This window comes from Salmo trutta, chromosome 1 (genome assembly GCF_901001165.1).
Source record: "Salmo trutta chromosome 1, fSalTru1.1, whole genome shotgun sequence".
Taxonomy (NCBI): Eukaryota; Metazoa; Chordata; class Actinopteri; order Salmoniformes; family Salmonidae; genus Salmo; species Salmo trutta.
Window position 1 is genome coordinate 29,491,968 of NC_042957.1, and position 60,948 is coordinate 29,552,915.

The 60,948-nt window shown below is 42.4% G+C and overlaps 4 protein-coding genes across 6 annotated transcripts; 3 read left to right on the forward strand and 1 right to left on the reverse strand.

Annotated features, from left to right (window-relative positions):
- The first annotated feature begins 5,666 nt into the window (after positions 1 to 5,666).
- LOC115191567 (piggyBac transposable element-derived protein 4-like) lies at positions 5,667 to 7,753 on the forward strand. The gene is made up of 3 exons (XM_029749390.1): positions 5,667 to 6,027; positions 6,223 to 6,279; positions 6,440 to 7,753. Exons 1-3 carry the CDS (start codon positions 5,667 to 5,669, stop codon positions 7,468 to 7,470), a joined length of 1,449 nt encoding a protein of 482 aa, XP_029605250.1. The 3' UTR covers positions 7,471 to 7,753.
- A 17,740-nt stretch (positions 7,754 to 25,493) lies between these two features.
- On the forward strand, positions 25,494 to 29,350 carry hsf2 (heat shock transcription factor 2). The gene is made up of 11 exons (XM_029752230.1): positions 25,494 to 25,686; positions 26,177 to 26,285; positions 26,374 to 26,501; positions 26,619 to 26,743; positions 26,846 to 26,921; positions 27,088 to 27,149; positions 27,242 to 27,323; positions 27,575 to 27,684; positions 27,772 to 28,029; positions 28,205 to 28,307; positions 28,615 to 29,350. The coding sequence occupies exons 1-11, from the start codon at positions 25,594 to 25,596 to the stop codon at positions 28,963 to 28,965; spliced, it is 1,497 nt and encodes a 498-aa protein (XP_029608090.1). The 5' UTR covers positions 25,494 to 25,593; the 3' UTR covers positions 28,966 to 29,350.
- A 40-nt stretch (positions 29,351 to 29,390) lies between these two features.
- serinc1 (serine incorporator 1) lies at positions 29,391 to 34,179 on the reverse strand. Its single transcript, XM_029752243.1, has 10 exons — positions 34,024 to 34,179; positions 32,844 to 33,005; positions 32,319 to 32,512; positions 32,074 to 32,153; positions 31,832 to 31,969; positions 31,515 to 31,684; positions 31,272 to 31,362; positions 31,022 to 31,166; positions 30,487 to 30,711; positions 29,391 to 30,345 (listed from the first exon to the last, which is right to left on the reverse strand). Exons 1-10 carry the CDS (start codon positions 34,060 to 34,062, stop codon positions 30,207 to 30,209), a joined length of 1,383 nt encoding a protein of 460 aa, XP_029608103.1. The 5' UTR covers positions 34,063 to 34,179; the 3' UTR covers positions 29,391 to 30,206.
- A 6,327-nt stretch (positions 34,180 to 40,506) lies between these two features.
- On the forward strand, positions 40,507 to 60,695 carry pkib (protein kinase (cAMP-dependent, catalytic) inhibitor beta). 3 transcript variants are annotated; one of them, XM_029752266.1, is made up of 3 exons: positions 40,507 to 40,664; positions 58,509 to 58,668; positions 59,852 to 60,695. In XM_029752266.1, exons 2-3 carry the CDS (start codon positions 58,536 to 58,538, stop codon positions 59,938 to 59,940), a joined length of 222 nt encoding a protein of 73 aa, XP_029608126.1. In that variant the 5' UTR covers positions 40,507 to 40,664; positions 58,509 to 58,535; the 3' UTR covers positions 59,941 to 60,695. The 3 variants fall into 3 exon arrangements, with proteins under 3 accessions (XP_029608126.1, XP_029608141.1, XP_029608133.1); XM_029752281.1 differs by lacking the exon at positions 40,507 to 40,664 and adding an exon at positions 48,517 to 48,669; XM_029752273.1 differs by lacking the exon at positions 40,507 to 40,664 and adding an exon at positions 52,579 to 52,763.
- Positions 60,696 to 60,948: the final 253 nt, after the last annotated feature.

The window sequence follows — 60,948 nt, forward strand, 5'->3', positions numbered from 1 at the left end:
TGGACCATGATTAGCTGGCTAGACTAATTAACCAATCGAAAAACATTTAACTGTCATGGGCTAATTGAGTGACTGTCAGTGACTGACAATACAAGACAAGAAATGCTGATGCATAACCACATTTCGAAATTGTACCATGTACCATATTCCCATCCCTGCCCTAGGACAGAGTAAACACATGCGATGGCCAAATAGATAGGTAGCATGCTACAGAGGAGTTACCAAAAATATTATTTCATACAGGAAGCTCATGCTGGTGATACACTGAACTTGCTATACAGTGCAGTCCCCCACACAGCCATGTGTGAGGTTTCTCCTCCACCATTCAAAATTACAAGTTAAATCCATTTAGTCCTTTAAGATTGGAGCCAGTGCATAATTAGCATTCCCTTGCTGTTTACAGTCAATTACTCAACACAGTGGTTTTGTCTGGGAGCTGGTGATTACACTGTCACTTGTCTTTTAATAAAGAAATCCCCTTTTTCAAAGGCCCATATCTAGGAGATTTCAGCTGAATGGAGCCCAAGAAACCAATACAAAACCAGCTCTGTTTGGGTTTCCTCCTGTGTACATCTCTTTAAGGACACAGACAGAATGGCCAGAAAACTATAGAGTAAGGTAAACACAGGTGTGCACCAGCCCTCCACCACTACTTCCTGAAGATAGACTAACTGCAAAGATGTGGATGGACTCTTGAGTTGTGGAGTTGTTGAAATTCTTAACAAGATTTGAATTAATCTTGAGCATGTGGTGGACTTATGACAAAACTAACTCTGGCATTATCTTTCTCCATCCAAGACCATTTTGGGTTGAAAGGAGAAGTATTTTAAGTTCCTTAATAGTTAGTCCTAATGAAAATGGAACAATTGGGGTTGACATGGCTTGACATGTCAAGTTTAATTGAATAGAATTTGAAGGGATATTATCACATTTTATCGCTACACCCTTACTTTAGTCTTTGAAGAATACGTTTAAATAGCTTTTAAGCTCTTAAAATATGTTTAAGACTCTCAAATGTACATGTAAATACCACCCATTATGCCACTTGTTGCCCAGTGTTGGTTCTCTCACACTCCGGCCTCCTGAATATACAGGCTTGTTTGCCAGTATTTACAACTGTATAAGTGCACAAAAGTTAAAGGGATTTGTGCGTATCTGCTGGTAAGTATAAAACAAGCAAACCACTTTCTTGCCACACACAAAATTAAACAGGCATGTAGCACTGCCTCTGCCAGCAACATGCAATTACTTGTAGTTTTCAAATGCCTATACTTCCTTTTTTACACATTCTCTCTTCCTCTTTGAGAATCCTGGTCGGTGGCATAACCACATGGTGCAGTGGAAGTGTCTTAAATGTGGCCCAAAGAACATAGTAAAGGAGTGTACATTAAAATTCCATTGGGTCCATTCTGGTTACTATAAACGTAATATAAAGTCCCTGACAACGGGGTCAACTGGGTCAACTTAAGTGTTAAAGTGTTGTCTTGACCTCAGAGCAAAAGAAACATTGGGTTAAGAGCTTACTTTTTATGCCCAAGACAAATTTTGTTTAACTGTAGCTAGGTTTTCATCCAATTGGCGACAGATTTTTCATTTGTATGTGTCAAAAGGCAGTCAAAGCATCGATCGTCATGTCACCAGAATAAGACCTTCGATATTTATTGGAAAGGAGCATCAAGATCACGGTGCACTTTCACCCCGCCTGTGAAGTTGATCGTAACTTATTTCATCTGTAGCCTGATAAACTGCATGGTTACCCTGAGTTGTAGTGGGAGGACCACACACCATCTCATCCTGTTACTCCAAGTTTACTTCGATATGATGGTTATTATATCAATATTTGCCCGTAAAGGTGTTTCCACCGCCATTTCTCGCATAATTCATTTTAACCGACACAAAAAGATCCCGCCATGCCAAAATAAACAAATTATCTGTAGGCATTTATACAATTGTACCATCACAGCTGTCGTGATTTTACTTTTAAATTTACTTGCACGCATAGAGACTGCAGATGGAAACGTGGTTTATGTCATAATGTCGTGCAATGAACAGCCCAAACCCCAAAGGATTATGTTCACATACATGATGCTATTGGTTTATTAGGATACCCATTATGTTGTATAATATAATGTAATACAACATAGCATCATAACGCAATCTTTTTTGTTGTACCAGGATTTAGTTAGCGTTGGGAAAGACATGATCTCTCCAATCTTGACGGAAGCCATACTACAGTATCGACTTCAGGCAGATGGAATACAACACATCAAAGGCATTGTTTCAGAGCTCTGTGGGTCTCTGTGGATCTATTCCATTAGCCCGTAAAATGTTAATATCATCTGTTCTTGTGCAAAAAAATGCTGTGGTTTGGCCCATGAGGGGAAGTTTCAGATGACATGGCTGAAGAGGGGGAGCTGACTAGAATCAAATGAGTTTTGGACAAAGGGAAGAGAAAAGAATTGCCTGCGATCATCCTTCCTCATGGCTCTATTCTGGTTCCAAGTGGAGCACTAAAAACCTCTGTGTTCGGAGACAAAACACCAAGCAAGCCACTGAGAGGAAGTGGATCTGTGGCATAGAACCCCTCTCCCTTCCTGTCTGTCCTCTCCACTTTGACTTTAAGCACGGATTCAATGCCATTCAGAGTGCCTCTGTCATCCAAAATAAATCCATCAAGGCAGTGAGATCACACACTTCCCTGTTTAGCTGTCTCAGACTGGCAGATCTACAGTATCTCTTTTTTACATGAGGTAGGATACTGATTCTTAACTTGTTACCCACTCCAGCAGGAAAACGTAACTAAATATTAAATAAAGTTACTTCCAAGTGTCCTATATCCCAGTTCCACCCACAGTTATCAACTCTATGTGACATTCTCCATTGCAGTGCTTTGATTTGGTTTAACACCTAGATGTGAATGGAGCCAATTAACAGAGCTAAAGTGGGGTAATTACATAAATTCCAAAATAGAACGTTCATGGTGTGGTCGTGGAACAAAACTGTGATTCCTTTAACTATCTTCCATTAAAGTTCTTGCTTCATTGATTGATACAAGTTTAGCCACAATACCCTGAGCAGGGGACATGGCTGCCAAAGCCATAAAACCTGTTAATGAGTTTAAAATAAATTCAAAAACTTTATTTGACACAGTTAACCAATTATTATGGGTGAATATGGAACATTGGTGAAACAAAAATGTAACAACATTTCTATTAAATGCAGATACTAATCCAATCATTTATTTAGATTTTTACAACATCTCATTGTCCGAAGCACGAAGGAAAATGTTTCCTTGTTCACATATCCTAGAATTCTGCACAGGCTTCCTAAATCTCTTCATCTCCCTGCATGTGCCCCAAATAAGCTATGGACCTGCATCTATTCAATAAAAGCAAATGTAAGTGAAAAGACTATCTGTGTTTTATACCCCCGATAATTACATTTCTTGATTATAAGTCACAATTTCTCTGGAGGGCACTGACAGACCAGAGAAAAGAGCATTGTCAAGGAATTCTATGTACTTCCACTGCGGCTACCCAATGATTACTGGGCATTTCTAATTTCTCTGGCAGTGTTGGTACAGCCCATCAGGCACATGGTGAATTGTAGAGATTGACTTACAAAGGATAACCTCTCCTATGGTACTGTGAGTGGTGGGGGGTGGATGTGTACGGAATGCTTAAGTGAATTCACAATGGGGTACTGGGAAAAGGGCACTGCAAAGCCAGACAAAGAGATGCCCTGCTTTTTCAAGTGCACCAGGGACTTGGGTGAACTCTGTCTGAGAAGTCATTAGAACTGTAGAAGATGCAGCACGTACATTTTCGCAAAATCTGAAGGGATTTGTAAATGTATAATGAATAGATTTGCTGACATACTCATTTCTCGAAACCACAGGTGCAGCCTATCTTCTTCAGCAAGTGTTTTCCCCTTTTGAGCATGCCAAGGCTAACACATCTCCTCTGGAAGTACTTGCCTGCCCTTGACAACACACTCCTCCAGTGTGATTGCACTGTCCTCTATCATCCCAACATGAGGAGGGTGAATGAGGACACACACGGTCTACACTACTGTATTAGTAGCAATGCAAAGTTGGACACATTTGTGTCTGATGCACTTAGACATTTGTATCTAAATTAAGTGATCAGGTCAAGCATGCATTGAATTCAACCACCTGGGAAATGCATGTGGGATGAGACTACTGACGAGAACAAAAGTACGTTCACGTCAGTAGGAAAACCCAAGGACAAATTTCTGAAAAGCCCAGTGTTGGTGTATCTCTCTAAATACAAAGGGCCGACTGTAAATAATCTCCGGACATACACATCTTTAAACAGGACAGATTTTAAAAAGCCACTGCAACCCAGATAATCAATGTCAAATAACACCAGTATTGGTTGGTTACAGCCTATATTACTGCAAATTATTTGAATTTCCTATGGTATCTGTTGATAAAAAGTAAATTCACAGATATTTGAGTGACCGTGTTCATTATACTGCTCCGGTATAAGACTGCCTGTGCTGAGAGTGGATCTAATGTACATTAAAGATGATTCATTTACTGTTCACCTATACGTGTCCAGCAATGCAACGTCTAACTTGCAACATGTGACCACCTAACACTCCCTATTCATATATAAACAAACAAGTACCCTCCCGAGGCCCTCCTCCCGGGGCACTGCATCTCAGTGCTAGATGTGTTACTACAGACCCTGGTTTGATTCCAGGATGTATTGGGAGTCCCACAGGGCGGCGCACAATTGGCCCAGTGTCGTCTGGGTTAGGGTTTGGCCGGGGTAGGCCGTCATTGTAAATAAGAATTTGTTGTCTTGCCTAGTTAACACTCCCATTGTCCTGGGGTCAGACTGACCCAGGCCCTGGGTTTCGAGGGGTCCCCGCTGTCCCGGGGTCAAAGTGACCCAGCCAGCACTAGCAAGGTGTATGTTATTGTGTGTGTGTGTGTGTGTGTGTGTGTGTGTGTGTGTGTGTGTGTGTGTGTGTGTGTGTCTGTGTGTGTGTGTGTGTTGTGTACTACATAGACCACTGGCCCTGCTCTACCTGCACACAGGACAGCGGGAGGCCTTTACACAGCCTCTCACTGCCTCTCACTGCCTCACACACACCCACACACACGCACATACACACGGGAGCCCAGTGGTGCAACAGGAGGGGTGAACAGCAGCACGGCTACACATGCATGCCCAGACATGTCCCGCCTCAGTGTGCAAGAGGGCAGCCAAGTGGACCCAATGGTGTCCAGGGGAGGGCAGCCGGCACTGCATGACGTTGCTTGCCGAGCAGGCGTGTACTGCAGGCGTACTAGAAACGGGAGGCCAGTGGTGCAACAAGGGTGAACAAACAGGGGTGAACAAACAGGGGTGAACAAACAGGGGTGAACACGTGCCTTGCCGATTCACGTCGCCCGTGTAAGCTGGCTGTAGAGAGGATAGTAATATTGTCAGCGGCACACATCGTCGGCACCCGTCCGTGCTGTGTGGCCTTCGCCGCTGCTCAGTGGACCCAAGCCATGACCGTGCATTTCACCGCCGCGCAGGTTCTAGAACAGATTCTCCCCAGTGTCCATCAAGAAGACTACTCTGATTCCGAAGAGGAGGAGGACGTGTCGGAAGATGAAGACGGGGAGGAATACAACCCAGAGTGCGAGGATGGCGATGCGTCGTGCTCTTCGGAGGAAGACCAAGAGGAAGACCAAGAGGAAGACCAAGAGGAAGAGATCGCCGCTACCCAAGCCCAAAGGGAGACGTTGCTGTCATAAAAAAGGCAAAATCAAATGGTCCCCTGTGGCCTATCGCGAATGGGCCAGGGTGGCCTATGCCGTGTCACGTGCCCATGACATCGCGTCCACTTTCTACCTGTTCGTCACACCGGCAATAGAAAGGATAATTCTGGACATGACAAATCTGCAGGGGGCTCGAAAATACGGCAACGGCTGGCGATCCATGGACGCCACTGACCTGCATGCCTACATAGGGCTGCTAATCCTAGCGGGCGTCTACAGGTCCCGAGGTGAGGCCGCGGCCAGCCTATGTGATGCGGAGAGCGGCAGGACCATATTCCGTGCCACCATACCGCTCAAGGTCTTTCACAAGTACTCGAGGCTGCTACGATTCGACGACCGCCAGTCGAGACCCGCAAGACTTGCGACGGACAAACTTGCAGCCATAAGAGAGGTCTGGGACCAGTGAGAGGAGCGGCTGCCAGCCCTCTACAACCCAGGGCCTGACGTGACAGTGGACAAGCAACTGGTCCCGTTCAGAGGTACTGTGTGTATATACTTACATATACATATGTATACATGTGTATAGAGAGGTAGTAGTAGTAGTAGTAGTAGTAGTAGTAGTAGTAGACGAGTGTAATGACAAACGTCAGTTGCCCCAAGTAGCCAATAATGACGCTAATCTGTTCTCCCTCCAAAAAGGCCACTGTCCATTCCGACAGTACATTCCCAGCAAGCCAGCAAAATACGGCATCAAGTCATGGGTGGCCTGCGACTCCAGATCCAGCTACGCTTGGAAGATGCAAGTCTACACTGGCAAGGCGACCAGCGGAGGCCCCGAGAAGAACCAGTGGATGCGCGTCGTCCGCGATCTGACAAAGGGACTGAGTGGTCATAATGTCTCGTGTGACAATTTCTTTACCTCCTATGAACTGGGACAGCAGGTCCTCGAGAGGAACCTCACCATGGTCGGCACGGTGCGAAAGAACAAGACCGAGCTCCCGCCGGAGCTGCTCGCGTCAAAGGGCAGACAGGTCTTGTCCTCAAGGTTTGCCTTCACGCCCACGATCACTCTAGTGTCCTACCTGGCAAAGAAAAGTAAGAACGTGCTACTTCTGAGCACGCTGCACACAGAGGCCGACATTAGCGATCGCCACGACAGGAAGCCGGCCGTCATCCTAGACTACAACTGCAACAAAGGCGGCGTGGACAACCTAGACAAGGTGGTTGGAACGTACAGCTGCAGATGGATGACTGCCCGCTGGCCCATGGTCATCTTCCACAACATCCTTGATGTGTCCTCCTACAATGCCTTTGTCATATGGCGAGAGATCAAGCCTAACTGGATGCCTCAGAAGTGGAACAAGAGGAGGGTGTTCCTGGAGCAGCTGGGAAAGGCACTTGTGAAGCCATTGATCCAAAGAAGGCAGCATCTCCCCCGCACGGAAGCAGCGTCAGCACTTGTCAAAGCCATACAGAGTGCTACGGCTCGTCAACAACCTGAGGAGCCCGCCACTGCCCCAGCCACTGGCCGAGCCACTGCCCACCGAAGAAGGACTCTAAGACACACACGGTGTGCTGCAGGTGTAAGAAATACATCTGCAAAGGCTGTTCACACGCATACTGTCACACTTGTGCCCAGTGGGCGTTTAGCCAAGACGGGACAGGGTAACCCGGAGGACACGGGGTGTAGACATAATACGAGGACCACGGGAGGGTTAAATAAAAAATAATTGGGATTTGGAAGTAATATAAGAAGGATGGTAATATTCAGTATCAGTAATTTCCTCACATACTCCGCTTACAAATCAAGCTTTGAATGTTTGTTGCCATGGAGCAATACTGAGGAAGACACTGTGTTGTTGAATTTAAGCAGTCTTTCAGTGGGCTGTCCAATGTGTTTGTTCTCTCTCTGTTTGCATGTTGAACTTCAGTGTTGAACTCAAGTTGCCTTATGTGTCATCATAGTTGACAACCTAGTAAATGTAAATCAGGGACACTCCAATTAGAGTGATATGTTATGTTTCGTATTGTATGTACTAATTTGTGGATGTCCATCATCCATTTCATATGATATGTTACAAATTGCAATTCGTACAATATGTTACGAATTAGCAAATGGATGATATGTTACGAATTCCAATTTGTTGTGGCTAACGTTAGCTATGTGGCTATGTGGCTAGATGGATAATGCTACCGTTAACTAGGTGGCTAATGTTAGCTAGGCTATGGGGTTAAGGTTAGGGTTAGGGTTAGGAGTCAGGTTAAAAGGTTAGCGTTAGGGTTAGGGGAAGGGTTAGCTAACATGCTAAATAGTTGCAAAGTAGCTAAAAAGTTGTAAGTAGTTGCCAAGTTGCTAAAGTTGTCCATGATGAGATTCGAACACACAACTTTTGTGTTGCTAGACGTTTGCGTTATATGCCCACCCATCCATCCTGACCAATCACCCTACTTTCTTTTTATCTTTAAGTAACCTTCTGTCTTATGTAACCACACCAAATGTAACATATCACATAAATCTGAGTGTCCTGGAGTGTCATTTGAGTGTCATTTACATTTACAACAGTTGAAGTGGGAAGTTTAAAAACACTTAGGTTGGAGTCATTGAAACTCGTTTTTCAACCACTCCACACATTGCTTGTTAACAAACTATAGTATTGGCATGTCGGTTAGGACATCTACTTTGTGCATGACACAAGTAATTTTTCCAACAATTGTTTACAGACAGATTATTTCACTTACAATTCACTGTATCACAATTCCAATGGGTCAGCAGTTTACCTACACTAAGTTGACTGTGCCTTTAAACAATTGGAGGTGTACCTGTGAATGTATTTCAAGGCCTACCTTCAAACTCAGTGGCCTACCAACCTGACTCATTTACACCAGCTCTGTAAGGACTAATGGGCCAAAATTCACCCAACTTATTGTGGGAAGCTTGTGGAAGGCTACCCGCAACATTTGACCCAAGTTAAACAATTTAAAGGCAATGCTACCAAATACTAATTGAGTGTATGTAAACTTCTGACCCACTGGGAATGTGATGAAAGAACTAAAAGCTGAAATAAATAATTCTCTACTATTATTCTGACATTTCACATTCTTAAAATAAAATGATGATCCTAACTGACCTAAGACAGGGAAGTTTTACTAGTATTAAATGTCAGGAATTGTGAAAAACTGAGTTTAAATGTATTTGGCTAAGGTGTATGTAAACTTCTGACTTCAACTGTATGTTAAATCTAGTCTATGAGACCAGGCTGTATTTGAATTTACAGTATTACTAAATAATAAACATTATGGTCATTCATTTGATTTACAAAAGGTATATTCGGTATCACTCCTTATTACAGTGTAATTAGATATGTAATTACACTGTAACAAGTATTATTATTCATTGTAGTAATTCATAGTTATACTGTTATAACAGCATGTATCTGGTGGTAATTGCAGTCTGTAATTACAGGGGTGTAACAACCAATGCTTGTTACAATGCTTGTTACAAATGTTAAAGTTTCCGATAGCATCCCAACGCACCATATGTCAGCCTGCACAAACCACATGATAAGCGTAAGCCAATTAAAAACAGGCCAAATCAGAATGTTTGTAAACAAACCCGTTCTGGTAGTTCCAGGTTACGAGAGCCAGAAAGCTGGACTCAAGAACACATAGGAATGCATTGGAAACCATTTGCAGACTACCGCTGGACTTGATAGATTGTCTAATGAATCATTAATAGACTCCGTTTCATAACCTTTCTATAAAATCGTCAACACTACTCTCTTGTTATCAAGCCTCCATTTCACTAGGTTTGTAGCTAACTAGTTTTCTTTGTTCATGGAAGAAATGCCAGCTAGCTACAAAGCTACATTGCCTTGGTTGTAGCTGACCTGTATGCTATCCAGAGCCATGTATTTGTATGTCTTTTTCTTCTCTGAGTTACAGGTCATATAAGGAAATCAGTCAATTGAAATAAATTCATTAGGCCTTAATCTATGGATTTCATATGACTGGAAATATATATATGCATCTGTTTGTTACAGATACCTTAAAAAATAAGGTAGAAGCGTGGATCAGAAAACCTGTCAGTATCTGGTGTGACCACCATTTGCAGCATGACACATCTCCTTTTTTACATTTTAGTAGACGCTCTTATCCAGAGCAACTTACAGTAGTGAATGCATACATTGATGCATTGTTTTGTACTGGCCCCCCGTGGGAAACGAACCCACAACCCTGGCGTTGCACACAGCATGCTGGCGTTGCAAACACCATGCTCTACCAACTGAGCCACAGGGAAGCCTTTGAATATAGTGGATCAGTCTGTTGATTGTGGCCTGTGGAGTTTTGTCCTACTCCTCTTCAATGACTGTATCTCTGTGTATTCAAATTTCCATCTGTAAAATGCAATTGTGATCGTTGTCCATAGCTTATGCCTGCCCATACCATAACCCCACCACCACCATGGGGCAGTCTGTTAACAACATTGACATTAGCAAATGACGTTGGAGGTGGCTTGTGGTAGAGAAATGCACATTAAATTATCTGGCAACAGCTCTGGTGGACATTCCTGCAGTCAGCATGCCAATTGCATGCTCCCTCAAAACTTGAGACATCTGTGACATTGTGTTGTCTGACAAAACTGCAAATTAAGAGTGGCCTGTCCCCAGCACAAGGTGCACCTGTGTAATGACCATGCTGTTTAATCATCTTCTTTATATGCCACATCTGTCAGTGGTATGGATTATCTTGGCAAAGGAGAAATGCTCACTAACAGGGATGTAAACAGATTTGTGCACAACATTTGAGAGAAATAAGCTTTTTGTGAGTATGGAACATTTCTGGGATGTTTTATTTCAGCTCATGAAACATCGGACCAACACTTTACATGTTGTGTTTATACAGTATTTTTGTTCTGTGTACATTTAGCCAGCTAGCTATTATTGCAATGTTGGATAGATAGCTAATCTGTTCCATTTATAAAAATAGCGACAATTATCTCACGGTATTTTAACTTAACCAGTCTTCGCCCCAACGCCACTGTGCAGCATACATGTATGCAAAAATAGACGTACTGTAGCTAGCTAGCTAATGTTTGCTAGCCCATCTGTAGCCCCCAACTACCTAGCTAGGTGACTAGCTAGTTAGCTAGCTGAGTTACAGTTATTGTCTCGTTATTTTTCAACTATCAGTTTACAGTGGCTCATGTTAGCTGGAAAGTCGAGTTTGCCAACTCCTTACCATACTGTAAACTACATTATGCAATTACTGATTTGTAAATACAGAGCACAACCATAAAGAGAACCATGCACAGAATGAAACTTTTTCCACCCTGAACTAAATTTACTGACATTAATGTGTGTAAACATGCAGCTATGGTTAAAATTGTGATATAGTTATTTGTGCTGGACAAATTGTAAGCCTATTAAGCTTGGTTGAATAATGTTTTATAAATGCACTTAAAATGGTCATAAGACAAACTCTTATTCCATCATGTAACCCTGAAAGGGTTTCACTGTTAATGAACATTCTCACTTTTGGATTGGATGCATTGGTGCAATTATTTACTTATCCCAGGAATTAAGGCATTATGTCTAGATCTACCTATCTACGCAACATGCTCAAAATAATGATGACCTCGAACATTCCCACAGGTGTTGATACGGAAGTCATTTAATAGTGCGAAAAGAACAGGGTCGAGAAGAAGGTCAGTGTGGGAAATCCAGACATGAAATATTGCCTTGAAATGTCAACACAGGAGAGAGAAAGTACGTTTTCCATGCAATTTCTTTCGCTTTTTTTTTGGATACTTGAATTCTGCTGGATGATTTAGCATAGGTAGTTAGCTAGAGTTTGTAGCTAGCTAGCCTAGTGTTGGCTAGCTAACGTTAGCTAACTGTAGCTACCTAGCTAGCAAACGTTAGCTGGCCTTTTTTGTTGAGCCTAACAACTACTTACCATCTACAGCAGTGGAGGCTCCTCAGAGGAGGAAGGGGAGAACCATCCTCCTCAGTGAAATTAATAAAAATAAAAATAGTGAAACATTAAATAAGTTACTCTTTTTTAGATAAAACTATACTAAATATATTCACGTCACCAAATAATTGATTAAAACACACTGTTTTGCAGTGAAGGTCTACAGTAGCCTTAACAACACTCTGTAGGGGAGCACCATGGTGTAGCCGGAGTACAGTTAGTTTCCGTCCTCCTCTGGGTACATTGACTTCCATACAAAACCTAGGAGGCTCATAGTTTTCACCCCCTTCCATAGACTTACACAGTAATTAGGACAACTTCCAGAAGATGTCCTCCAACCTATCAGTGCTCTTGCAGCATGGACTGACATTGTCCACCCAGTCAAAGGATCAGAGAATGAATCTAGTACTGAAAGCATAAGCTACAGCAAGCTAGCACTGCAGTGCATAAAATGTGGTGAGTAGTTGACTCAAGGAGAGAGAAAGACAATAGTTGAACAGTTTTGAACAAATGTATTTATTTAAAAATGAAGGAGAAGCAAGAGAGAGAGATATAGTGATATTTTGTTGTATTTTGTTATTTTGCGAATGCAGCTAGGTAGTTTAGCCTATTCAAACACCTGACTTAAACAGAGAGGGATGCTATATTAGCTATGGTTATATAACACTGGAACTCTTCCAGGTCAAGGTAAGCTTTTGGTTTTATTAATCTATTGCCACCGGGGCCTGCCAGTGTGACTGCTAAACTGCTTGCTGACTGTACACTGTACTGCATGTTTGTAGCAGGTTTACTAACGCATTACTTTTAATAGTTATGAGAGAATGCATAGAGTGTGCAAAGCTGTCATCACAGCAAAGGGTGGTAACTTTGAAGAATCTAAAATATTGTTGGTTACTACATGATTCCATATGTTATTTCATAGTTTTGATAACTATTATTCTACAGTGTAGAAAATAGTAAGAAATAAAGAAAAACCCTTGAATGAGTAGTTGTGTCCAAACGTTTGACTGGTACTGTATATCTTGGTTGAGTTTACTGTTGTTGTAAACTCAACCAAGTTAACCCAGATGGTACATATTTTTAAGTAGAGATTTTGAAGAGTGCGCATTGAGCCTATTGAGCCTCCAACTTTTGTAATCTCAGACCCCCAGCGCATCTGTCCACAAGAGATTACATCCTTGTGACAGTTGTTACTGACTCAACTGAGAGAAACTAAACACTAAATTGGTGAATTTTGTAGAAACTTGCCCATTTGTAACAAGCATGGTAACAAGCATTTGCTTCTACACCTTTGTAATTACAGACTGCAATTACAACCAGTTACATGTTGTTATTACTGTAGCTATGCATTATTACAATTACCTACAATATCTGTTAGTGTAATTACACATGTAATTACACATATTCTCTCAAAGGGATCAGGAAGTCCTAGATGGATAGATTACTTAGAGAGTCCTTCTTCCCCAAATATAGATTACTTAGAGAGTCCTTCTGCCCTAAATATAGATTACTTAGAGAGTCCTTCTTCCCCAAATATAGATTACTTAGAGAGTCCTTCTGCCCCAAATATAGATTACTTAGAGAGTCATCCTGCCCCAAATATAGATTACTTAAAATGTCTACAAATGTCTACAAATTTGACAGAACAATCAAACAAAGATAAACGTTGCATACTTTTTGGGGGAAAGGTCTGCTGTGATAGCGTTGACAGCACAATACATCACAGCTTGCAAAACGTTAAAGGAGGAAACATAAAAAGCATGCATTATAACTATAGTATATAGACAACATGAATACCAGAATCATTTTTTTTAATTCTTCATTTTTTAAATTTTTATTTATTATAACTTTCCATTTTGTGTCATGGATTAGATTCTGAATGTTGACCATTATTACATTTTTGTATTAGATATTTGTCACTGTTGTTTTCATTATTGTGTGTATCACTTTGCTTTGGTAACATTGACCTTGTTGTTCATGCCATTAAATCACATTGAATTTGAGAGAGAGAGAGAGAGAGAGAGAGAGAGAGACAGAGAGAGAGAGAGAGAGAGAGAGAGAGAGAGAGACAGAGAGAGAGAGAGAGAGACAGAGAGAGAGAGAGACAGAGAGAGAGACAGAGAGAGAGACAGAGAGAGAGACAGACAGAGAGACAGAGAGAGAGCGGAACTGAGCAGCTGCCAGTGACGTGGTAGTACTGCTTCTGTTCTTCGCAACAGGACTACTGGAGCCAGTCCAAGAGTCTTGTAGCCCTGCACAGACCTCAATAGCTGCCAGAAAAACAAGCATCGCAAACTGAACTTGTGCACGTCACCACAGGTATGTGGAAATGCTCTATGCTGGAAATATGCTTCAGTGCGCTGAAATCACTGTCAGACATGTGCTGTTTATCTCCAAGAGTGAGAGGGAAAGCCATTAAGGTTTTGCCCAAACTCTTGGGATGATAGTGGCTTAAAGAAGCATTAGTGCCTGCACTTTTTTTGAATACCCTCTAAAGTGCTGAATATGCAGAAGCCCAGCAGGCATCTGGCAGCTGGCACAGTCAAAGTATTTCCTCTGAATACAAGTCTATGTACTGCTCGTTTGTATAAAAATGAGATGCACTGTATTATCCCCTATCAACCCAATGAGGAACACCTGGAAAATCACAGCTTGCTGGAAATCTACCTCACCTGAATGTACATCTTATGTACAGAAAAAAACTGCTGTCCACCTTTCTAAAACCACCCTTAAAGATATTCAACCATCAGAAAAAAAGGTGTGTCCTAATCGCCTTGACTGGGCCAAAGGCCAAATCTCTGTTACCCTTCAGTGACCCGTCTCCTCTCCTCATGTTGTAGTTCACTCCTGGGTGAAAATTCCTAATGGGCTGAGCTCTGTGTAACCGTGGCCTAGTGACACAGCTATAAGTGTTTTCTGAGTAATAAAGTACAAGAACATTTTATACCGGTACACATAAACATGTGTGCCAGGTGGTTCTGAAAGTCTGGAGGCTTTGTTAATATATATATATATGTTATATATATATTTACTTTTATTACTCTTGGCATGCAAGAATAAAAGTGTCACACAGGGATAGAGCAGCTGTAATGGTCTGGGTGTAGCTGGTGCAGAGGAGTCAGGCGCAGGACAGCAGAGATGAGTAAATAAAGTAACTTTACTCAAAATACCAAGTACATGTGTAACGTTTGTCGTCGGGAGACGAGGAAGCGGACCAAAACGCAGCTGGGAGCGAATACATGTTTATTTAACACACTAGAATTAAACATGTACACAAAATCAAGGACAAACTGCCAATACGTTACGTGCTCAAATAACGAGACAACAACCCACAAACATCGTGGGGGAAAAGGAACTTAAATGTGATTCCCAATCAGACTAAACAAGCGACAGCTGTCTGATTGGGAAATCACCCCCGAGCCCAACATAGAAATAAAACACAAAGAAAGGCTATAACCAAAACATAGAAAATAAAGCATAGAAATGCCACACCCTGACCAAACTAGCAGAGTTCACCTGGTCAGGGCGTGACAGTACCCCCCCTCCAACGGTGCGTACTCCCGGCGCACCAAACTAAAGTCTATTAGGGGGGGGACCCGGGTGGGCGCCTCACCCTCGGTGGAGGCTCTGGCCCCGGGCGTGTTTCTCCCCCTGCCTCCACCCTAGCCCTACCCCTCTGGCCCGGACTGGACCACTGTGGAGCGGCATGCTCAGGCTCCGGAGCGGAGCCGTCGACCGGAACATGATTGGGCACCGGTGGACCAGACACGGGCCGTGCCGGACTGTGGACACGCACCGTGGGCTTGGTGCGGGGAACAGGGACGGGCCGGACAGGACTGTGGACACGCACCGTGGGCTTGGTGCGGGGAACAGGGATGGGCCGGACAGGACTGGGGACACGCACCACTAACCTGGTGCGGGGAGCAGGGACGGGCCGGACAGGACTGGGGACACGCACCACTAACCTGGTGCGGGGAGCAGGGACGGGCCGGGCCGGACTGGGGACACGCACCACTAACCTGGTGCGGGGAGCAGGGACGGGCCGGACAGGACTGGGGACACGCACCACTAACCTGGTGCGGGGAGCAGGGACGGGCCGGACAGGACTGGGGACACGCACCACTGACCTGGTGCGGGGAGCAGGGACGGGCCGGACAGGACTGGGGACACGCACCACTGACTTGGTGCGGGGAGCAGGGACGGGCCGGACAGGACTGGGGACACGCACCACTAACCTGGTGCGGGGAGCAGGGACGGGCCGGACCGGACTGGGGACACGCACCACTGACTTGGTGCGGGGAGCAGGGACGGGCCGGACAGGACTGGGGACACGCACCACTAACCTGGTGCGGGGAGCAGGGACGGGCCGGACAGGACTGGGGACACGCACCACTAACCTGGTGCGGGGAGCAGGGACGGGCCGGACAGGACTGGGGACACGCACCACTAACCTGGTGCGGGGAGCAGGGACGGGCCAGACAGGACTGTGAACACGTACTGGTGACCTGAAGCGTGGAGCCGGTTTAGCCACTCGTCCTGGCTGGATGCCCATCCTAGCACGGCATGTGCTGGGCATGTCCACCGGACGCACTGGGCTGTGCGGGCGCACTGGCGACACAGCGCGCAACTCTGCATACCATGGCTTGGTGCGGGGAGCAGGGACGGGCCGGACAGGACGGGGGACACGCACCGTGGGCTTGGTGCGGGGAACAGGAACGGGCCAGACAGGACTGTGAACACGCACTGGTGACCTGAAGCGTGGAGCCGGTTTAGCCACTCGTCCTGGCTGGATGCCCATCCTAGCACGGCATGTGCTGGGCATGTCCACCGGACGCACCGGGCTGTGCGGGCGCACTGGCGACACAGCGCGCAACTCAGCATACCATGGCTCCTCCAGATCTTCCCTCTGCAGGTCCTCAATCAAACGCCTCATCTCCTTCTCTTCCTCCGCCGTCATCCCCCACGAGAGCAGTGGTCTGGGCTCTTCCTCTGCCCTTCCGGACCACCCCATTAGCCCCCCCAAAAAAATTTCTTGGGGCTGTTTTCCGGGCCTCCTCGACCGCCGCCTGCGACTCCGTCTACCGGCTGGCTTTTCCTCCTCGACCTGGGAGTCCGTCCGCCAGGGTCCTTTCCCCGACATGATCTCCTCCCAGGTCCAGAACTCCTTTCCCTCGCGAGCCCATCTCTCGCGCTCCTTTTCCTCCCGCTGCTTGGTCCTGGTTCGGTGGGTTGTTCTGTAACGTTTGTCGTCGGGAGACGAGGAAGCGGACCAAAACGCAGCTGGGAGCGAATACATGTTTATTTAACACACTAGAATTAAACATGTACACAAAATCAAGGACAAACTGCCAATACGTTACGTGCTCAAATAACGAGACAACAATCCACAAACATCGTGGGGGAAAAGGAACTTAAATGTGATTCCCAATCAGACTAAACAAGCGACAGCTGTCTGATTGGGAAATCACCCCCGAGCCCAACATAGAAATAAAACACAAAGAAAGGCTATAACCAAAACATAGAAAATAAAGCATAGAAATGCCACACCCTGACCAAACTAGCAGAGTTCACCTGGTCAGGGCGTGACAACATGTAGAATTACCAAGCCCACCCAAACGGACCGGAATACAATAAACAAACATGCACAAAAACCATGGGGAAAACAGAGGGTTAAATAATGAACATGTAATTGGGGAATTGAAACCAGGTGTGTAAAACAAAGACAAAACAAATGGAAAATGAAAAGTGGATTGGCGATGGCTAGAAGGCCAGTGACGTCGACCGCCGAACGCCGCCCGAACAGGGAGAGGGACCGACTTCGGCGGAAGTCGTGACAGCAGCCGACATGCCGGCCAAATTGCTTGATTTAATTATCGAAAGGTCAATCAGGGAGGAAAGGGTGAGAAAGTGCAACGAGTTGAAGATTGAGCAGGATTTTCAGACATAGGATTAAGAGCTAACCCCAAGGATATGGTGTTAGTTATGTAATGAGCTATAAAGTAGATGTCAAGTTAGAACAAAGCCATCTGTGCCCCATCCCGTTTTTATCCCTGCTCTACTGCTAATGATTTTATGGAGGGATTCGTTGTTTTCTACAAAGGCTTGATATCATTATTATAAAGGTATGTCACAGGTATGGTATCGTTGTACATAAAATGATGTCACCTCACACAGATGGTGGGAGAGTAGGAAACCTGAATTAACAGGCTATAACCTGAATACAAAACAGATGTAAACCTGGATTTGTGTCTGTCTTTATTCCTGCAGCAAATAAATTGTGAGAAAGAATAATGTTTGACATAACAAAATAACCATTTTCATATTTTGTCCTTTATCAAACCACAATAATTAGAAGAGATCACATTTGTGAGTCATACAATGTGTGAGACCATCTGTAAACAATTGTGTCCTCAGTGTGCTCAATATGACTGGCTCACAGAGAGCCAGGTACATGCCAGTTATGATGCCAACAAAGAAAGGGCAGAGCCTGAGATGTATAAATTAATACAAATATACAGGTAGAACTTACCTGTGAATCAGTGTGAGTTGCAGCAGTAGTAGTCTATGCATTGTAGCACCATTGGTTCGGCTCTGAACTACACGACAGGGTGTTGTCCTAGGTCACACCGTGGTTCAGTGGTGCAGTCTGGGACACAATGGAGTAGTCAATGTAGTCAATGTTGATGGATAGGTCTTGGAGCGGACAGGCCTTCCAAGGAAGGAATAGCGGCCCTGTCTTGTAGAGACACATACAAACAAATGTCAATTCATTTTATATAGCTATAAAGCCCTTTCTACTAAATCAGCAGTTGTCAAATACATAAATACTACTACATACACAATCACATTTGACAGTCATAGTCCTACTAGCTACATGTGTGTTCAGACATATTCAACCTCTCCTTGTCCCAGTCTATGATCCCCACATGCTTCAAGATGTCCACCATTGTCCATGTACACAAGCAAACTAATGTAACTTGCCTAAATTACTATCACCCTGTAGCACTCACTTCTGTCGTCATAAAGTGCTTCAAGAGGCTGGTCAAGGACCACATCAGCTTACCTGACACCCTGGACTCACTCCAATTTGCATACCGTCCCAACAGATCCATGAATGACGCAATCGCCATTGCTCTACACACTGCCCTATCCCACCTAGACAGAAGGAACACCTATGTGAGAATGCTGTTCATTGACTACAGCTCAGGGTTCAACACCATGATCCTCTCTAAGTTCGACACTAAGCTCAAGGCCCTGGGTATGAACGCCTCCCTCTGCAACTGGATCCTAGACTTACATTTATATTTGACATTTTAGTAATTTAGCAGAAGCTCTTATTCAGAGCGACTTACATTAGCGTGAGCTTACATTTTTCTACTTCCTGATAGGCAGACCCCATGTGGTGAGAGTAGGTAACAACACCTCCGCCACACTGACCTTCAACACGGGAGCCCCCCAGGGGTGCATGCTCAGCCCCCTCCTGTACTCATTTACATTTACGTCATTTAGCAGACGCTCTTATCCAGAGCGACTTACAAATTGGTGCATTCACCTTATGATATCCCTGTACACCCATGACTGTGTGGCAACTTACAACTCCAACACCATCATAAAGTTTTCAGATGATCAGATGATCACCGACAGCGATGAGACAGCCTTCAGGGAGGAGGTTAGAGCCCTGGCAGAGTGGTGCTAGGAAAACAGCCTCTTGAAAAAGAAAAGGAGAGTCGCACACTCAGATGCAATAATTGAATAACCTAATAACAAACGTTTCAACAGACAAGCTGTTTTCATCAGGGTATAATGACCAACACTGCGGGTCACTAGTTTATATAGTGTCAAAGGATACACACAGGTGTCTGTAATCATGGCCAGGTGTGGCTTGATATCATTGGTTAATTTACAGATATAAATAGAACATTTAAAACCATAAATGGATAGTATACGATCATAGATACAATTTGGCTACATAGCCCTACAAACATTTACAATGAATAGCAAAATCACAATAATCATAAGAATGGCTTCAGATCAAAGTCTACGTTGAGACCAAAGGGAGCAAGGGTCTTTAAATTAAAGATACAGGCAGCCTCTCGTTTTAACAATACATTGTCAAGGTCACCCCCTCTCCTAGGGAAGGTGACGTGTTTGATGCCGATATAACGTAGGGACGAAATTGAGTGGTTCGCTTCCAGCACGTGATAACATCTTTGATTGGGATCTGTTTGCCTGTTTGGGGATGTTTGAAGAATCTACATTTGTAAGTGCCATTGCATTGAGCGCAGCCATTACACTTGTAGTTTCCATCCGGTAAAGGCTCAAACAGACGTTGTGCAGGGGTAAACAAAAAACTGCCTCTACCTCAACGTCATCAAAATCAAGAAGCTGATCGTGGAATACAGGAAACAGGGGGGGGGGGGGGGGATCACGCCCCTATTATCATCGACAGGAGTGCTGCATCAGATGACCTGGCCTCCACAATCACTCGACCTCAACCCAATTGAGATGGTTTGGGATGAGTTGGACCGCAGAGTGAAGGAAAAGCATCCAACAAGTGCTCAGCATATGTGGGAACTCCTTCAAGACTGTTGGAAAAGCATTCCAGCTGAAGCTGGTTGAGAGAATGCCAAGAGTGTGCAAAGATATCATCAAGGCAAAGGGTGGCTACTTTGAAGAATCTAAAATCTAAAATATATTTTGATTTGTTGAACACTTTTTTGGTTACTACATGATTCCATGTGTGTTATTTCATAGTTTTGATGTCTTCACTATCATCCTACAATGTAGAAAATAGCACAAATAAAGAAAACCCTTGGAATAAGTAGGTGTGTCCAAACCTTTGACTCTTACTGTATATAAAAACATTGTCGGACGTAACCTATCATACGAAATTATTAACGTAGTACACAAATGGATGACATAGTACACAAAAGCGGGGGGCACGTTTTGGCAAGTGAGCACCACTTTCAAAACTACTGGATGAAATTATACAAAAGTTCCTCAGCATCACTTCAACCCAGGTTGGTTACGAACCGGTTGGGAGGCCACAACAGGCAGTTTGTTCTTCCATCCACAAGTAAAAGACAAGCACAACCTAGAATTGTTTGTATGATGAAACAAAACATATGTCAAATGAGCAAATGGGACTAGTAAAGGCTGCTGAACGTTTAATTGTTCATCTTAATAGCTAATTTGCACTGGTTTTACTTTACTGTAATTAACATCAGTACTAGCTATCAAATTCACTGGTGAATACCTGTCTGGTAACATTTTACTTGACACCCAGTGTCATAACACTTTATGACATGGTCATAACTATGTCATAATATGTCATAACATACGACATTATGTGTCATAACATGTCATAATATGGTCATAACACTGTCATGACACATATATTTAGACCTGTTGTGACATATATTGCATTATTTTATGGCTGGTTATGACACCTACATAAGAGTGTCAAAACCCACAAAACCTACCACACAAGGCAAAACATTCCATTACACCATAGCCTACGTGTCAACAGTATGTTATGTTGTATAACATTTTCTAAAATTGACCATGATAATGATCATTGTAATTGCGCATAAATTGATGTCAGACATGCCCCTACTCCAACGCTCTGTTGATGATGACAAGGATGAATGCAGGAGCAGATTTCAGGAGCAGGACAAGACACTCACTTTTTGATTGATGAATGACATAAGGGCATGTACGTGATAAGCCTATCCGGCTAATATGATTATGATGGTCATAATGCTTCTTGACATTACCATAAGGTGCATTTTCTTAGTCCAAGTAAAGTGACACAGGATGGTCATAATGCGCCATGACAGTGCCAAAATCTAAAACTGACCCTTACCTTAAAGCTAAACTTAAGCTAATTTTAACACATTTTGAAATTAAATATCGGTTTCATATCACTGAGGTATATGTTTCAAACAGCCTTTTCCGCAATTTAAAGGTGAAGTTTTCTTCCCCTTCAAAGTAGTCCCATGATTGTTGAGGTTTTCGAATTCAACCAATCAAATGTCCCTATTTCAACTTTTTTTTAAGAGTCTAGTGATCTAGTGTATGTCATTGGCATCAGCTGGTGGAGGATGGAGGAAAAATACGAAATAAGACCATTTTTACAAAGCAAAAGATTTTAGATTTCGGCAGGTAGCCTGGTGGTTAGAGCGTTGGGCCAGTAACCGAAAGGTTGCTAGTTTGAACCCCTGAGCTGATAAGGTAAAAATGTGTCATTCTGCCCCTGAACAAGGCAGTTAACCCACTGTTCCTAGGCCGTCATTGTAAATAAGAGTTTGTTCTTAACTGACTTGCCTAGTTAAATAAAAAATAAAGTATAAAGTATAAAGACATCATTGTTCCCTTAAGAAAATGAGGGAGATCTACACAGCTGATAGGTAAATAATGGCCAGGTTTCTGAATTCTGTCAACAATTTTACTAGACCTATACAGTATATCATCAATCTGAGGACAAAATTAATTAAAACAAATTCACTAAATTAAGTGCCTAGGATGTTCTACATCCCAGCCCCTATTGACCTAAATGTCCCCTCCATGCTGTAACCCATTTATTCTTGACCCAAGACTTAACACTAATGTGAAATGTGCATACATGTCTTTTATGGGTTCTGGCTTGTAAGTAGTCATATAATTTCCAAGTCTCACTCAGCTAAAAGTAAATAAATGGATGTAATACTCTTTTTACAAAGAACTTCCTCAAAGTAAAGAAAAACGTTCTAAATTTTGTCTCTAAAATCCAACTGATGTTATTTTTGCTCTTTTAATACATAGCTCTTAAAAATAACTATTTATTTGGTGAGATCATTCAATTTGTGTGGAGGAATTTGGAAATGCAGCATTAATTAATATACAGAGGCATTCCCACTCGGTAACACTGAATCAAAGATGTAAACCACTCGTTTGGCAGTCTGAAGGAAGTCTAATGCCTGCATGGCAAACTCCAAACGTATTTATTCATTAAGTAAAAAATAAATCTGCTGAGATCAGCACTAATATATTTTTCTTTGGTTCTTTTCAGTTAAGACTTCAAGATTAATCGAATAATGAGAACAACAACTATAAAACGCGGGCCCAAGTTCTACATCCAATGGAAAATGTAAATTCATTCCAAAGTTTTTGTTCCAACTCTGCTGCAAAAAAAAAAGGAGAGTGAGTATGCAGCTTCAGAACCACTACCTGAACACCCTGGGCCTGATCCAAAGAATGGGCATGGTTAAGGAATGCTTTGGTAACACTTTAACCTTAACAGTTCTTTTGTCCTCCACAAGGTTACAGATGAAGAGTTTATTTCCAAAACGCTACTTCCACAAATTGTTCACGTGTTTACTGTTCTCAGACTTTTTATTCATAGATTTTTGATGTTTATGAAAATGTTGTTGTTTTTTTATACAAAATGCTATATATACATTGTTTAGTTGGAATGGAATGTTCGTATTCCTGTATATTTGACTGTGATATGTGGTTGTCTCACCTAGCCATCTTCTTGAGTTGAATGCACTTACTGTAAATTGCTCTCGATAAGAGGATTTGATGAATGACTAAAATGTCAAATGTAAATTTCATATTAATTTATTGATTTACATTTTTTATTAAATAAATGTCGATGTCACAAATGTAGCATTTGTAAATGTCTTTATTAAAGATGTAGTTATTTGTTACATTTGACTGTGTAAAACCTAGCAGTACTACTTATTTCTCTGAGAATGAGGTGGATATATAGCATTTTGCAAAAAACATGATTATTTGTCTTTCTGAAATTAAACCAAGTTATAAATTTTAAACAAATACATTTCTGTCATTGAACAACCCCATGCCATGATTAGATCTTGAGAAAAAAAAGCTAATTTACCAAAATTTCTGAAAATTGATATATAGCGTTTTGGAATGAAACTCTTCATATTAACACAGGCCTGAATAAAAGTCGCTGTAAAACATATTAATGTAGGCCAAGTCATATACAGTAGCCAACTCCTTTTGGAACACTGTAAGCAGCCCTACATGGATCAGTTCACAGCAAATTCTATATTTTCCTATGGCATTAACACCTACAAGTCAGATAGGAAGGGTCAGATAAAAAGGGTGTCACTTCTGATTGGCCAGTATGTCAAAGACTTTCATGACATTCACCAAACACAAAGTCAAACCAAATGAATCTTCTGAATTAGCCCTTTAACAATGCTGCCACCAAGTGAGACATACTATAAGTTCCCTTCAGATTTAGCAATACATACTGTATTTGCTGTTGCTACACCTACTCTCCAGCATTTGTTTTTCAACTGTAGCATACAGCAGCACCATACTGTTTAAATATATTAATGTTCAAGGAGCAAGCAGTATTTTACTTCTATCCAGGACAATTGTAAATATGGCACTGAGCTTACTTCCCTGTACTATACAATGAAAGGCAGAATGTCACCTGTCTTACTTTAATGTGCTGTGATTTTTGTCTTTCCTATAATCTCGCTGTCTCAGAATCAAAGAATGTCCTAATTAGTGCCATTTAAAAGGACTTCATGACGTCTTTTGATGTAATATTACTGTCTGTCCCAATTAGCTGTGCACTTGTCAACCTAATTTTGTTATGATGTCTGAGTAGAAGAGGCATGCACTGTTGGCAACATAGATCTTTCTGCAAAACGTGCCCCTCTCTGTGTAGTATGTTAGTCTACTTAGTGTATGTTGTTAAGCCACAGAAAAAAGCACAGAAATTAAGTGTATGTATGTGTGTTTGATAAATACAGTATAATATCATTAAATGTTCTTCTTGTGCAGCGTTTGGTGATTCTTAAACATTTGCATGAATCCCTTTGAAGAATGCAAAAAATACCAATCGAATGAAAAGTTACCTAGATCACAATAGTGTACTTTTAATGTCAAATGAGAAATGCCCTCTATTGGGAATAAATTACATCCTTACTTATCTGTTTCACAAAGCAGGGAGTTTTGGCCAACCAACCCCCACACATTGTTTCTGCTGTTCTCTAGCTGCACTCTAGCAGGTAGGAAGTCAACAGTGTTCCTCTCAACCTGTGGAGGGAAACGGTTTTACTTAACACCTAAACTATCCTTTGTGGCTTTTCCCACTGAGATGGCTATAAAAGCAAATAGTTTTCTTCTTTCCATTCTTTTCAGGACATTTTGTCCTGAACTTTGCAAATATTACAGATATTCCAGAAATGTAATGAATGATTCAGATCAATTGAAAGTGTAATCTTCATTTCACTTCAGTACTTTGATAATTGCTATACTTGTATTTGTGTTAGACCCTTATGCAGTAAATAGTTGAATAAAGGCAAACTGTAAGATGAAAACTAACACATAGGAGCAGAAATTTGAGAAATATCTGAAGGAGAAAACTATCCTAAAAATGTTACATGCTACCTGTAGTGACTAAATTTGAGGGGTGACAAGGTTATCCTAAGGACTACGGTGCTATTATTCACTTTAGGCTGTAATTTACATAATCTAAGGCTGACACCTAGTGGCAATACATAGAATGACTCATCAATCGAACGTAAACAAACCGAGGTAAGTACGGTTACCTAGTTATGAGCACCCTCCCATGCCAGCTGACTCGAGAGCTATCAATATATGTGTGAAAACATTTCCAGTTACCTTAAAGCATTTCACAGAAAAAAATAGCTAACATATTTCAGCAATAATTTGCAGATTGCAAATTGAGCCATGCTTCTACGTTACACGTGATAAACGTTACGTAAGTCAACATTCAACCAATCAGCTCCTGCTCTTTAAACAGGAAGTCGTGTGCATGTTTACGACATTATTTTCTTCTCAGCGACTTGCTTTTTTCATCCCAAAAAGGCATCTTTCCACCTTCAGTTTGCAAAATGAAACAAAACTCAAATGTTCCAGCTTTCCTCACCAAGCTTTGGACTCTTGTGGAGGATTCTGATACAAATGAATTTATTTGTTGGAGTCAGGTAAATTAAATTGCCCCGCTGAGCGTGCCAGAGCTAGCTAGCGAGTAAGCGCTAGCGCTGCAGGGTGTGAAACGAACGAGTTAGCCAGCTAACTTAGCGATTTATCATCTGTTGCCTCATACACTGAGTTATAGTATTTCTTCGTAGTTTTAAATGCAGGTGTCACTGGTAGGCTTCAAGAAGCATCATTTTGTTTTGCTACTGATGTCAAATACGAATTTGCTATTGTTGTCCGTGCTTGCTGAAGCTTGCATTGTAGCCTCCGCTACAACCCTCCCCCCAGAAGCTAACGTTATAGCTAGCTAGTGTTATTTGAAATATCTGTTTGAATGTTGGCTAGTGTCCTTATAAGAGCACATCAATAAGCATTCCGTCAGAAAAAAGTCCATGCACTGTTTAGTTCCTGACATGTAACACACATACATTCCCTTTAGTGGAAGTAGTTGCTGACATTGCAGTCTCATAACTATAATAATGTTTTGTTTTCTAGGAGGGTAACAGTTTCCTCGTCATGAACGAACAGCGATTTGCTAAGGAGATCCTTCCCAAGTTCTTCAAACACAACAACATGGCCAGCTTTGTCAGACAGCTAAATATGTGTAAGTCAGCTATTCTATAAACATAGCTGTTCAGCTGTTCTAGTGGAATGCCCCCAGTGCAGCTGTCTAATGGGTGGTCTCTCTGCAGATGGATTTCGCAAAGTGATGCACATTGACACAGGCATAGTGAAGCAAGAGCGTGATGGACCAGTTGAATTCCAGCATCCTTACTTTAAACATGGGCAGGATGACTTGCTGGAAAATATCAAAAGAAAGGTGAGACCATCATGGGGAAACAAACCTATAATGGTAAACACATAAATGACCTATATCAGTAAGTGGTCAAACTGAATAAGGTAGACATTGTGTAATGGGCTTTTTTTTCCTCTTCAGGTTTCTAATGCAAGACCAGAGGATACTAAGATCAAACAAGAAGACCTGTCCAATATTTTGGCCAGTGTTCAGAATGTTCATGGAAAACAAGAAAGCATTGATTCCCGACTCAACACATTGAAAAGGTATGCAAACTACCATGCCCTGGCAATTAAATGGTATAAAAGTAGTAGTGATGTGTTGGTTTGGAGATGGTACTATGCTGATGCTTGAATTTCTGTTTACAGAGATAATGAAGGTCTATGGAGGGAAATATCAGACCTGAGACAGAAGCACTCCCAACAGCAGCAAATCATTAAGAAGGTACAGTAAAACGTTCTTCGCCCCAAATTACTTCACATATTCAGTGGAAATTGAATTGGAGACAATTTCCTCACAATAAAACAGCTTAACCATTGAATGCATAATTGGCCTTAAGGCTATAAAAGTTGAGTCTAACTTTGCTTGTTGTGGTCTTTGTTCATTGCAGTTGATACAATTCATTGTCACATTCGTACAGAAGAACCGGATTATGGGTTTAAAACGCAAACGGTAAGCCTTCATAGTATAACAATTCTTCCACCGAATGACATCGATTACGAAACATTATTAATACATTTTACTTCTCAATCTCAATTTTTCAGACCTATTCTACTGAACAACAATGGAAAGAAGCCTAAATACATCCATGAAATCTACGATGAACCCCCTCTGGAGCACAACAAAGTATGTGTAGAGGTCTGAAGGGATTTACCTCCTTATGTAAGGTTTACATGGGGATGTCCATCCATTCAGACATCACACTAATATATTTTTTTCTTGACAAGATTAAGGCAGGATCATTGCCCAGGAAAATTGCTTAAATTGTGAGAGTCAATGAAACTTGACATTGTCAGGGGGGAATTTTCCAATATGAGTTTATAATGTTATTTCAATGAAAAGCATTCTAAAAATGTATATTCTGAGCCCTCTCCCAGCCCTCTGTCAGTGGTTTGAAGAACGCTGATCTTACTGATGATGTTGTCATCTGTGACGTAACTGACGACGATACAGAGATCACAGAGGGCCCCTCAATAATGGATCAATCGTAAGTCAACATCTACATTTTTGTTTCATGTATATTTCCGTCTGTGCCATCATCTATCATGCCTGTTCTCCTCTCCTTCATTCTTAGGGGGGATGTAGAAATTGTTGAGGTCTTCGACAGCAATACTGTGTCACAGACAGATGGCGCTGACAATCCAGGCCAGACCAACTCTTTGGTATTCGAACCAGAAGAGACCACCATAAGCACGTATGATAGCCTTCCAACCAGCAGCGTCTTGCAACTCAACAAACCATCAGGCTTGAGCCTGGAGGATCCCATGAAGATGATGGACTCAATCCTCAATGAGAGTGGAGCTATCTCTCAGAATATCAACCTCCTCGGCAAGTAAGTGGACTTGACTTGCTTTACCTTCGAGGTCTGTAGTTCCTGAAAAACTTGAAAAGGCTCTCACAATATGTCCCATATTACTGGGTAGCATTTTTGCATTACTAAGGATATATAGGTCTATGGAATTTGTTTCAGCTTACACTTAATAAGAAGCATCCATATGTTTTAACAGGGTTGAGCTGATGGACTACTTGGACAGCATTGACTGCAGTTTGGAAGACTTTCAGGCTATGTTGTACGGGAAGCAGTTCAGCATTGATCCAGATATTTTAGAGGTATGCTTTTCATTTTTAAATGTAACTGGGAAGTTGATAGGCCACAGAGGTTTATGTTAATGACATTTCATACAAAATGTTTTTACTCATTTCATTGTTTCCACTTCAGTTTTTCATTTCAAATTACCCTGTGAACTTGCGAGATTTCAGCATCTGCACAGCTTATGTGAGTCCTGTCAAACAGGCAATACACAAGTCTATAGTGAGGCTGTTTACCTGCTTCCCCTCTCTTTACTCAACGTCAAGCCTTCCTGTCTGAATTCTTTTGTGTTACTGAATTAATTTCACTAAATTATGTAATCTTTAGGAGAGTGGGGGTTCCAAAGGAAATGCAGGGCTGCTATCCAAAGGAGGCAAGTCTGGCGTCTCTGCAGACAAGCAGCTGGTCCAGTACACGTCCTGCCCTCTGCTGGCCTTCCTGGATGGCTGCACCCCTTTGGCCCCAGAGCCAGACAGCAGCATAGCCACAGAGCTGGGAGACAGCCTGCTGCAGCCCAGCACTGAGGTACCCACAGACCTCCTGGAGCCAGATGAGGAGCCTCCACGGAGCTCCCTGATCCGCCTAGAGCCTCTGACTGAGGCAGAGGCCACGCTTTTCTACCTGTGTGAACTCAACCCAGAAGGGAGTGCCACTGACTCGACACAGCTGGAGATTTAACCAAGGAGTAGAAAAAACTCAATGATTTACTGTATTTATTTCCTTGTATATTTTGGTACATTTAGGTCAAAAGTAAGACATTCCATAATGTAGCTGTTTATGGTTTCTCCACTATTTCCACTAGCAGTTGAAGGTAAACCCTGATTTAAAAAAAGGCTGCAATTTTGTTTCACTGTATTATTGATTTCTGTGTTGATAGGTCAATGATCACATTCTTTAAATGAAAAAAACAAGTGCCTGCATACTTCCTTGTCCTAGAACTACAGTGCTCAGCATTTCAAATACTACAGTCTGGTGTGTATCATAAGGTGTCGTGTTAAGACTTCTGTGATTTTGCCTATCCTGTGAGCTTCACAATAATTCAAATAAAGTGTATTTTCATTCTGAATGCAGTATAATGAAGTGGCAAAATTCAAGAAAAAGCATGGTTTGCAATGCACTTTAATACATATCGAAAGGCAAACTATTCTGGAGAAATGGGAGTTGACATTTTCTGACATGTATCTTGTCTGCTAGAAACACTTAATACACCTTAAATTATGCTAAAGCATCTACAAAATAACTTATCCACTGTTTGAACATCAGTATTTTACCTTTAGAAGATAACTAGTGCAAATCATAAGTAACACAAGGTACATAAAACTTAAGGTCTTATTTGAGCTATTACAAGATGTGCAGGTTAGCAATCGGGGCGGATATTCTGAAAAGGAAATCACAGCAACATTAAGATTTGCATGATTGTAGATTAGCCTATAATATCATGCAAATGGTAAATCATGCTCACTTATGAACCTAGGATAATGTTAGCTAATATCTGGAACCCTGCACTTCCTCTACTTAAAGTGAAGGAAAGTGTAGCATAAACAAAGCAGTCTTACCCATTTTGTAACAAATTAACAGTTCTTTCTGAATGTCCTATCCAGAACCGATTACAGTTGAGGAAGAGTGCTTCTCCCTTCATTAACTGACCACATGTCCACTGACCATCTCCCCAAGCCCCAGCGACCTTTACAACCTGAACTCTGCATAAGTAATCCTCATTCTTTAAATTGTGCAATAGGATAAAACACAGTGGATAACACATATGTACTCAATACTTGCATGCATGCAGTTTGTTAAAAACAAAAAGGGTGGGTGGGTTATCCACAGGGAATACACACACAGAGCTTGTTCACCTTATACAATTTGAATGGTCACAATCATGAGCAAATGATTGCGCTCCCCTCTAATTCTTTAGCTCATCAGTCGAAGTCTCGATTGACCAGGACCAGTGGGGCAGCCAGGGTCCACACATACAGGGCAATGCAGATCCAGCTGGAGGAGATCTTCACCCACACAGAGGGCCACTTGCTGGTCATTGTCTCATAGCTGGAGTCGGGGCTGGGGGAATCAAAAACAGACCTTTTAAAATGAGTGACCTGTGTATATGTTCACAATATTCAATACTTAAGCAGCAGACTCATTATTGCCTAATTGTCATGTATAAGACCAGATCAACCAGGGAGAGTGAGAGATACACACCTGTACCAGTTGGTGAGGGTCATCATGATGTAGAGGGAGGCCAGGAAGAGCATGAAGTGGAAGAAGGAGTAGCTGTAGGTGACTCCGTCCTTCTCGTTGTCCACGGCCCGGTTCTCGCCGTCTTCCACGTCAAAGTTCTCAGGGTGGGGGCCATCCTCAATCAGTGCAGACTCATCACTGGTTAGAGTCAGTTTGTTCACTTGGGTGTTGGAGGAGTTGCGGATGCTAGAGGAATGAATGGATAACTTGTTATTGTTAGGGTCAATGGCAACTACACAAAAATATTTGTATTTTACCTTTATTTAACTAGGCAAGTCAGGTCTTATTTTCAATGACAGCCTAGGAACAGTGGGTTAACTGCCTTATTCAGGGGAAGAACGACAGATTTGTACCTTGTCAGCTCGGGGATTCGATCTTGCAACCTTTCGGTTACTAGTCCAACGCTCTAACCACTAGGCTACCTGATGATAAAATAACATTAGCAGTTCCTTCTTATAGGAAACTGCAGACAGTTGGAGTTTGACCCGTTTTCTACCTTGAGTATAGAACACACATCAGGAACAGGACCAGCCCCACAATGCCCTGGGCATCCCACCACTGAACAACAGGATGGTCCTTGCCAGCTGGGGTGGTGTTGTTGAGGCCAATGATACCCAGCAAGCTTGGGTTGCATTTCCTGTCTGTGGATGGCAAAGAACAACACATTCACTCAAGTTGTCTTGATGAAGAGCTAGCCACTGATTGGTGTATTGAAAAGGGAGACATTGGCTCATTAAAATCCTCACCTGGCTCATTGGTCATGGCAGACCAGGTGAGATACATGGTGTACAGAGTCACAATGGATGACTGCAGCAACCCGGACCTTGGCTGGGACTCCTGTTGAGAAAATGGGTAAGATAACACAGACATGTAAATATCTTAGAACATATTATAATGACATGTTTATTATATAACATGGTCCAGAAATGAAGGTTTTAGGGATACAACATGGAGTGTAGGTGACATGCTGGTCCAATGCACATCCTTACCTGAATCTGTGGCAGGATGGACATGACTGAGGCTCCCACACACAGCAGCATGTTGACAGTGATGAAGGCCTTGTTCTCAGTGCAGCCATCAGTGTGGGTGTAGTAGACGTAGAACATGACCAGAGACACAAGGGACAGGATGTAGTTGATGGTTGTAGCAGACAGCAGAGCTGCAAGGGAGGAATGACACTTGATGGTTAATTCTGGACAATGGGGACAGAGGTTAGAGGAGAGTAGACGCTGAAGACTGCTTTAACTCAACCCGTCACCATTTCTACAAGGTATTCTCAAAGAAAAGCTCACGTCGAGCCCCCTACCTGCATACCAGCAGCGAGAGTTGCCCTCCTCCATTTTCTCCACCCAGGACTCATTCCAGGAGTGGGCAAAGTCAATCAGAAGGACCAGCTGGATCAGGATGAAGCAAAAAGCTCCAGCCATTCCTATGTAGAACCAAACTATGGGAGAGAAGGGCAATGTGTGAACTACTTTCAACGAGCTGCAGGATATGCTAATATCTCCATGAGACAGAAAAATATATTAGAATGAAAAGGGGCGTTACCAGTTGTGAAGGCACCCTCTGGAATGAAGAATGCACCGACAGTAATGGCAGTCGCAGCAGCAAACTTGAAGAACCAAAACCTAAAAGAAAGCATAAGTATTTTAACTGTCTGACCTTTTGTTTTAACTTCCTTATAAACAGATACCCTTATTTATTAATTATCTTCCTGCCTTGCAGTATATAAGCTTACTGATATCGTCACGACCTATAATAATTATGAATAAGACTTGCTGTGCCATTTTTACCCGTTGTGTACTGCAGCTCTAGGATCCTGGCTACTCTTGACCTTGACCATAAGGAGGGAGAAGAGCAGGAAGAACATGGCCATGCCAAAGCAGACGCGGTACACAGCCTTGTAGCCGACCAAGACATCACAGTTCACATGACCCTCCACACCTGGGATTGATGTACCCATTCCCCCATCACAGAATCCTGGAATCTGCAAGAGCCAAGATGCACAGGTAGTTAGTCAGGCGAATATAAAAATGTATAGAATTAGAGGTCACTGAGCACACAAAACATTATGAACACGTGCTCTTTCCATGACACACTGACTAGGTGAATCCAGGTAAAAGCTATGATCCTTATTGAGGTCACTTGTTAAATCCACTTCAAATCAGTGTACATGAAGGGGAGGAGACAGATTAAAGAAGGATGTTTAAGCCTCGAGACAAGATTTACGTGCCTTTGAACGGGGTATGGTGGTAGGTGCCAGGAGCATCGGTTCGAGTGTACATGTTGTACATCAAACACATAACATAGTTTGGTACCTTCTTGAGTTGCTCTTCCATCCCTGGCATTAGCATGATGCATGCGATGCCCACACCCAGAAGGAGGAAGAAGGCATAGATAAGTCGGGTGACAGTGGAGTTATTCCCACTGGGGCAGCATCTGCACAGCAGGCAGGGGGCAGTGCCACACAGGCAGGGGATCTACAGGGAAGACAAAATGATTAATCAATTAGCTAATAATACAAGCATTGAACTGATGGTGACAGAATTATGCATCTGCCTAGCTACCACTGAATGGTTGAACAAATAGAATAATGGTACCAAGTCAATAGGTTATTTATTCATTGATCAAAGTTAATCAATCCACCTAGGGTTAACATAACACCGACACTGTTGTTTTTGACAAGTTGCTAACTATTATGAAAACCAAATCCCTGCCAAGAATAGAGATCTGGCCATGGCTGGTGTCAAACCTAATCAAGTGGAAACCAATGTGGAAGTGAAAGACCAAACAGCTAACGTTACACTTTCAGCTTAAACGGTTTCAGGAATAGTATTATTATAACCAAATAGGGGGGAAAAAACAGACCTATGCCTGTTATTGTCTCTACATGAACTTAGTGTATTTTCAGGACGCACATTTCGCAATTCACTACTAGGGTAACGTTAAGTGGAGACGTCATAGCTGTAGCTGTTATCTGACATTTGACTCCGCTTTAACGGCGACGGTGTTGCAATATTTCCAAGTACCGGTAGCTAACGTTAGCTTAGCTATCAATGACAAAATGTCTAACTATCTAGTTAGCTTTCACGTAAGGCTACATTGCTGTGTAATATCGAAAATGTAAAACGTAGACGGTAGAGAGAGAACAATCGTTAATTCGAATAAAACATGGTCGGGGTCGAACTGTCAAACCCCAGATAGTTATGACGGTTTTTTGCCAAATAAAATAATATTTTTTCAATAATTTGTTAATTTGTGTTCATCTTTTGGAAATATTATCACAGGCCAATTTATTTCATTAAAAAGGCAATGCGCCAATCCCGACAGCTGAACAGGGAGGAACCACCCTGGCTTGCCTTTGTTATTGCGCATTTGCTACAGTAGGTTAGCAACTGAGCTAGCGAAGCTATCTCGGAAGAAATAGTTGATTCGGCCCTTTTGTTTTTTATAACTGGATATGATGTCGACTTTTATTTTAATTAAGAAAATACTTACCCAACTCGCCATGGAGCACAGTCCAAGAACGGCCCCCATGGTGTTTTGCTGAAATACGACTTCTCCGGGAAGAAATATGGATGCTTCTCGTCTGTTTACGATCTCTTCTTCTTCAATGAGGTTTAACCGCGGTTGGCATCCAATACATGATGCATTACCGCCACCTACTAGACTGGAGTATAACTCCCTTACACTTTGCTTAAAAACAAATAAATATACAGTAACGGTCCAAAATTTGGACACACCTACTCATTCAAGGGTTTTTCTTATTTTACTATTTTCTGCATTGTAGAATAATAGTGAAGACATAAAAACGATGAAATAATACATATAGTATTTTACCTTTATTTAACTTGGCAAGTCAGTTAAGAACAAATTCTTATTTTCAATGACAGCCTGTTCAGTGGCAGACCAACAGATTTTTCCTTGTCAGCTCAGGGATTCAATCTTGCAACCTTTCGGTTACTAGTCCAACGCTCTAACCACTAGGCTACCTGTTGCCCCATGGTATCATGTAGTAAACCCATGGTATCTGCTCCATGGTATCATGTAATAAACAAAAAAGTGTTAAAAAAATATATAAATATTTAATATTTTAGATGATTCAAAGTAGCCACCCTTTGCCTTGATGACAGCTTTGCACACTCTTGGCATTCTCTCAACCAGCTTCACCTGGAATCATTTTCCAACATTCTTGAAGGAGTTCCCACATATGCTGAGCACTTGTTGGCTACTTTTCCGTTACTCTGTGGTCCAACTCATCCCAAACCATCTCAACTGGGTTGAGGTCGGGTGATTGTGGAGGCCAGGTCATCTGATGCAGCACTCCATCACTCTCCTTCTTGGTCAAATAGCCCTTACACAGCCTGGAGGTTTGTTGGGTCATTGTCCTATTGAAAAGCAAATGATAGTCCCACTAAGCGCAAACCAGATGGGATGGCGTTTCGCTGCAGAATGCTGTGGTAGCCATGCTGGTTAAGTGTGCCTTGAATTCTAAATAAATTACAGACGGTGTCACCAGCAAAGCACCCCCACACCATCACACCTCCTCCTCCATGCTTCATGGTGGGAACCACACATCACACCATCCGTTCACCTACTCTGCGTCTTACAAAGACATGGAGGTTGGTACCTAAAAATCTCAAATTTGGGCAGATTTCTACCGGTCTGATGTCCATTGCTTGTGTTTCTTGTCCCAAACAAGTCTGGTGTCCTTTAGTAGTGGTTTCTTTGCAGCAATTTGACCATGATGGCCTGATTCACACAGTTTCCTCTGAACAGTTGATGTTGAGATGTATCTGTTACTTGAACTCTGTGAAGCATTTATTTGGGCTGCAATTTTTGAGGCTGGTAACTCAAATGAACTTATCCTCTCTAGCAGAGGTTTCTCTGGGTTTTCCTTTCCTGTGGCGGTCCTCATGAGAGCCAGTTTCATCACAGTGCTTGATGGTTTTTGCGACTGCACTTGAAGAAACTTTGAAAGTTCTTGACATTTTCTGTATTGACTGACCTTCATGTCTTAAAGTAATGATGGAATGTCATTTCTCTTTGCTTATTTCAGCTGTTCTTGCCCTAATATGGACTTGGTCTTTTACCAAATAGCCCTACCTTCTATTTTAACATGGAACACCTGTTAATTGAAATGCATTCCAGGTGACTACCTTATGAAGCTGGTTGAGAGAATGCCAAGAGTGTGCAAAGCTGTCATCAAGGCAAAGGATGGCTACTTTGAAGAATCTCAAATATAAAATATATTTGGATTTGTTTAACACTTTGTTGGTTACTACATAATTCCATATGTGTTATTTCATAGTTTTTATGTCTTCACTATTATTATACAATGTAGAAAATAGTAAAAATAAAGAAAAACCCTAGAATGAGTAGGTGTGTCCAAACTTTTGACAGGTGCTCTATATAAATAAAAATACAACAAATACCCTACCATCTAATCCTACGCTCACTAAAAACATACCACCCTACTCCACTATTTACATCTATCTAGTCCTACCTCAGGCCAACAGCTTGAAAGGACGGGACACCACCACTCAACACACCTTGTAACTCTTCTGACATCAGGTCTCGTACATCCAAATACCTCTCTGCAGCTGCCACCATAACCTAATATTTCTGCAACTTATGTTCCATCCCTGCAGTACAATTGATAACCATTGCTATAAATGAAAAAAAATCCAATCTTACTGAAGCATATATCACTTGTTGGCTTATCCCTCTGTACTGGTACAGATCTACTACTCACACCACTCCTCTCAGGATCCCTCCCCCTTGACCCATCTTCCTCTTCTTTCTTACTTCTGCACTACTCTAACCCTGGAAACCTCAACCTGCCTCTCTCCTCCAGACAATTCTGATCCCCAGCACCATGGGCATCCCTACAATTAACAAAACCACTACTTTCCCCAATGCTACACATTCCTTTGTCTCATGCCCATCACGTCTCACACCTAGGAACCTCCCTCCTACACACTGCTGCCACATGCCCATAAGCTTGACACCTGTAACAACCTAATGTGTTTGACATATGGGATAACTTATATATTCTAACATCACTTTGTCAGGCCAAGACTCAACATCAAAACTCAAAAGAACAGACAACGACTCTTCTGTTTCACCACTCACGCCACCCTGTCTGCATCGCACCAAACGACAAGCATCACAACCACCTGGAATCTTCCCCTTCAGTTGGTCAACTTCACATTTACCGCTACCCTAGTAATCACTCCTTTCAATGGTGCCCTTAAATAAATAAAAAATTCACGTCTCTTGTCCCCATTCGTTTAAATGCGGATGGCCTGCTTCCTCTGACCAGCAGAAGCACAAACAATTATCAACAACCTTCACCAATTCCACAGCACCCAACTCATTTTTCACCCACCCTGAAACCACAAATGGATCAGCCAAAAGGCAAGGGTACACTTTTTCCAAAAATGTCACTCCTACCTTCACGTCTCATCTTTATCCTGACCCTTGGTGCAAGCCTCTCGCTCCGAGAACTTCACCACACCTACCACCTCTGATACTTCGCCCTCACTCAATCCATTTCTCCTCCTGTCTTCGATCCAGTGTACAACTCACTCTGCTTACACTTTCTACCATTCTTCTTTAACAAACCATTTCCCTTTTTCCCACAATTTTTAACCAATTCAAGCTCACCCTCTTCCTCCCTCTCGCTCTCTTTGACCTCATCTGCATCTCTTTTTCCCTCCATTCCTCCTCCACATTCCAGGTGTACATCTCCTTAGTAGAATACTGCACTTCTCCTGACATAATGTACATCTTGTGTTTGCCCTCTCAAGGGACACCATTTGTCTTACCCGCTCATCATCTGTTAACGATCTCACTGGCTTTCCCGTTTCTTTTACATGGGAAACACCCCCATCTATGACTCATTTCCGGTGTGTGTGATCAGAAATGTGATCATGCACAAGTGTGAATAAATGCAGCATACTCTGAAAATTGGCACATTTGTTGCTTTGATTCTGTTTGTTTGTTCTAAAAACAATGACCTCATTGTTGTTGAATGAACATTGTAACACAATGAAGGAAGGCAACACTATCCGGGGGGGGGGGGGTTGATATTGAAATTGATTGGCACACATTCCATTCAATTTCACTCCAGACAAAGGAAGTATCTAAAATTCAGATCCCTCTTTGCTGGACGGCTCAACCTGTTCCATGTCAGTTGATAGTTCTATACTGAACAAAAATATGAATGTAACATATAAAGTGCTGGTCCCATGTTTCATGAGCTGAAATAAAAGATCCCAGCAATGTTCCATACCCATAAAAAAGCTTATTTCTCTAAAATGTCACAAATTTGTTTACAACCCTGTTAGTGAGCATTTCTCCTTTACCAAGATAATCTATCCACTTCACAGGTGTGACATATCAAGAAGGTGATTAAACAGAATTATCATTACACAGGTGCACCTTGTGCTGGGAAAATAAAAGGCCACTCTAAAATGTTTTGTAACACAACACAACGCCACAGATGGCTGCAGGAATCAGAGCTGCTGCCAGAGAATTGAATGTTGATTTCTCTACCATAAGCCGTCTCCAACGTTGTGTTAGAGAATTTGGCAACTACAGACCACGTGTAACCATGCCAGCCCAGGACCTCCACATCTGGCTTCTTCACCTGCAGGATCATCTGAGACCAACCACCCAGACAGCTGATGAAACAGGAGTATTTCTGTCTGTAATAAAGCCCTTTATTGGGGAGAAACTTATTCTGATTGGCTCGGCCTGGCTCCCCAGTGGGTGGGCCTATGCCCTCCCAGGCTCACCCATGGCTGTGCCCCTGCCTAATGAATTTATTTCAATTGACTGATTTCCTTATATGAACTGTAACTCAGTGAAATTATTGAAATTGTTGCATGTTGCGTTTATGTTTTTATTCAGTATATTTCCTATTCAAGTGAAGTCATTCACTTCTTGAATAGTGGATGCCAAATTTCCTGCTCAGCCATGTGTCTCACCTTATACTTGTAGCTACTACAATTCATCCAACCAATAAAAACCCATAGTAGCAATGATTTAGCATGAACCCAACAGATTAGAAGGGGTTATAAAGCACGACACATTCTACAAGACAGACATTAGAGTTTTTCTCTACCCAAAATGCCCAGCTGTTGGAGACAGCAGACAGCTCTGGCGTGGAGTGAGCTCAGACACCTCCTTGTCACAACAAGGTCATCTCTAGGAAACCTCTATTAATAGACCCTGGGCTGTTTTCAAAGGGACAAGCAGGGATAATTCTGGAATCATGTTCATGGAAAGAAATATATTTATTAATCAAGGGGGTCAAATGGACTCGTTTAAATCTATCCCATGGATTCCATCACCATCACTTTAATTTGAGAAGAAAAATGTATCCTAATTGCATTCCCCCTGAGCACAAAATGCTGCTCTGATTCATTCACTAATGGCCTCAGCAGTGGGAGACATTAAGATAGGGAAAAAAGATCATGTGTGGAGAATAAGTATGTAAATGAGTCATTCATGGCTTTTTGCAGTGAGCGACAGTACAAAGGGCTACTGTTAAAATTCAGATATGTGGTAGCTTTGTCACCTTCATCATATCAGATTAGGCTAATTTGGATAATCACATATTCTGGCTATGGAGTATTAGGAAGTCATTCATGAGTACCTTGGGTTTCACATGTAAACGAGTAAGTATGTAAGTAGTCTTGCACGAGCCTTGGTTTGTGGGTTTCACATGGGCATCAGTTTATCAGCCAGGTACCATACTCGGGTGATAATTGAGCCTTTCCGTACTGAATATTAGGCTACCCTGTTTTTGGCTGTGGAAGGGGAGCACAGTCTGATCTTCTTGCTATTTTAATTGCTTTAGTTAGATTTAGAAGATACATTTCCTCCCTTATCTAAATTATATTCTAGACAGTAAGAAGAGTAACAGATGGTTTGAAATCACATTTAATTTAAGTCACAGCAGTGGCTATTCTTTTACAACAGCTACTGCTTGTTCAGACAGTCCATAAAACAAATTGCATTGATTGGAAGCAGCCTAATTCTCCAAAGGGCCTTCATACATTCTCAGTATATGATACTGATGTTTGAATGCAGTGATAAGTGAAATCACAGTTGCAGATACGCAGTATGCGTACTTATATCATATTCCGTTTGTTTTACCTCTCCAAGCTACTTACTATAGCCTATCCCTGATGATTTAATAGAACAGGAAGGTCTGGGGGAAAATGAATGCAATTCATAAAGAAGTACAACAAATCTCAACATCGCAAGAGACCCCAACAATTTGAAACTCTTGAAATGGAATTGCATCTGATACATATAGTTCATTACACACAACGGTGCTGCATTTGGCTTTGTCCCAGTTCAGTTAGTCTGTGTTTTCTCCAGCTGGAAAAAGTGTGTTCCCTGTCCTTCCATGCATATACGCACAATTATATCTTGGAAAACTAATTTTCTCTGTGGCTGTCTGTCTGCTCTGGAATTTAATGTTACATTTCACAATTTACAGGAAAACTCATTGCTCATTTTATTTCTGGAAACAGAGCAATAATGTGGAGGCTTACACTTCACCTAGTGTTCAGTGATGCATATTTATTTTACAAATAAATGAACCACTAGACAAGTAAGGAATTCAAGCATTAATTTGGTAAGCTATCTTTCTCCATCAGAAATATGCAATGACTGGAATTGCTACAATGACATAGTAGGCCAAAGTCTTTGTTTCTCATTGCCTGACAGGTAAATTCAAACTGATGCAATGCAAATGCCAATACTACTTTATCAGTTCCTTATCAGAGCATATGTCAATCTGAATGTCCATCAAACTGGTGATATAGGGTCATAATTACATTATAATAGACTTCAAAGATACTGTGATAGAGGACGAAACAAATGTGCTCAAGTTAAATCCGCACTGGCCTCTGCGCGTTCCCGTGCGAAGTATGTCTGTGTGATGTCACCGTGGAGGGGATATAGTTCCTTTCACTAGAATAAAGAGAGTAGAGGAAATCACGATGAGGATGAACTGTGCGCAACGCGTCCTATCCATGGGTTGTCGATGGTGAAATATATATTTCGGGGGAGCGCATTTAAAGCACATTATTGTAACAACCATTTGTTCTACACATTGGGTAAGTAAGTGTCACAATATTTCGTGTTTTGGAAGGTTACTCGTCGTCAGGTTGTTGCCCAATGCCGACAAGTAACCTACAAGCTGCTGAAGCCTAATTTATGCGCAAGTTATACGGTTCTTAATTCAGCTGGTTATTGTTGTCATTGCTTGTGGTAGAAATCTGCAGCCAGAGAATATCAGTCATGTAAATTCACACATGACAATGTCGTATATGCAATGTCATACACACCATAGGCTACAATGTGCAGATGATTGAGCAACCTTTTTGTCAATCGATCTATCCGTTACAGGCTACATACATTCCATTGTTATTGAACAATCATGTTGTTTGTCATGCAGAAGAATATCAACGAATATCATGCTACTTGGATTGATTGATAATCAGGGTTATTATTAATTGTTCATAAGGTCGTTGTATTTTAAGGACAAATCCTCCTCTCATTCCAAATGACATTAGCCTTTGAATGCTATTCAATACTTGAAACAAAGCTCACCTATCTCTAATTCAATTGTTTGTCCCTCTGTCTGAATACCTAGCTGATTTGATTTAATACCATAAATGTTTCAATTAGCTTACCTGACTGCAGTGCAATCACGAGGAACAATACTGATTCTATCAATCAGTGTTTCCTCATTTATTTTATATTATATATTATATTATTCCCACTGATCAAATAAAGCATGGTCACATTTATATGGCTCTCATCTTTTGCATAAGCTGTTTGAGGAAGGTGACACTCAGCTAAAACCTTTCCGATGAAAACTCAAACCTATGGTTTGAAACAGTGTTTGCTCTACGTGCATCTTGCAGTAGGATGTTGTATTTATGGTGATCTCCAAGCACTGGGTTTATTCCTGATTACAGCATGCATTCCATTCCAGTGTCTGACTCCCTAACTCCTGCTGAGTAGTGGGAAAGCACCATGCTATTCCTTTCACTCCTTTCTACACATCCACCAGTCAACACCTGCCCCGAGAGACTACATGACTGGCAGAATAATGAGCCAGCCTGGGGAAATGTGTTGATTATGACATGGAGAGGGAAGAGATTGCAGACACATTCTAATCTTAAATCTGTTGACTGCCTGCTCTAGTCTTTAGAATCCTGTGTAACATGTCATTTCCAGACCCCGTCGCACAATCTGTCTGACCTGCTCCACCATAATCATTGTATAAGTTTAGAATTACTGTAGTGTAGGTGTCAGTTTACCATCCAAACAGTACCACTCAGCTTGGACCAGGCTGTTGTTGTCAACGGACTGCTGTATTTTCTAGAGGAGAGGATACTAAAAGTAGAAGTGAGATGTTGTTAACGCATATCCAGAGGGACAGCTGAAGTTGCATGTGGACATAGCATTACACCCCCCCTCTGCTTCCTCTGGTCAGCACTTTGTCAAATAGACTCAGCGCTCCTTCACCTCGCAACGCTATACCATTATTATTACTCACAGGAAAGGTAAAGAGAAATGTGAAGAACGCTGTTACCCATTTCACCTTAGAGGTGGGGTTTGTATGCCCCGAGCTGGTAGCTGCCTATAGGCTTATATTCCTGCTATCTGGAGGCTGTCCGGTGTTAGATATGCAAATATAACTATTCATCATTCATGTGGACCAGTGACCATCATCTGCCTGTCACTAAGGATCTTATGTCACAGTAAATCATTCCAAATCGGTCAGTTGTGACTGTACTTTAAAAACATGTATTCAGGTAATGAGCTTAGGTGCCTCACATTTGTATAATCCTGTTAATTGGCTGAGTTGATGACAGAGAATTAGTAATGTGGTCTGCCTAATAGTGTGTGTAATTGCACACATGATGGGAATGAAAAGGGCAGTTTGGTACCACTTATTTCCCTGTTATCACATTGTGTCGTGTCTACACATCAAAAGTTTTTCTCAGGAATGTCTGATAAAACAAATGCAGAGAGAAAATGTTTTTTTTTTCTATCAAACAAAGAGGGTAAGCTGTAACCTGATCAGAGACTCATCAGGAGTTTGATCGAAGACACCTCTACCTTAAATCCCCAGAGACCAACAGTCTTTTAAAGATGGCGTCTGAAAGGATTAGGGCTTAGTCAGGTAAACGCTGACAATTGGTGGCATTTCAATTTGACCATCTTTAACTACAGTCTGCCTGCTACAGGAAAGCGGTTTTGTTGTGGCTCATGCTGTTTGAAGTTTTTTTTTTCTTCAGTGAGTGTCATCAAGGCATCTGTGAATGCCTTTGACAGTTTCTGTGCTGGTATTTCACTAGCAATGCCCCAGGAGGGCTCCTCTTTCCCATCATTCCTCTCTTCTGCCTGGCTCCCTCTCAGCTTAGTCTGCCCTACGGTAATTAATAGAGCTCGACAGCTTGTAGGCCTGAAAAACAGAATAGAGTTACCTCTGGTTCGTTCAGCCATTCCTATGGAGAAAATGAATGAGGAAAGAATATGGTTGTGGGATAAAGGTAGAAAATAAGGTTAACACAGGTTTAGGAGATCTTATACATTTTGTTCTATGATTGTAATATCAGTCAGTTAACATGACCTTTACGAATTATGAAGCCTTTATGTGCTTTTTTTATTACATAAATGCTTCAAAATGCACAGAACGTGACTTTAGCTGATGAAGATTATCTCATAGAACAAAACGTATAAATCTACTAAACCTGTGTTTACCACATACGCTATTTTCTGTGTTTATATAAAAACCCTACAAAAACGAAATAAACTTTTCCAACGAACCATGGCAGAGTTAGTGCCTACAAAAAAGACGCCGTTAATATTTCTCTCTATTGGCTCTTGTGAAATCGCATCAGTTTTAGCACTTAGCCAAGCATGCTCTCGCTCCTCTTACTATTGAGTCAATAAAATGATCACAAATCTGGCCTATTGTGGGAGTCTAACGTTGTCATTCTGGACTGCTCTGCCAGAGTCAGAACAGCTTCCAGAGGCTGCTGCACACACACACGTCCTTTCTGTGAAATATTGAATACAAGGAAACTATTTTTGGATGTATTGCTAATGTTTTATCCATACTGCTGGATCACATTTGGTCCTTTTTAGCCCTTTAAACCTCTGGCATTTTGGTAATGAAAGGAGCCATTGGTTTAGTGGCAGAACAGCAATGAAATCCCACATTATTCTTATGTTGTGTACTGTAGTAGAGTGTTAAGTTCATCATGTTTTTGGAATAAATAAACATTTTGGGGATTAAATCTCCACTTCCCCTGTTGTTGCCACACTGGATTTCGATCCAAATGTGCTGATTGGCCCAGTGACCCACGGTGAACAGTGGTATTCCTCCGAGGTTCCTACCGTCTTGGTTTGTCTTTGTCCATCCTTCTCTGTCTTGGTCCCTTTGAGTCACCAGCTGCCAGTTTGTCACTGAAAAGTAGACAGTGGAGCTTACTATATGTTGCAGTGCCAGTCTTACATGACACACATGCAGCAACCCCATGAGAGTACTTAGCTCTCACTGGGAGCATGTGCAATTATGTTATTCTAGTCTACACAGTGCACTGGTGCGTACCAGCAGAAGTCATTTTAAGACCACAACACAGGTTGGGTTCCTTGTTCCCAGAGCCACAGATGGAAATTCATACCACAGACATAGATTTTCTTTAAAACACAAATAAACCACATTGTACACTACCGGTCAAAAGTTTTTAGAACACCTACTCATTCAAGGGGTTTTCTTTATTTGTACAATTTTTTTTTTTACATTAAGAGCGAAGACATCAAAACTATGAAATAACATATGGAATCATGTAGTAGCCTGCTTTTCAACAGTCTTGAAGGAGTTCCCACATATGCTGAGCACTTGTTGGCTACTTCCCCTTCACTCTGCGGTCCGACTCATCCCAAACCATCTCAATTTGGTTGTTGAAAAACAAATGATAGACCCACTAAGCCCAAACCAGATTGGATGGCGTATCGCTGCAGAATGCTGTGGTAGCCATGCTGGTTAAGTGTGTCTTGAATTCTAAATAAATCATGGACTATGTCACCAGCAAAGCACCCCCACACAATAACAGCTCCTCCTCCATGCTTTACGGTGAGAACCACACATGCGGAGATCATCCGTTCACCAATAATCTCAAAATTGGACTCATCAGACCAAGAACAGATTTCCGCCGGTCTGATGTCCATTGATCGTGTTTCTAGGCCCAAGCAAGTCTCTTCTTATTATTGGTGTCCTTTAGTAGTGGTTTCTTTGCAGAACTTCTACCATGAAGGCCTGATTCACACAGTCTCCTCTGAAGAGTTGATGTTGAGATGTGTCTGTTACTTGAACTCTGTGAAGTTATTTGGGCTGCAGTTTCTGAGGCTGGTAACTCTAATGAAATGAACTTATCCTCTGCTGCAGAGGTAACTCTCGGTCTTCCATTCCTGTGGCGGTCCTCATGAGAGCCAGTTTCATCATAGCGCTTGATGGTTTTTGTGGCTGCTCTTGAAGAAACTTTCAAAGTTCTTGACATTTTCCGTATTGACTGACCTTCATGTCTTAAAGTAATGATGGACTGTTGTTTCTCTTTGCTTATTTGAGCTGTTCTTGCCATAATATGGGCGGTATTTCACCATATAGGGCTATCTACCCTGTCACAACACAACTGATTGACTCAAACACATTAAGAAGGTAAGAAATTCCACAAATTAACTGTTAAGTAGGCACACCTGTTAATTGAAATGCATTTCAGGTGATTACCTCATAATGCTGGTTGAGAGAATGCCAAGAGTGTGCAAAGCTGTCATCAAGGAAAATTGTGTCAAATAAAAAATATATTTAGATTTTTTTAACACTGTTTTGGTTACTACATGATTCCACATGTGTTATTTCATAGTTTTGATGTATTCACTATTATTCTACAATGTAGAAAATAGTAAAAATAAAGAAAAACCCTTGAATGAATAAGTGTTCTAAAACTTTTGACCGGCATTGTACATCTGTATAAATTATAACCATACACGTTATAATTCACAGAGTGCACACAGTAGATGAAGAGCCCCACAGTCACACAGCTCTGAGGCCTAATCCTTGTCTTTATCCAACCTTGTGTAAAGTCTAGAGACTTGGGGCAATAAAACAACCAGGACTGTGTAATCTTAAATCACTGGATTTGAGCCGAGTCATCACAGAGGCTAAAGATAAACCATAAGCAATCTAGGCTGTACTCGTCGCCCTGCTTTATATCCTGTGTTGCACTCTGTTGATGAAGCTGCGGTTGAATGAGACACTGTACGAGGAATAACAAATATGAAATAGACCACCTAGCTGTGATTGTTTGGCCCCAGCAGACCGCACAACTGCCTGGTAAAGTCTTCAACTGTCACGTCCTGACCATAGAAAGCTGTTATTTTCTATGGTAGAGTAAGTCAGGGCGTGACAGGGGGGTTTTCTAGTTTCGATTTTCTATGTTGTGATGTTTTCGTTTTGTATTTCTATGTTGGGTTTTTGTTTGGGATGATCTCCAATTAGAGGCAGCTGGTCATCGTTGTCTCTAATTGGAGATCATACTTAAGTAGGTGTTTTTCCCACCTGGGTTTGTGGGAGATTGTTTTTGAGTACGTGTATGTTAACTCTTTGTCACGGTTTGTTGTTTTTTGTTTATTCAGTTTATTTTGGATGTATTGCATAGTTTCACAGTTCAATAAGGATGCATGTTTTGGAATATTTTTTTATTCTGTTAGGATTCCTTCTTTTTGCTTAAGTCAATTAGGTGTAGTGTTGTGGAGTAAACACAATGTTGTTGATCCGTCCTCAGTTTTCTCCTATCACAGCTTTTAAACTCTGTAACTGTTTTAAAGTCATTATTGTCTTCGTGGTGAAATCCTTGAGTGGTCTCCTTCCTCTCCGGCAACTGAGTTAGGAAGGACGCCTGATCTTTGTAGTGACTGGGTGTATTCATACAATATCCAAAGTGTAATTAATAACTTCACCATGCTCAAAGGGATATTCAATGTCTGCTTTTTATTTAATTTTTATCAATCTACCAATTGGTTCTCTTCTTTGCGAGGCATTGGAAAACCTCCCTGGTCTTTGTGGTTGAATCTGTGTTTAAAATTCACTGCTTGACTGAGGGACCTTGCAGATAATTGTATGTGTGGGGTACAGAGATGAAACAGTCATAAAAAAATCATGTTAAACCCTATTATTGCACACAGGGTGAGTCCATGAAACGTATTATGTGATTGTGACTTTACTCCTGAACCTATTTAGGCTTGCCTAAAGGGGTTGAATACTTATTGACTCAAGACATTTCAGCTTTTCATTTTTAATACATTTGTAAAAATGTCTAAAAACATTATTCCACTTTGATATCATGGGGTATTGTGTGTAGGCCAGTGACAAAATAATTGCAATTTAATACATTTTACCTTTAGGCTGTAACACAACAAATGTGAAAAAAAGTAAAGAGGTGTAAATACTTTCTGAATGCATTGATTGACTGATTATAAAGGAGGGTCTTTGGGCCAATTGAAAATGTGTCATTTCACATGTAGCCAAATAGATGAGTCACCATAAATATCTATTTGTAGAGAATGCCAGTGCATGTGTGTGCATATACACAGTACAAAATATGAATATTTTATTCAAATCTGCTTATATCATTAATTATGCAATTGTATTCAATCTTGGGTGAGCAGAGAGAGCTGTTTTTATTTGATAGGGTCACTGTCACTCGGGCACATAATGGTGAGGCCATCAGACCTACCAGAGAGAAGAGTTACAGTGTTGGGGTGCATACCTCTTCTGGCAGGTGTGTGTAATGAATCGGCTTTCAGCATTTCCGCTCCCTGACTCTTGCTCTCCCCGACATTAAACTCCTCATAAATCTTCTCAAGGTGATTTTTCAACAAAGTGCAGAGGGAGGAAGCCTTTTCAAAGTCACAGGCTGCTTCCTGGGGGAGAGGGCCATGACTTGACAGTGAGTCTCAAAGATGCCCTTGGCAACACGACGGGTCACAGCATCAAGCTTTGAAACCAGCATCTAAGATATGCATTAATTGTGATTATAAATGGGGTCGTTTGATCTCTGAATGCTGATTGGCTGAAAGCCGTGGTATACCACAGATATGACACAAGATGTATTGTTCACTGTTCTAATTACGTCGGTAACCAGTTTATAATAGCAATAAGGCACCTCTGGGTTTGTGGTATATGGCCAATATACCATGGCATTGCATCGTACCTATCCCACGGTGTTGCGTCGAGCCGTGGTACAGTATATTAGCCATATACCACACCCCCTCTGGCCTTATTGCTTCAATATAGCCTTGATCAGTTCAACACACTGGTGTGATAGAAATGTTTGTTTGGGTATTCTATTTTTTTGTGGGGCTATTTTAGGCATCTGGGTGATTTTCTTAGATATTATGACTTAGCTAGGACTTTTACAGAAATATGAAGTGAAAAATGCATTTTGTTCTTCAGATGCTCAACTTCAATAAGACCTCAATGTGTTGTGTTCTGTAAATTGCCAGCTCAGCCACGGGCAGCTGTTGTCCAAAGCTCTGTGGCTTATTTCAAGATCAGGTACTGGCTTTCTTCACTTCAAAGCATGTAAGATATCTAATTGACTATCCAGTTCAAAGGATTTTAGTAAATCTTGGAGGGGTTTGATCATATTTGTGTCCCAAATGCCAACCCAAAACCTAATACGCTGACCTATGCGCCCTAGTCAAACATAGTGCACTATACAGTGGATAGGGTGCCATTTGGGAAACAGCCCATATGAAGCCTATCGGGAGAATGTTTCATGTTTGTTTGAGGAGGCAGGTGGCCAGCAGGACAGGCATCCTCCAGGGACGGCCTCTCTCCCTCCGTCTGGAACGGGAGAACGACCATGGTCCCGCCTCTACAGTGGTCAGTAGAAGATGAATCACATTGCCTCTCTGCTCTGCCTCATCTCCATCTCTCCTCGCTGCTGCTGCTCAGGCCAACTCACTTGGCTATAAATAGGGAAAGATTAAAACCTCTCATCCGGCTTACCTGCACAGCATCTTCAACTCGCCTGCAAAGTATGTTTAGTTTTTTTTTCTCTCTCTCCATTTCTTGTAATATGTATTCTTTGAGCACTGGGGGTGTTTATAAAGACGTTTTATGAGCTCATCAGTGGCTTTAAGAATGACTCTGTCTGACCAGATGTGACACTAGCTACACTAATGTAGGATATGTATGATAAATGGCAACAGGAATTTGCAGATGGTATGAACTGAAGAGATGCTCAATCAGGCTTATGAATCTCTCGATTGGAAATACCCTGGAGGAGCCCTACTCAGTGATTTGAAAAAGATAAGCTTTTCAGTGCACTAAAGTCACTTGTCAGTTTGGTGCTCTTACATATGAGTGACAGAGAATGTGCAGCCCTGGGAGCTGTGTCCTCTAAATCCCAGGCATCAGGAGATCGCCTGTCCAAATATAGCCCTATATGGAGGTGGAGGGCCCTCTTCTCTTCCCGGCTGCTATGGGAGACGTTTACTTAATTACCCTCTCTATGCTGCAAAACATGGAGGCAATTTCTGTAGGCTTTGTTTCAAATTACATCTTTCCATAGCAAAATGACAAATAGTAGTTGAGAGGAAATATTGTGGTCTCCCCAACTAGGATATATTTCTGGGTAGAAGAGGTCCAATGAGCAGTGTAACATGATCAAATGGGCATCTGCTGTCAAGGCTTTATAGTAACGCTGTAAAAACATTGTGCAGAGACATTCTGTACTGTAGCCGTGATGCCTGTGATTCATTTAATTGCATGTTTTCGCAATGTAATGTGGTTTCTTATCAGTTACATCAACAAGCATTTGGCTCCTACAACATTTAAAGAGATGAGCCTAATGGTTGTTACGTGCTCGTTTGTTTTTTATTTCTGATCTGCTGTGCCTTAATCAAATGTTGTCACAGTATTTCTAGGTTATGTTTGGCAGTCATTCCCGTTGCCTTGCTGGGGTCTCTCTGTGTTCGCCGTGTTATCTGACTGCTCGCTCGGTCACATGCTGCCCTTTTGGACAGAGGGCTACTGGGAAAAGCCTGTGAGCCTGCTGAGAGGGACAGACCGAGGACGGGCCGGCCTTCCACGCTGTCACTCACAGCGGGATCAACACAGCTACCACTGGGTTGGGTAAAGAGCCCATAGGGGCAGGATACAACACTTTTGGATGGACGTCTCTCAGATATAAATAGGACACTGTCACATTTCTCTTCCTTGTAGAGTATCTGCCATCTGTGGAAAATCATTGTTTTCAATAATACCTCAGTGGACAATTAGACAATGGTGCCAGATCAATGATGTCATGTTATGCTTTGCGCTGCTATATGACCGGTAACAGCGGGAGTAAACAGTGGGAGTGGAGAGGCAGGCTGTTCACTATGCTCTGTGAGCAGGACTCTTTTGTTTGTTTGGGGCTACAGTAATGAGAGTCCCTGACCCACCTGAATAATGAACAGCCAGCTGTTTATTCACAATCCTGCCATGTGACTTAATTCCCTTAAGTTTCCCACTGAACACGGCTCATTATCAGAAGTCGGGAGCTCGCTCTTCTCTCAGTGGAGTGGAAAGAAGAGGGGGACCCAGGGACAGGTTGAGCCTCAGGTGTTTTTCTCTCTGCATGCAGTTCATCCACCTATAATATATATATACTGCTCAAAAAAATAAAGGGAACACTTAAACAACACATCCTAGATCTGAATGAAAGAAATAATCTTATTAAATACTTTTTTCTTTACATAGTTGAATGTGCTGACAACAAAATCACACAAAAATAATCAATGGAAATCCAATTTATCAACCCATGGAGGTCTGGATTTGGAGTCACACTCAAAATTAAAGTGGAAAACCACACTACAGGCTGATCCAACTTTGATGTAATGTCCTTAAAACAAGTCAAAATGAGGCTCAGTAGTGTGTGTGGCCTCCACGTGCCTGTATGACCTCCCTACAACGCCTGGGCATGCTCCTGATGAGGTGGCGGATGGTCTCCTGAGGGATCTCCTCCCAGACCTGGACTAAAGCATCCGCCAACTCCTGGACAGTCTGTGGTGCAACGTGGCGTTGGTGGATGGAGCGAGACATGATGTCCCAGATGTGCTCAATTGGATTCAGGTCTGGGGAACGGGCGGGCCAGTCCATAGCATCAATGCCTTCCTCTTGCAGGAACTGCTGACACACTCCAGCCACATGAGGTCTAGCATTGTCTTGCATTAGGAGGAACCCAGGGCCAACCGCACCAGCATATGGTCTCACAATGGGTCTGAGGATCTCATCTCGGTACCTAATGGCAGTCAGGCTACCTCTGGCGAGCACATGGAGGGCTGTGCGGCCCCCCAAAGAAATGCCACCCCACACCATGACTGACCCACCGCCAAACCGGTCATGCTGGAGGATGTTGCAGGCAGCAGAACGTTCTCCACGGCGTCTCCAGACTCTGTCACGTCTGTCACGTGCTCAGTGTGAACCTGCTTTCATCTGTGAAGAGCACAGGGCGCCAGTGGCAAATTTGCCAATCTTGGTGTTCTCTGGCAAATGCCAAACGTCCTGCACGGTGTTGGGCTGTAAGCACAACCCCCACCTGTGGACGTCGGGCCCTCATACCACCCTCATGGAGTCTGTTTCTGACCGTTTGAGCAGACACATGCACATTTGTGGCCTGCTGGAGGTCATTTTGCAGGGCTCTGGCAGTGCTCCTCCTGCTCCTCCTTGCACAAAGGCGGAGGTAGCGGTCCTGCTGCTGGGTTGTTGCCCTCCTACGGCCTCCTCCACGTCTCCTGATGTACTGGCCTGTCTCCTGGTAGAGCCTCCATGCTCTGGACACTACGCTGACAGACACAGCAAACCTTCTTGCCACAGCTTGCATTGATGTGCCATCCTGGATGAGCTGCACTACCTGAGCCACTTGTGTGGGTTGTAGACTCCGTCTCATGCTACCACTAGAGTGAAAGCACCGCCAGCATTCAAAAGTGACCAAAACATCAGCCAGGAAGCATAGGAACTGAGAAGTGGTCTGTGATCCCCACCTGCAGAACCACTCCTTTATTGGGGGTGTCTTGCTAATTGCCTATAATTTCCACCTGTTGTCTATTCCATTTGCACAACAGCATGTGAAATGTATTGTCAATCAGTGTTGCTTCCTAAGTGGACAGTTTGATTTCACAGAAGTGTGATTGATTTGGAGTTACATTGTGTTGTTTAAGTGTTCCCTTTATTTTTTTGAGCAGTGTATATTTATGCCATTTAGCAGATGCTTTTATCCAAAGCAACTTTGTCAGTCGTGGGCATACATTTTAAGTATGGGTGGTCCTGGGAATTGAACTCAATATCCTACTATTGCAAGCACCTTGCTCTACCAACTGAGCTACAGAGGATCACTTATGTCTGTCCATGTAAGCCTCCTGGCAATCGGACATACTGGTACTGTCGGATAACCTTTTCACATCAATGGCCTTTATGACAGCTGGTTGAATGTAGTTTATGGTGCATGATTTGCTTACAAATTGTATTTATCACCTAGAGATGAAATACTATAGAAGGCTCTAGAAACAGTTGGTCGAAATAGAAAAGTGCACTGAAGTTATTTTAATTCCCTTATGAGCTAATTGACATGTTGACTCTGCACCCTGTGTCACATCTGAGCTGTTGTAACTGCTCCACTTTCCCTCACCTATTAATCCTCTTACCTCGATTGAAAGCTTATTTCCATGTAGATTAAGAGGCAGTGGGGCTATTGAAAGTGTGCTATATTCTCCATTTAATATGAGGAGGATCAAGAAACCTTGTGGCTGGCAGGGTGTGCAACGCTAGTGATGAGTGGTGGTGGCCGTCTGAGCTTGAAGGTCAGCCTAGCCCAGAGTAATGGTTCTCTTTCAAGCCATTGTCACTAAGTAAATTAGCTGGGGCTCCACGTGTTGTTTGCTGTTCTGACACAGGAATAGGAACTTCCGATGGCCGTCCAAGCTGCTCTAGGTCATCACTCCACATTGGTCCAACCAGCACTGGTGGACAGAGGGAGAAGGTTTACAGTTCAGCCATTAGTTAGTGAGACAATTCAAGCCACTAAAATAACGACGCTTTGACAGGTTGGGAGGACAGACCACATGACATAAGAAGCTTCCATTTACAAGTAAGGACAGATTTCCATTCAAATTTCAGTAGGCTCATCCAGGTAGTAGGCTCATCCAGGTATTTTCCACAAAGAGTTCTGCAGTGAAACATTCTCAGTAGTAGAGCAGCAGAGCCTAGTTAAGTGTGTTTACGACTTTGTGCAGAGTTAGTTTTAGTCTGTACAGTGTCTCCTGGGAAGTACCATGTGAATGGAATAGCATTGCGGCACAGTGGCTTTGCACATCTTATCCCCACTCCGTAGAGCAGCGATGATTCACTGAACTCAAACATGTTTTGCTTATCTTGTTTGTTGGAACGTAAATAGAACCCAAACGACCTGAGGGTTATATGTCCAATAAGTTTTTGACTTGATCGTTATATTCCCACAGTTTTTTACACGTGTGTTTCTTTTCATGCTTCATAAAATGTAACGTGGAGTGGTCACACATCATACATTTTTCATCGTATGCATGAGTGCTTGCTGCATATATAAGTATCTGTATAGTCCTGTTGTCCCTATAACCAATCCTATGTTTTAAAGGGATGGCTTATTAAGTCAATAAGATGGGCTGAGTATTTTAAGGCTTGTTTTTCAAATTAGTGTGAAGTATATTAAGTCCGTTACAACTGATTTCATCTTTTGATAAGTTCGAACATAGTAATCAGAGTTTTAGCATGAATCCCTCATCTCCCAGGGTCCATTCCTAGCTCAGCCATTTAGACCTATTTTTGCATATTTATGGGCTTATTTGTGTACTTCACAAGTAGTGTTACCTTGTATATTTAGCTTTGACGTGCCTGAAATGCAAGACACCTCCTCTGTTGTTGACTATAATAATTGCAAATGTTTTGGAGATATTCCACATTTATGTTTGCATTTTAGGAATTGTTAACTGGATTTCATGTTTTTGTCAAGATTGTCAATCTTCATCTGATGGAGAGATGTCAGTCATCTGTGCTGTGCTCAGTTAGTATATTTTTCCTATATTTGTCCCTTCAATCCCATCCCCAACTTAATTGCAGAACAGATAACCTATAATTTCCGTTCTCAGAACATTAATAAAACCTCCCAGGAACTTTCAGGGAACCATAGTAAAACATTCTCAGAACCTCCCTGCAACCTAAAAATGAACATTCCCAGAACAGACGAAATGTTCACTTCCGTTTTCAGAACGTTTAAAAAACATTCCAGTCAGGAATCCTATGGCTTCGTTCCCAGAACCAATGGGAAACCAAAACGTACATTCCCACAACTTCCAAGGAACCAAATGTCCTAGCTGGGTAGTCATTGAGCATTACCATAAATAGACATGAAAGGAAACGCATTCAGGAATGAGGAGATTTCTCTCCATTAACAACTTCTTGTTGTCATACTGTACGTAGAAAGTTGTAAAGAATTAGAAGGAGATAAGATGTTGTGCTACTCCAATACGGTTAAGGATTAAGACTGGATTAACAGTCTTTGTTATTAGATAATGCATGTGTTGAAGTAGCCTGATGGAACCAGTCTGATCACTGTGTTCATCATTCTATTTCATTTGTGAATCAGAATGGTGAATGCAGCAATCAGGCTGGTTCCACCAGGCTAGTGTTGCTCAAGTGCTGACTTCAAGATATTTGACTTCCTTGCATACTTTCAAGGGAAACATTTATTTTTTCTTTACCCCATTTTCTCCCCAATTGGTAGTTACAGTCTTGTCTCATCACTGCAACTCCCGTACAGACTCAGGAGAGGCGAAGGTGGAGAGCCGTGCATCCTCCGAAACACAACCCAACCAAGCCGCACAGCTTCTAGACACAATGCCCACTTAACCCGGAAGCCAGCCACACCAATGTGTCAGAGGAAACACTGTGCACCTGGCAACCGTGTACGGCACCCGGCCGCCACAGAAGTCGCTAGTGCGCGATGGGACAAGGACATCCCTGCCAGCCAAACCCTCCCCTAACCTGGACGACGCTGGGCCAATTGTGTGCCTGCCGGTCACATCCGGCTGCGCCAGTGCCTGGACTCGAACCCAGAATCTCTACTGGCACAGCTAGCACTGCGATGCAGTGCCTTAGACCACTGTGCCACCCGGGAGGCCTTTCAAGGGAAACATGTTTGCTGATTGGCAAGGCTCTTATAGTCAGTCTTTAGTGGTCTAACCTGTAGTCAGATTCTATCCTTTCTGATTCTGACAACAATAGGCCTTTACACACCTACACCTTTCAACCCACATATGCATATGATGCTTTACTACGCCCTCCTTTCTGCAGTGTGTGAGTGAGCTCAACCATACGGAGACAAGCTTGTGTTTCTAACAGCAGTGGGCAGTGATGTTCTCAGTCAAACACACACAAGCTGCTGCCTCCCTCCTGTCTTCTGGCACTGGGCTCTCGTTGGTTGCTTGGCACAGGGGCCTGCTGGCAACGCAGCCAGCTCCTTTTATTCCATTGGACGTAGATGATTGAATGGCTGCACTGAGGAGAATGCCAACACCAGTTCCTGCTGCTCCCACTCTGCGAGGGCACTGTTGGTTCCACTGCTACCCAGAGCCCTCTATTGGATGGAACCCAAGTCCAAATACAGCAGTCTCTCTGTAGTCTCAGACAGTTATGGATGCATGTGTTTAGCAGTGGGCCTTTAAACATGCAGGATCACTCCTCCGAGGGTCTCACTCTCAGCACACACAGGGCCTTTATATGGGCCATGCTGCTTAATCAGCATTCTGTCTTCTAAAGCTGGCCACAGATGAAGCTGGCCATACATAACACTGGTGGTGAAAAAAGTACGCAATTGTCATACTTAAGTAAAAGTAAAAACACCTTAATAGAAAAGTCACCCAGTAAAGTACTACTTGAGTAAAATAATTTGGTTTTAAAAAGACATTAGTATCAAAAGTAAAAGTATAAATCATTTAAAAATCCTTATATATATGAAGCAAATCAAATGGCACAATCTTCTTGTTTTTCTATTTATTTACGCATAGCCAGGGTCACATCCTAACATTCAGACGTCATTTATAAACAAAGCATTTATGTTTAGTGAGTCCGCCAGATCAAAGGCATTAGGGATGACCAGGGATGTTCTCTTGATAAGTGTGTGAATTGGATCATTTTCCTGTCCTGCTAAGCATCCAAAATGTAACAATATTTTCATTAGGAATGTAGTGAAGTAAAAGTTGTCAAAAAATATAAATAGTAAAGTACAGTACCCCAAAAAATTACTAAAGTAGTATGTTAAAGTGATTGTACTTAAGTACTTTACACCACTGCATAACACCGTTAGTCACTCACCAAATGGCCCTGCTTGGCCTTGACTCTGACTAACGTCTCCCTGATTAGCCCTGACTCTGATTAACGTCTCCCTGCTTGGCCCTGATTCTGACTAACGTCTCCCTGCGTGGCCCTGATTCTGATTAACGTCTCCCTGCGTGGCCCTGGTTCTGACTAACGTCTCCCTGCTTGGCCCTGACTCTGACTAACGTCTCCCTGCTTGGCCCTGACTCTGACTAACGTCTCCCTGCTTGGCCCTGACTCTGACTAACGTCTCCCTGCGTGGCCCTGATTCTGACTAACGTCTCCCTGCTTGGCCCTGACTCTGATTAACGTCTCCCTGAGTGGCCCTGACTCTGACTAACGTCTCCCTGCTTGGCCCTGATTCTGACTAACGTCTCCCTGCTTGGCCCTGACTCTGACTAACGTCTCCCTGTTTGGCCCTGACTCTGATTAACGTCTCCCTGAGTGGCCCTGATTCTGACTAACGTCTCCCTGCTTGGCCCTGACTCTGACTAACGTCTCCCTGCGTGGCCCTGATTCTGACTAACGTCTCCTTGCTTGGCCCTGATTCTGATTAACGTCTCCCTGCGTGGCCCTGATTCTGACTAATGTCTCCCTGCTTGGCCCTGACTCTGACTAACGTCTCCCTGCTTGGCCCTGATTCTGATTAACGTCTCCCTGCGTGGCCCTGATTCTGACTAACGTCTCCCTGCTTGGCCCTGATTCTGACTAACGTCTCCCTGCTTGGCCCTGACTCTGACTAACGTCTCCCTGCGTGGCCCTGATTCTGACTAACGTCTCCCTGCGTGGCCCTGATTTTGACTAACGTCTCCCTGCGTGGCCCTGATTCTGACTAACGTCTCCCTGCGTGGCCCTGATTCTGACTAACGTCTCCCTGCGTGGCCCTGATTCTGACTAACGTCTCCCTGCGTGGCCCTGATTCTGACTAACGTCTCCCTGCGTGGTCCTGATTCTGACTAACGTCTCCCTGCGTGGCCCTGATTCTGACTAACGTCTCCCTGCTTGGCCCTGATTCTGACTAACGTCTCCCTGCGTGGCCCTGATTCTGACTAACGTTTCCCTGCTTGGCCCTGACTCTGACTAACGTCTCCCTGCTTGGGCCTGATTCTGATTAACGTCTCCCTGCGTGGCCCTAATTCTGACTATCGTCTCCCTGCTTGGCCCTGATTCTGACTAACGTCTCCCTGCTTCCGTCTGACCTGCCTCACCGGTGCCCCAGGTGTTAAGCTGGAGCCCTATTTAAAATAGCGACAAAGCTAATCCAAGAATGGCCTGTGTTGACTTAGGGGGTTTTGATTAAATTCTAAATCTTGTGACATCCAGTGGGTGCTTATCACCTACGGCCTTGATCTACACCCACTGGAGGCGATGCACCATCTGTTGAAGGATGGCTAGATGGGTTTTTTAGGCACTATCTGTGTGTGTGCTGTGTTCTTGGAGGTAGGACGTATTCCCTTTGGAAATGTATAGGCTGTCTAAATGTTATCGCTGGTGTTAAAAATATAAGATAGTGAACAGTCCAGGAGAAACTGTAATACAATCTCTGAGTATCTTAACTTAGCGTTAACAAAACAAAACAAGAGGGAATGGGTTACTCCCTGTTTAACATGGACAGTAGATTATTATTAGACCTACAATACTGTACTGATGTGAAATGCGCCCTCTGCTGGTCAAGTTGTACACTGCATTGCATGGTGTTTAGTCTTTACTACGTTTGGTCTCATAATGTAAAACGCAGGGTTGTTTATTCAAAGGGGAAATGGAGCTGCAGGAAAGGTTGCATAACACATAGTTGAGTATTGATCACAATATTGATCAGATGTATATGTCCCTGTGGTAATACCAATCAATAGCCTTTAGGCCAAGTTAACAAAGGTCCTGGATATTTAGACTAGAGCTTAAGGACCAAATGGCATTAGGGCAGGGTATTGAAGCAGTGCTCTTAGTGAAAGCACTACGATCTGTAATATTGCTCATATCAGGGTTCTGTCTGTAGAGCTTTACAATACTTTACAATACCTTACCAGATAGCTGGAGTTAAAAGCATGACACTTTACCAGACAAAGAAATATAGACTGATTCATTCTGAACGTAATTATTTTCAAAAAATATTAGGCCTGTTACTGCTTATTATTACAAGTGCAGCGTGCCCAATACATTGATTACAGTGGAGGCTGCTGAGGGGAGGACGACTCATAATAATGGCTGGAACAGAGTAAATGGAACGGCATCAAACACGTGTTTGATGTATTTGATAGCATTCCACCTATTCTGCTCCAGACGTTACCACGAGTCCGTCCTCCCCAATTAAGATGCCACCAACTTCCTGTGAGTGATTACCTCTGTAATATTCACTGCAGATATTCTGTTGTACTGTGATGTGTGACTGAGAGCTTGTGTAATGATTTATAACACAGTGTTATCAACCAGTTACAATATGTTTAGACATAAATTACACAATGGTGTTATGTTCCTTTCCCTCCAGACTACGCTATGAGGACAGGGCCCAGCGATGACTGATGTGGAGCCTGTTGTCACTGACTTTGCAGCCACGGGGAGGACTGGCCGGAGGAACGCTGTACCTGATATCGTTGAGGCGGGGCCTGCTGACCTGTCAGACAAACTAGCAGAGCTTTCTGTTGTAGGTGGGTAGTGAAATGTATTTTTAATTACATACAGTACTTGACTGCATACTTTCAGCAATATTTACAATCATTTACATAGGCCTGCATGCTTTCACTCTGTTAATGATTAGGATGAATTGCACAATTGAAGGTGATTTCATCTCAACATTTAGATTATTTTAGATGTAGTATTGCACTTTTCCATAAATGATACAATCCAAACCTAAGTATAAGGGAAAAGCATGGCAGAGCATCACCCAATCAGAGAACAAAGCACTCTGTCATTAATAGATGGTTGAGTGATTTTGTTAGGCCCTGCCAGCCGACTGACCATCACCATTAGCAAGTGTCTGTCTGGACAGCCAGCTTTCCATTAATCAAGCAGGGTTTAGTGGAAAGGGCATCTGGAAGTTAACAGTATGGAAAATGTACCTCAGCTTTAACTGTTTAAATGGAAACTAAAGAAGGGAACAGCCATCTCTCTCTTTTTAGTAATAGCTCAATGGCTGTGAGGGTCATTTGGAAAGGGCTATCTATCAGTGAGGGGAAGCCAATCAGTGCATTGGTTCATAAGGGTGGGGAAGTAATTGTTAGTTGGAGGCCTCTGTAGATGTATAACTTTATTACTCAGCATTGCTCCTTTTCACTTAGTGGCTGCAGTGCAACGTCGGGGTCCATAGGTCCTCATGTTATAGAGGGCATGAACCAGATATAACATAGTTGCCTGCAATTTGCAGCATAAATCCCCTAGGCCTTGCCCTATAAGGATCAAAGCAGAGTAGTGTTTGATCGGTAGAATAAAATACTGTAAGTGTCTGGCAAGAAGCAGTCGGTATCGGCCATTTCCTCAGAAGATTCTCGTCTCTATGTGGCGTATTGCACTTTGTCAGTGTTCAAAACACTATTAAAATGCTGGATATGAACAAAGTGGTCGAGTTGAGGGTCTATGCTATGATTAGTCTCTGTTGATACTCAAGGTGTCAGCCAGCTATACGTTATGTGCTGAGGTCGGTAATCTCATATTCCTTTTATCTTGTGAATGCAACACATCATCCATATCTTACAAAGCAACACGAAAGAGGGGAGCGTACACAGCTCGGATTCTAATTGGAAACGCAGACATTTTCAACTACATGGGCCTTGAGGCATTTTCAATTGTATGTTTCTGACTAAAATAATGAATGCTGTTCTGTGTGTTTCTCAGATGATGGAGGAGAAGGAGGAGAGGGCTCGTCCTCTGGAAGCCCACCGAAGAGTCCTACAGAGGGCGAGGAGAAGGCAGAGGGGACGTAGTTGGGCCTTGGTCTCTGGCTAACTGACTACGAGAGAAGATGGAGAACAAGAGAGAGACTGTCTCTAACATGGACCACTTCTCCTCAAACAAACCCCATCGGCCAGACAACTGTAATCGCCATGCACCGTGCTATGCAACATCAGGACACCTATGATGAAAACTTAAAGAGCTGTTGGATGACGAAGGGAAGGGAGAGCTCTGCCGCTAGGAATGAAGTGGTTGTTTTTTTGTAGCTTTAAGGGGGGGGGGTATTCATTCAAGATTACCCATAATTCATTACATGTACGGTGAATGAGCCTGCATTTATGTCTTGTTCATCTTAGCATATGCAGTGAACTGGTGAAGTGGCTGACAGTCGGGCGTGACTCTGAAAAATGTAATTTCATATTTGAGCAAGAGGGACTTGTACATACGTTGCATACGGAGGTGTTCCAATGAAAGCATTTTCTCAGAATGTCAACATGTAGATGCAGAAATGTCTCTTTGCACAACAAAAGTATAAACATTCCATTTGGTGATGTAAGTACAATTTTTATCTTATAATTGTGGTTTATTAGTGTGCTACAGTGCAACCTCTACTGTATGTTTTTTACTGTTAAAATCAACATTATTAACAACAAAGTCATTAGAAGTAAAAAATAAATAAAAAATATGTATGTATTTTCGGTCTGTAAATATAGTTTTACATTATATTTGCCTCCCTGTAAAGATGCATTTCAATGTCCACTGCAGCTAATAAACATTATCCTCTACATACGGCATTGTTGTGAATATGTTTCAGATGCTATAATTAAAAAATCTATGTTCGTTTGTTGTCTTTGTACAGGGGAGGCATCTCATTACACAGTGAAATTGATACCAACTTTGCGCAATCATTGGCAGTAAAATGGTGATTATACATTGTCTGTCCTACTTTTCCTTAGTCAGCTGCAATAATACAGTATGTCAGAAGAGATTTTCTTAGCCATGAAACCAGAATATTGTTGTGTTTGTCGCCATTGAAAAAA

What these genes read in the sequence shown, in the direction of transcription:
- serinc1 (XM_029752243.1), bottom strand. Translation starts at nt 34,062, where the DNA reads ATGGGGGCCGTTCTTGGACTGTGCTCCATGGCGAGTTGG. An exon ending in TGTGCTCCATGGCGAGTTGG is followed by an intron (nt 33,006 to 34,023) that starts GTAAGTATTTTC and finishes TCTTCCCTGTAG; the next exon opens with ATCCCCTGCCTGTGTGGCAC. An exon ending in ACCCTCACCAACTGGTACAG is followed by an intron (nt 30,346 to 30,486) that starts GTGTGTATCTCT and finishes TGATTCCCCCAG; the next exon opens with CCCCGACTCCAGCTATGAGA.
- LOC115191567 (XM_029749390.1), top strand. Translation starts at nt 5,667, where the DNA reads ATGGCGATGCGTCGTGCTCTTCGGAGGAAGACCAAGAGGAAGACCAAG. An exon ending in GGGCGTCTACAGGTCCCGAG is followed by an intron (nt 6,028 to 6,222) that starts GTGAGGCCGCGG and finishes AGCGGCTGCCAG; the next exon opens with CCCTCTACAACCCAGGGCCT. An exon ending in GCAACTGGTCCCGTTCAGAG is followed by an intron (nt 6,280 to 6,439) that starts GTACTGTGTGTA and finishes CCCTCCAAAAAG; the next exon opens with GCCACTGTCCATTCCGACAG.
- pkib (XM_029752266.1), top strand. Translation starts at nt 58,536, where the DNA reads ATGACTGATGTGGAGCCTGTTGTCACTGACTTTGCAGCCACGGGGAGG. An exon ending in AGCAGAGCTTTCTGTTGTAG is followed by an intron (nt 58,669 to 59,851) that starts GTGGGTAGTGAA and finishes TGTGTTTCTCAG; the next exon opens with ATGATGGAGGAGAAGGAGGA.
- hsf2 (XM_029752230.1), top strand. Translation starts at nt 25,594, where the DNA reads ATGAAACAAAACTCAAATGTTCCAGCTTTCCTCACCAAGCTTTGGACT. An exon ending in AGCAGCAAATCATTAAGAAG is followed by an intron (nt 26,922 to 27,087) that starts GTACAGTAAAAC and finishes TGTTCATTGCAG; the next exon opens with TTGATACAATTCATTGTCAC. An exon ending in AATATCAACCTCCTCGGCAA is followed by an intron (nt 28,030 to 28,204) that starts GTAAGTGGACTT and finishes ATGTTTTAACAG; the next exon opens with GGTTGAGCTGATGGACTACT.